This window comes from Ruditapes philippinarum, unplaced genomic scaffold (genome assembly GCF_026571515.1).
Source record: "Ruditapes philippinarum isolate M1 unplaced genomic scaffold, ASM2657151v2 ctg7418_1_1_1_1, whole genome shotgun sequence".
NCBI lineage: Eukaryota > Metazoa > Mollusca > Bivalvia > Venerida > Veneridae > Ruditapes > Ruditapes philippinarum.
This window is the reverse complement of record NW_026865899.1, coordinates 1-58,746: the sequence shown is the minus strand read 5'-3', so window position 1 is coordinate 58,746 and position 58,746 is coordinate 1. Positions and strand designations below refer to the sequence as shown.

At 32.3% G+C, this 58,746-nt stretch overlaps 4 protein-coding genes and 1 long non-coding RNA gene across 6 annotated transcripts; 4 read left to right on the top strand and 1 right to left on the bottom strand.

Annotated features, from left to right (window-relative positions):
• Positions 1-5,424: 5,424 nt before the first annotated feature.
• Positions 5,425-25,099, bottom strand: LOC132730692 (uncharacterized). Its single transcript, XM_060716671.1, has 3 exons — positions 24,969-25,099; positions 10,726-11,347; positions 5,425-5,881 (listed from the first exon to the last, which is right to left on the bottom strand). The coding sequence occupies exons 2-3, from the start codon at positions 11,290-11,292 to the stop codon at positions 5,654-5,656; spliced, it is 795 nt and encodes a 264-aa protein (XP_060572654.1). The 5' UTR covers positions 11,293-11,347; positions 24,969-25,099; the 3' UTR covers positions 5,425-5,653.
• Positions 22,912-24,807, top strand: LOC132730693 (uncharacterized). Its single transcript, XR_009625787.1, has 2 exons — positions 22,912-23,032; positions 24,740-24,807. It is a non-coding gene; the product is annotated as an uncharacterized LOC132730693 (long non-coding RNA).
• Positions 25,100-33,708: 8,609 nt separating the features above from the next.
• Positions 33,709-56,406, top strand: LOC132730688 (kinesin-like protein KIF20B; the record flags this gene model as incomplete). The annotated part of the gene is given in 21 exon segments (XM_060716666.1): positions 33,709-33,784; positions 42,598-42,753; positions 43,163-43,275; positions 43,689-43,947; positions 44,667-44,854; positions 45,119-45,227; positions 45,522-45,758; positions 46,228-46,339; positions 47,052-47,123; positions 47,703-47,849; positions 48,412-48,577; positions 48,944-49,046; positions 49,545-49,660; positions 50,460-50,599; positions 51,105-51,267; positions 51,760-51,816; positions 53,051-53,143; positions 53,505-53,597; positions 55,196-55,291; positions 55,848-55,973; positions 56,277-56,406. Coding segments are annotated over 20 exon segments (2,638 nt in total), but the record flags the coding sequence as incomplete, so codon positions are not given.
• On the top strand, positions 33,923-36,028 carry LOC132730691 (uncharacterized). Of its 2 annotated transcripts, XM_060716670.1 has the most exons (3): positions 33,923-34,088; positions 34,350-34,754; positions 34,915-36,028. In XM_060716670.1, exons 1-3 carry the CDS (start codon positions 34,074-34,076, stop codon positions 35,128-35,130), a joined length of 636 nt encoding a protein of 211 aa, XP_060572653.1. In that variant the 5' UTR covers positions 33,923-34,073; the 3' UTR covers positions 35,131-36,028. The 2 variants fall into 2 exon arrangements, with proteins under 2 accessions (XP_060572653.1, XP_060572652.1); XM_060716669.1 differs by lacking the exon at positions 33,923-34,088 and having other exon boundaries at positions 34,096-34,754.
• Positions 35,116-36,868, top strand: LOC132730690 (uncharacterized). Its single transcript, XM_060716668.1, has 2 exons — positions 35,116-35,231; positions 35,374-36,868. The coding sequence occupies exons 1-2, from the start codon at positions 35,198-35,200 to the stop codon at positions 36,408-36,410; spliced, it is 1,071 nt and encodes a 356-aa protein (XP_060572651.1). The 5' UTR covers positions 35,116-35,197; the 3' UTR covers positions 36,411-36,868.
• Positions 56,407-58,746: the final 2,340 nt, after the last annotated feature.

The window sequence follows — 58,746 nt, the reverse complement described above, 5'->3', positions numbered from 1 at the left end:
AAATTTTACTGGATTGTTATCCATCGTTGGTTTGTTTTTAGCAGAGAATGACCTGTGCATGTTCAAAGAGGGTACCGTTTGAGCAGATTTCGCAAAGAGGGTACCGATATGGAAATGCACCGTGAAAATACTGCCCAACTCTTTGCATAGACTGAACATTGCAGATTAATTATAATGGATATTTATAGAAATTTCTTTGGGCCACATGAGTAAGTTACTTGGTAGACACTCACTAGAAGATGTTTCATGCCAAATATCTAAAGTATAGCTCTTTGGGTTTTTTAAAAGAATATTTTTAAAGTTTTTTCTTTCGATTGCAATGGCAACCAGAGTTCTGCATGGAATTTAATTGTTTGACCAATTTTTAAAGGTGACCACCAAAGGAACATTCCTGTGAAATTTGGATGAAATTGGCTATGTGGTTTATGAGGAAGGGCGTTTAAAGTAAAAAGTTTACAGATGGACGACGGACAGACGCCGGACAAATTGTGATCACAAAAGCTCAAATTGTAACTTTGTGACAGATGAGCCTAAAATCAGCAAAAATCAAGCAAAATTTAGATATTTGACCTTGAATGTCAAGTTAAGTCTGCCCCTAATTGAAGGTTTTTGTCCCAAGGGATTTTTTGGCTAAGTAATAAGAAAAACATTTTAAACTTAGAATTAAATAAACGTTAAAATTTTTGACAAAAAAGTTTAAAAAAAAAAGGGTTCCGTACTAGCTGAATAGCTTCCTCAATGAAAAAAAATCAAAACCCCCCTGTGGGGGCAAGTGGTTTGGTCTAAGAATGAACCAAATCCATAAATAAATGAACTATGTCAACTAAATTAAATTTCAGTCAGTTGACTCTGAGGATCAAGGTCAATATAAGGTCAAGATCATATCAGAATATGTCAACAAGTATTAGTTTTGTCATATGTCTTCTTTTGTCCAAGTTTAATATCAATATGTAAATAAATAACAAAATTCTGACAATTTAAACAAATTTTAATAACTTACAATCAATTGAAGGTCAAGGTCATATCAGACGTGTTCATCATGTCAGTATTGTCATAAGGTTTGTTTGGTTACAGTATAAATAAAATTCATAATTTATTGACAAAGTTATGACAATCTAAGCAAAAATCAATCTTTGACCTGGACAGTCAAGGTCATATGAGATAAAGGTCATATTTGAATTACATGCCAGTTTGCTACACATGCTCTCTAGCCCAAGTATACATCAATTATTATGAATTAATAACAAACAATTTAATTGTTGCTAAATTCACTAATTTGACCTTTAGTGTCCAGGTCAAATTAAGGTCAATGACAACTTCATTTAAATCTTTTATGCCTGGTCACATAGATTATTGTGCTTAAGTATGAAGACAATCCGTTAAAAACTAACAAATTTATAGCCAATTATAGCAAAAACTGAAATCAAATATTTACGTCATTTACGAGTCAACGTCAAATTGGGTTTGGTCTACCTTAAAACATTGTCCTTTAGGTAAATGCTCTCAAGTATGAAGATATTCCATTTATAAATATCACAGTATAACCGTTTATACAAAAATAAAGTAAAGTAAAAAAAATGACCTTCAATGTCAAGGTTTTTCATGGGCAGATAGGCATAATTGATTAAGTGTTCATAAAAATCTCATCCCACAGATTGTTGTGTCCAAGTTTGAAGACAATCTATTCATAATTGCAAATTTATAGCAAATAGTAGAAGAAGAAGAAAATTCTATATTTTAACCTCAAGGTCAAGGTCATTGATGCAAAAAGGTTATAATCAATTTGGTCCTGTCTTAAATACGATTGTGTTTAAGTATGAAGACAATCTTTTCTTAAATAATAAAGTTATACCCAATTATAAAAAAAAAGTTCATAAGTGTAGGTCATGTTCAGTCCGGTCCACATCCAAAGGTTGTTGTGTCCTAATATGAGACTAAGAACATTATGATCAACATGGCAACGGCAATAACAGCAGCATCTAAAAAATGACTATAGCAATATTTGCTCTTTTTTTCTTCGAAAAAGCTCAAGCAAACAATGTAATATGATGACTTTCAATACAAACTGAACAAAAGCCATGTTAACATGGCCATCCCCCGTCAAATGTGTTTGCTCATTGGAAGATTATGTATTACAGCAGAATAATTCAATTTAAAGAGTTTTTTTGGTAATGAAAACTGAGAAAATAATGCAGGGTAGCCTAGTTTATCATTCTTGTGTGCTGCACTCCTCCTCAATGAGATCTATCCACCTATGAAGTTTCATGTTGATACCTCTAACACTTTTTGAGATAAACTCTGGACAAAAGGTATGAAAAATAACAAAGGGCAATAATTTAAAAATTATGAAGGGTAGAGTTATCACTCTTGTGCACTGCACTCCTCCTCAATATGATCTATCCATTATGAAGTTTGAAGCTGATACCTCCAATACTTTTTGAGATATGCTTCGGACAAAAATGTGGGACAGAAGGATGGACAGATGGATGGACGGACATACTTTCGAAATGGTACTTATGTGGCTTTTCCTTTGATTTTTTTAGTCATTTTTAGTCAAACAAGGCTTAAAAAAGACACACAAGTAAAACCGGAATGAATAGGATCAAAGAAAATTTACTGTTACCCCTTGTTCTCGAAGTAACACAAGTACCTCTGGGTTTGTACTGACGGATGGACAGACAGACGGATGGACAGACAGACGGATGGACGGAAGATCGGACAGAGGCTAAGTTATATTTTGAGTTTCAAGTGAAAACTTTATATTGTAAAATAAGCATCAAAAACTAGAACTATTGCTGAATGCCATTCATACCCCCACCGATGTCCTTGACAAGAGACGACTTGGAAAGGTGGTTAAGGGAATAACTTTAGTGGCACAAATACATGTACATAAAAAGAAATTATCTCTGGTGAAAAAAGACAAATTGTACAGGTAAAAGTATAAATATATATTGTCAATTCATGTTCGAAACAGTTACAAATAACCTTTCATTTTCCCAATGTACTAAAACAAACAAAAGCAGTGAAGTTAAGAAAATAGCATAATTACTGTATGTCAAAATATAATTAAGAGTGGAAAAACTTTGCATACTGAGCTTACTTGTGACCCTTCATATATTATATATTTCAAGTAAATATCTGTTCTAGTTTCAGAAACATTTAAGTATTAATGGTTATATCAGAACATTTTCTAAGCCTAAAAGGGGCATAACTTGTGTCATAATTCAATGGAATTGTAGAATTTTGGCCTTCTGAGCTTGCTTGTAACCATTCATATAAATTTTAAGTTTCAAGTAAATATCTGTTTCTGGTTAAAATATAGTAGAATGTAGAAATATTATAGTAAATAAATTTAAAGACATAAAATTGGACTTAAACTTTATCCAAAATACAATACAAAGTTAACCCCCCCCCCCCCCCCTTTTTTAGTTATGAAACTTGACCTGCATATCTTACTTGCGACACTTCGTATCGTATGTATTTGAAGTTACATTCAAATGATTATCTGTTATAGTTTTAGAAATATTCAAGTACATGTTAAAATTTCAGAACATTTTCTAAGTCAATTTTTGACCTTCAAGTGTGGCCTTGACTTTAAGCTGGCACAAATGTAAGATAAATTCTGCACATTGCCCAGTTGGGGTGAACATTTGAGTCAAGTTTGAAGAAAATCCTTCCATTAGTATAGAATTTATAGAGCAGACACGACATATTGTCTAGTATTGATTGTATGTAAATTTAAAGACTTAAAAAGAGGCATCACTTTGCCAAAATGCAATACAATGTACAGAGTTATGAAGCTTGAGCTGCATATTTTACTTGTGACACTTCATATATCTTTTAAGTTTCAAGCAAATACCTGTGCTAGTTTCAAAAATATTCTAGTACATTTTAAATTTAAGAACATTTTCTAAGGCAATTTTTGACCTTCAAGTGTGACCTTGACCTTAAGCCAGCACAAAGGTAGCATAGGTTCTGCACAAAACATTGTTGAGATGAACATTTGAGTAAAGTTTGAAGAAAATTCTTCAATTAGTATAGGATTTATAGAGTGGACACGACATATTGTCTAATATTTGATTGTATATAAATTTGAAGACATAAAAAGGGGCATAACTTTGTCAAAATGCAATACAGAGTTATGAAACTTGACCTGCATACCTTAATTGTGACACTTCATAAATATTTTAAATTTCAAGCAAATACCTTTTCTAGTTTCAGAAATATTCAAATACTTATTGTCCAATATGTTTAAACAAGTTGTTCTGTAGTAGAAGAGGTTTTTCTATTTTAGCTCTGTTGACCCCAAAAGGGGCCAATTGAATTGACATGAGCAAATTCAAGTGTGGCCTTCACAAGGATGCTACAGATCATTTGAAGTAAATCTGCGCAGCAGTTTCAGAGAAAAAGACGATTGTTGACGCATGACGACCGGCGACGGACGCCGGAGTATCCCCCTTTGATACTAATAGCTCACCCTGAACCTTCAGTTCTGGTGAGCTAAAAAGGGTAATATAAAATTATAAAGGGTAGAGTTATCATTCTTATGCACAGCATTCCTCCTCAATAAGATCTATCCACCTATGAAGATTCATGTTGACATCTCAAAGATGCTCCACTCAGGTATGAAAAATAACAACGGGCACTAACTAAAAAATTATAAAGGGTAGAGTTATCATTCTTGTGCACTGCACACCTCCTGAGTGAGATCTATTCACCTATGAAGTTTCATGTTGATATCTCAAAGGCTTTTTGAGTTATGCTCTGGACAAAAATTAAGTTTGAAAAATAACAAAGAGCAATAACTGAAAAATTATGCAAGGTTGTTATCATTCTTATGCACTGCACGCCACCTCAATATGATCTATCCTCCTATGAAGTTTAAAGTTGATACCTCAAATACTTTTTAAGATATGTTCCGGACAAAAATGTCAGAAGGACAGATAGACGGATGGATGGACGGATGGACGGAAGGACGGAGACTATTACTATATCCCCAGCCAACTTTTGGGCGGCGGAAAATAATCACATTCAGCTATATAATAAACTTAGTGATAATAAATGATTTCTGTATGTGCAAGGTTTTATATTTATCAGTAAACTAAATGTGTGCATTTATTAAATTATAAAGAATCTACTTTATAAGTGGATTCTTTATAAGTGGATTATATGCGTCACAAAAATTGTGCGAATATCAAAAGGTGGACTTTTTTATGTGCGGAAATATTTTGTGAAATATTATTCTTGAATTTAAATACTGTTTTGTGATATCATTATTAAAGAGGTAAATTTTAAGAATATCCTGTTATTGTAAACGTCTACTCAGTTGTATTTATATAATTGTTGATAAAGGACCTGATCACACATTTCTTTGCCATATTTTGAATTTGTTTGATATATGAACAACCTATTGTGTTATTAATACATATATTGTTTCATTTAATGATTTGTGATTTGTTTAAAACAAACTTAGACAAACAAGCTATGAGAAGAATTAATCTCAGTGCCTGAACTTATTCATGTAATATGCTGTAGTGTATGAAAACGTGTTTTCAAATGACAGAAGGAAGTTTGCCTATTAATAAATAATTGTTGCGCTATTAAATATTTGCGATCAATTACAATTCGCAAAAATCGCAAATATTTCAACATCCTAAAATAAACCACTTATACAGTATTTTAAACTACTTGTTTTGTTAACTGAAAAACTTTGGTAATTTACATCTATCAGCTTCTGTTTGGCATTTTGTGCATGCACGTCTGTAGCTAAATATCCGGCATCAGAAAGAAGTTGTTGAAATACTGTGAAGCAGTGATGTAGGTCTTCATCCTCTACCTCTAAACTTGGTGAGCGTCTCAATTTCCTAGCGATTTCTCTTGCCTGGTAAATTTAAAACATTCAAATCAAATCTACAATAATCTATATGTATCTAAATTAAATTTACAGCAAGATTGCATTTGTGAAACAAGAACGTGTTTGTTAAACACAAATGCCCACGGCTCCGATTCTTGTCAGTAGCAATATTTCAAAAAAGGTTTACCCATTCACTAAGTTATGGACAGAAACATTGCCAAAAAATTGTAAACACAAGTTATATAGCTTGACAGAGTCATGGCATTTTGTAATTGTGAAATATATAAGTCGCCAAGTCATTGCTATGACTTGTGAAGTGATAAATATTCAACTTTATCAAATATATATAAATATAAGAAATCTATACTTGGCACCCTTGACCTTGACCCACTGACACCTATAGAAAATCATGCAAGTTATCTTCCTACCAAATATGAAATACACCTGTCAGTAAATAAAGGCTTTATGGGCAAAAATGTTAAAATCTATTTTGAGCATTGATGACCTTGACCAAACTGACCCCTAACTCCATCCAAAGGAAGAATACCATGCAAGTTATCTTCCAACCAAATATGAAATAAATCTGTCAATAAATAAAGGCTGTATGGGCAAAAGTGTAAATATCTATTTTTAGCACTTGTGACCTTGACCCAACTGACCCCTAACTTCATCCAAAGTAAGAATAACATGCAAGTTATCTTCCTACTAAATATGAAATATATCTGTCAATAAATAAAGGCTCTATGGGCAAAAGTGTAAAAATCTATTTTTGGCACTAGTGACCTTGACACACTAATCCCTAACTCAATCAAAAGGAAGAATACCATGCAAGTTATCTTCCTATCAAATATAAAATACACCTGTCAATAAATAAAGCCTGTATGGGCAAAAGTGTAAAAATCTATTTTTAGCACAAGTGACCTTTACCCACTGATCCCTACCCCAATCAAAAGGATGAATACCATGCAAGTTATCTTCCTTCCGAATATGAAATATATCTGTCAATAAATAAAGGCTGTATGAGCAAAAGTGTAAAAATCTTATTTTTAGCACTGGTGACCTTGACCTAACTGACCACTAACTCCATCAAATTTTATGTTCCTATCAATTATAAATGACATCTGTCTATAGAATATGGTTAATACACCTGTAAAAATGTAAAAATCTATTTTTAAAATTGGTGACCTAGATATTGGTGACATTGACCTTGACCCAAATGACCCCTTACTATACCCACAGACGGAGGACCTCCCTTGGCATGTTTGTATTAAACATGAAAGACATCAACCATAAAATAAAGGTTGTAAGAGCAAAAATGTTAAAATTTATTTTCTAAACCAGTGACTTTGACCTTGACCCTAGAGACCACTTACACTACAAAAATTAGAGGACCATTTAAGTTTTCCACATACCAAATATGAAAGATATCATTAAATAAATTAAGCAATAAAGAGAAATTTAAGATAATTCAAACTTGCCATAATAGGTTAACCAGACAAGGCCCTATTTTCAAAGTGAAAAAAAGGAAGTAACTGGGAAATATGGATGACAAAGTTATATTACTTGGCAATATCATATACTTTGTATTGATAAGTAAGCGTGGAAATTATAAAGCCATTAGTATAGATAGAACTTTAGATATTTCCAACTTGCCATTTTAGGTTAACCATTATTCATTTTCTAAGTGCTGAAAAAGGGCAATAACTTGGTAAATATGGAAGCCATAGTTATGTAACTTGCCCAGATCATGTACTTTGTATAAATAAGTAAGTGTGTAAACTAAGAAGCCATTGGTACAGGTAGAACTTGTTCTAGGTTAACCTCGTACGGACAGGCGGACAGACGGACGGACGGTTCAATTACTATATGCCCGGGGCATAAAAATGCTATGCCACCGCATTAATATATTAGAAGTTCGAAAAAACTGAACTTTGCCATTATAATGCAGTAGTGTCTAGGAAATTTTAGGGTCAAGTTTTAGAGACAAAAGCCATAGTGCAATAATTAATTCAAAAATTAAAGATTTTTTACTTGACAAAATTAGGTATTGTATTACATCGCTGAATTAAACTTTGAAATAAAGGTAAACCACTTGTTCTTAAATACATGTACTATCTTTTCAATTAAGCATTACCAATATCTACAAACATAAAAGCATTTACGATTTACAATCATTACTATATACATGGTATGAATCATAATGTCCTTATAATGTGATCAAATTATTTCATTAAATATCCTGCAAAGCTCACATCTCTCAATCATTTCATAAATATCTCTAAAAAGCAAACATTTCTTTAGCTAGAAGTCATGACCCTTAGACTAACTCCCAGCTATTGAATATTTTAATAGAAAAATTGGTTATTATGTATAAGGCCAATTTTTTTTTATATTTTGGTTTACTGATTTTTTCCAAAAAAAGGTAGGGTCGGCGGCGGCAAAAAAAAAAAAAAAAAAGAAAGTTTTCATAACTATAAATGTGGTGCATACATATACATAGTACTTACTAGAGCAATGAAATTAAATACATCGCCGATTGTCTATTCCAAAGATTGTTTAAATACACAAAAAAAAACTTTTGCTCATATTGCCATTGTTTAAAAACACACATGAAATCTACACACAATGACTTTTGACAAGTGGCAAGCGAGCTCTTCAAAAGAATCTGTCATTCTTTGATGTTTACACACTGCTGTGTAATCTGAATCATCAAAGGTGCCGAAAATCAGCTGACTTGCACTCATTTCTTTATAGATCAGATGTTAAAAAAAAAGTGTCAAGAAAAGATTACACAAAGTCATGTTCAATTTTGCCCATTGTGAAAATATTTTTATCGGATAAAAAGCAGGTCAATTTTTGACATAAAAATCTATTTTAAGTAAGTGCGGGCATTTTTTTTATTTTGTTTGTTTGAAAACCTGTATTCAATCTGCTTTTAAAGACTATTTTTTTTTTTGTTAAATCTGAAAATACTGATCTTGTCAATTGCAGCAGATTTCTGTCGCTCTGTCCTTGAATGTAATTGCTTACGTAATTTGGCGTGTTTTTTTTGTTGGTTTTTTTTTACATTTTTACGCATTTCGACCTTCAATGCATTGATGAAATATGATCAAAGCCTAATTATAATTCTGTGAGAATGGCTTGACCCCATTTAACAGACATTCTTTCATAATACACCAATAAACACTTTCCCCAACTAGCAGACGACAGGCTATTCTCGAGTAAAGATAACCGGTTGCGTATCTCACTGTATAAATCGTATGTAAAATAGTCTGGCATATGGTAGGTTTAACAGTTAATTAAAATACTTACCGCGACATTTCTTTGACAAGTCGTTATTAGCAGCGTATTTCAAGACAACACAGAATTTTTTTTGGGGCAGATTTTTTTTTTTTTCATTTTCCCAAAATACAGAGTCGGCGGGTCAGTAAACCGAAATATCAAAAAATAATGGCCTAAAAGACATTCCAATATAGGGTGTTTCCCTTCAGACAAAAAGACTTTTAAGTACATAATGAAAATCAAAGACCCTCAGGGTAGAGTCAATTTTGGCCCAAGAGGTATAATTTGAATTAGGGTTTACTATATACATATAAGGAAAACCTATGTCCCCCTGGGTCGGATCAATGTTGATACTTAATTTTTAAAAAATTTGGTAGAGGACCTATAGATGATATTTTATACAAAATATCAAAACTATCAGTCTTGTACCTTTAGAAAAGAAGATTTTAGATTAAAGTTTTTAGTAAATGTAGTAAATAAAAATCAATGACCCCCGGGCAGGGCAATTTTGACCATAGGGCTACAATTTGAACAATCTTGGTATAGGTCAACTACACAATAATTTATGCTGAATATATATTACATTAACTCTAGCATTGGTCACTACAGATAAGACTTTTTAAGCTTTTACAATACACATATTAAGAAAATATATGACCCACTGGGTGGGGCCTATTTTGACACTATAGGGGCCAAATTTGAACAATTTTGAAAGAGGACCAATAGATGATAATTATTATATACCAAATATATAAGCTCTAAAACTTGTACCTTCAGACAAAAAGGTTTTTAAGTTTTTCACTATATGTACATGATAAAAAACAATGACCCCCAGAGCAGTGCCAATTTTAACCCCAGGGGTATAATTTGAACCAACTTGGTAGTGATTCAATAGACAATGCCTAGTGCAAAATATCTTGGGTCTAGACCTTGTGGGTCATTACAAGAAGATGTTTTAATTTTTCTTATAATTTCGTTTGGTTGCAATGGCAACAGATCCATCAGGAATCAAATTCTTTGGACAATGTGAAAGCCCTTCACCCAAGGAATAATTCTGCCAAGTTTTGTTGAATTTCGTCTTTTTAGAAGATATTTAAGTTCAATATATAATCTATAGAACACACACACATGCTCATGTAGACACGCGCACACTCACACACACACACACACACACACACGTGAATCGCTATATGCCACCGCATCCCAAATGCTGCGGTGGCATAAAAAAGAAATAATCTAAAATTAGATGAAATGAATAAAGCACTGTTAGCTTTAAATGATAAAACATGGTTAGCTTTCTCACTTCTCTATATTGGATATAGGGACTTTCGGTTCTTAGATTCTTGTGAGGACTACTTAAGTGCCAATTCGTGCCTAATACAAGGAAGAGCACCTAAGGTCTTCCTCCTCCAGTAAAACTGTAAAGTCGCCATGTCATAAACTGGTTGAAAGAAGAAAGAGACAGTATAAAACTTATCAGAAATGTTTACTTACAATTAAGTGATTTGATTGACATTTTTTACAAGTTTATTACATAGATGTATTATAATGACTACTTTATTCAAAAGCTGTAATAAAATGTAGTTTACCTGTTCAAAAATGTTGTTCTTGTTGCCTAGATTTTCGTGTATTTTCATCTGAAAGTTTTTGTAATAAATGATGACACTAATGATGCCATTGAAGCCTATTTCTTGTGCACTAGCTACATCTTTATATCCATCAGGGGGCATGAAACATTTAGCTATCTCCCAGGAATTACTGCACCACTGTGTAGCATCAGTATTTTTGTATGATGGACCATAGTACCTATGCGCATTCTGTATCTCAGTTGTGAAATTATGACATATCTTGTTAGGACAGCCGACAGGATTATACCTTGTTGCAGCATTTCTATGATAAATGCATTTTCCATGTCTAACTTTGCATATTCTATCTGTTGGACATCTAATAACATTTTCCGTACAGCAATCTGAACACACTGTCCCACTAAATAGTCCATTGATGTAACATATATCATCTAAACATTTCAACTGAAATTCTTGAATTTCATGACATACAAAAGGTGCAAGTCCGTCCCGAGTTATCAACACTGCTAACTGAGCTTTAACAAAGTTATTATATTTTTTTTCTAAACGTTTTGTGCTATATGAAGCCATTGCTTATTTTGTTTTACAGAGGTAACATTATCCCATTGTTGAATGTCAATCTTATCTGAAAAATAACAATAACTGGTGTTTACGTGTAATTTATTCAGTTTCAAAATATAATTAACCTTTGAAATGATGTTTAACTATCTTAAACAAAAGGTCCATAATGGCCCCGGTTCGCTCACCAGAAACAACTGCTTTTCAGTGTTTGAAATTATCCATTGTCAATATTTTCTAAAATCAAATTTGAGCATAGAATATCTTTAAACAATAATTTGAAGAAATGCCATGACCTGGGGCATTTAAGCTTTACCTTAAACAGGACCAATCAAATTAATTTTAGCAAACTTCAAGAATGCTACAGACAAAGTTTGGTGATCATCCATCAATAACTTCTGTAGAAGAAGATGTCTAAAGGTCTTTCTATTTTTAGCTCTAGAGACCCCTAAAAGGGGCTAATCAAATTAATATGAGCAAACTTGATAAAATACTACCTAAGAATGCTACAGACAAAGTTTCGTGATCATCCATCAATTAGATCTGTAGAAATAGACATTTAAAGGTATTTCTATTTTTAGCTTTAGCAGCCCCTAAAAGGGGCCAATCAAATTAATATGAGCAAACTTGATAAAAGACTTCCGAAGAATGCTACAGACAAAGTTTGGTGATCATCCATGAATTAGTTCTGTAGTAGAAGATGTCTAAAGGTTTTTCTATTTTTAGTTCCAGAGACCCCTAAAAGGGGCCAATCAAATTAATAATTAAAAAAAGTAAATACTACAAAAGTAAATATCAGAACTGTTTGTTTTCACATGCTAACTTCAATTTTTAGCTAGACTATACGAAGTATATGGAGAGCTGTCCTACTCGCCCCGGCATCGGTGTCTGCGTCCAGATTTCAGGTTAAAGTTTTGGTGCAGTAAAATATTTTTCACTATAACTTTTTCATTTCTTAAGGGATCAACTTCAAACTTTAAATATAGGTTTCTTATCATCAACCACATCTTATTTGACAAAGTTCATAACTCTAGCACCAACAATTTCAGATTCATTTCCCCTTGAACTTAGATTTTTCCTTAAAAAGTACTATTTTTTACTGTTACTTCTTTATTTCTTAAGGGATCAACAGTTACTTCATACTTTAAATATATGTTCCTTATCATCAACCACATCTTTTGTGACAAGGTTCACCAATATTTTCAGATTTATCTACTCTTGAACTAAGAATTTTTCTTAAAAATATTATTTTTTACTTTACTTCTTTATTTCTTAAGGGATCAACTTCAGACTTCAAATATATGTTCCTTATCATCAACCACATCTTATGTGACAAGGTTCATAACTCTAGCACCAATATTTTCAGATTTATCTACCCTTGAACTTAGAATTTTCCTTAAAAAATATTATTTTTTACTGTTACTTATTTATTTCTTAAGGGATCAACTTCAGACTTCAAATGTATGTTCCTTATAATCAACCACATCTTACGTGACATGGTTCATAACTCTAGCACCAATATTTTCAGATTTATCTACCCTTGAACTTAGAATTGTCCTTAAAAATATCATTTTTTACTGTTACTTATTTATTTCTTAAGGGATCAACTTTATACGGTTACTTCAAATGTATATTCCTTACAATTAACCACATGTTATGTGGTAAGGTGCATAACTCTAGCAACAATATTGCAAGAATTATCTCCCCATAAACTTAGACTTTTTTTACTTGAAAAAAGTTATTTTTTACTTTAACTTCTTTAGTTTTAAAGGTGTCTACCTCATACTTCAAACACTTATTCCTTATCATCAGTTACATCTCATGTGACAATGTTCATAACTCTTGAAGCAATATTTTCAGATTTATCTCTCTTTTAACTTGTCTTTAAGAAATATTATAACTTCTTTACTTTTTAAGGTATCTACTTCATACATCAAATATATATTATTATCATATATATTATTATTATCAATATATATTATAATTATCAATATATATTATTAGGGTCAGGTACCAGTCCATCAGCACTGATAACATGACCGAAATATTTAACCTCTGTTAGACCTATTTCCAGTTTGTCTGGGTTAAATCTTAAACTGGCTGCCTTTGCTCGGTCGAGTACATTCTTAAGGTTTCTGTCATGTTCCCAAACACTAATAAGTTGTCAATTATTGATGTCACACCCTATAAACCTTCAAATGTCTCGTACATTTTCCGTGGGAAAATGTCTTGAGAACTTCTTATGCCCATAGGAAGTCTTAAATATATTATACCATCCAAATATTTGTTAAATGTCGTGAGTGACGATTAGTGGTCGTCTAACTTAATTGACCAGTAGCCTTTGGTCGCGTCTAATACACTGAAGTATTTAGCGCCATGCAATTTTGACGTAATGTCGTCAATAGAACGTAATGGATCAGTATTATTCAGAAACCTATGCCGGCGACTTAATTGACAATTTTATTATACAGTGATATTATAGTTCTCTATAAAAAATATTCTTTTAATATAGCATATTTTTTACATTTTATATCAAACAAGCAATTATCAAAGTACTGTAAGAGATAATAAAGACGCCTCCCGGTTAGAACCCCACGAGAAAGTACGTCAGCAACATTCTGAAGGACCATGGCCATTCAATTATAACATAATGGAAGACATGAATGGACTTTATAGTCCTTAGTTTATCTGTATCATAGTAATGGTATAATAAGGAAATTATGTTTATATTAAACTAGAACTCCGCAAGTCGGATGTGTTGCCTTGTGAACAATATAGTTTAGGAGAAATGGCTGGGACAAATATGAAAAATGAAAACTAACAAAGGGCAATAACTCAAAAAATAATAAGTGCAGAGCAGCAGTTTCTGTGTACTGCACATCTTATCAATAAGATCTATCATTCTATGAAGTTTCAAGTCCATATCTTTTATAATTTATGAGAAATAGCCTGGACAAAAATAAAGTATGAAAATTAATAAAGGGTAATAACTCACAAATAAGAAGTGCAGAGTACCGGTTCTTGTACACTGCACATTTTCTTAATGAGATCTATCATCCTATGAAGTTTCATGTCCATAGCTTTCATACTTGAGGAGAAATGACCAGGACAAAAATAAAGAAAGAAAATCAACAAAGGGCAATAACTCAAAAAATAAAAAATGCAGAGTATCAGTTTTTATGCACTACACTTCTTTTTAATGAGATCTATCATCCTATGAAGTTTCAAGTCCATAGCTATCATACTTTCGGAGAAATGGCCCAGACAAAAATTAAGTATGAAAATTAACAAAGGGTCATAACTCAAAAATTAGGCAGTGCAGAGTACCGGTTCTTGTGCACTGCACTTCTTTTTAATGAGATCTATCATCCTATGAAGTTTCAAGTCCATAGCTTTTTTAGTTGAAGAGAAATGGCCCGGACAAAATCAAAGTATGAAAATTAACAAAGGGCAATAACTCAAAAATTAAGAACTGCAGAGTACCAGTCCTTGTGCACTGCACTTCGGGTTATTGAAAGAAGCATGCATACCAAGTTTGAAGTCAATCAGACTTATAGTGACTGAGTTATGCTCCGGACAAGCTTTAGGGGACGCCGACACCGACAACGACACCGACGCCGCCGACAGAAGTAACCCCTATATGTCGCCTTTTCAAGGGGACATTTCCATTTGCTAAACAAGGTAGGAATATTAATATTTCTCGCAAGAGCAATGGTCATTTCTGTATATTTTGTTCCAAAAGTCAATTTGAACAATTTCTTACAAATATTTACTTCTTGTAAAATAATACTTAGTCAGATGCACAAAATATTAATGCTGGTGCTATTTTTAGAATCACTTATGAATCTACAAAAAAATTAAGTGTCACTAATAACATTTAATTATTAGGAAGAGTTAAAACTGCATTTTGTCTTTGTATTAATGTTTACAAATGTATATTTTTCTGATAATACTTGAGTATAATATTATGTTATGATGTAAATACTTTAGTGAGTAGTTTAAAAAAAAAAAATTAATAAATAAATAAATATCTTTCTATGACCCATATTTTTAAAAAATAAATAGATTCAACTTTGGGGTCCAAAGTAAAAGAACCAGAGAGGATCTGTTATGATCCATATTTTGACATTATGAATGATTGTAATAGTAAACATCACAATCATTATTTTTAAAATAGATATTTCATATTTTATAACAAAATCTTTGTTTTTAAATGTAGATTTCAAATATAATAGTTTCATTTTGGTAACTTTGAAATAGTTACAATTTTACTTAAAAATAGTGTTTTTCACTTTAGTTTTGTTTAAAGGGAAAAACAAGGTTAGAATAAAAACCTGATTTCAGAAAATGAATACTATAAATAATAAATCTGCAAATTTTCTGCCGCCAAATAATAATATTAAACGAATGATAACGAAATTTAAATGGCTAAATCACCGATTTCTACAAATCAGTAGGCGCGGCCATGTTTGTGTATTGGCCGTAGAAAAACAGGTGCGCGTGATGTCATTTCCCCACAGCTGTCTAACAAAGACTTGTTAAAGTAATTTTATAACAAGCTTTACAGCCAAGATACAATAAGCACTTAATTAAACAAACAAGTCTTGATAAGCAGTCAGCTCCTTTCTTTTCGATTCTTATCTAAATGCCTAAATATATGGTTAAACAAAAATAGTAACTTTTGCAGGAAATCATCCTAATGTTTCCTTCTTAGGACATTTTATACATTAATGTTTATTTGCATATGGTTTAACAGTTGCATATGGTTTAACAGAGTTGAACAAAACTTCCAGCTTCAACTGTTCCAGTATCATTCGAAAATTGGACGTTGAAGAATGAACTGATTTTTAATTTATAAAGTGTTAACTCTGTTATTCCAGGTATGTACTTTTATTATTTTGCATAATTCATTAAAGTTTGTAAAATCTATTCCAAATATGTAAATTGATATAATTTGTTAGGTTCTATGTAATAGTAATATTATAATTATTTAAATTGTTAAAATGGTACCTCTTATGCAAAGTGAGTTATTAATAAAGCTAGTTTCCCCATATTTGTTAATTATAAGATCAAACTATTGTTAATTCAAATATTGTATTCTTATAATGATTTATTTTATAATGTTGTAAAATGTATTTATGTAATCATTCGAAAATTGGACATTGAAGAATAAACTGGATTTTTAATTTATTAAGTGTTAACTCTGTTATTCCAGGGTTTCGTCATAAAGGACTAAAAAAAGCCTGCTAATGATAAATTAAAAAAAAATTGGCCAACTGTCACGGGATCATAAAATTCCTGTTGATAATGAACATATATTTAAGTAAATCCATGAAGAAATAAGAAAGTCATAGAATATGAAGGGAACAGACATCAATAAAAGAAATAGTAGTTTAAATAACCAGAAAAATTTGAAACAAATTTATGATTTAAACAGTTTCTCACTGACAGACTTCAAGCAAAAAAATTGTAAAAAACAAAGTGTTTGATTCTAAGAAAACCACTACCTACAAAAACCTGCTGCTAGAAATAAAATTGTTTTTGTTATAGAATACAAATCAATAAACATTTTTTAAATAAAATAACTCAACTTTCTCTTTCTAGCTTTTTTGACATCAAGCAACATATACGTGACTTACATGTGACTTATATGTTACTTATAATTGACTTATTTTAAGTTATTTATAAGTTACATATGTCACTTATATGTTACTTATAAGTTGAGCATATCTTTGACTTATATGTCACATATTTGTGACTTATATGTGACTTATTCTTCACTTATATGTCAAAATGTCAGATACTGACATCTAATTTGCATTTAAAATACATGTACATATAAGCCCCAACTGCTTGAGCTACAGATCAATTGAATAAGTGAAGTATAATTCACAAATAAAATAGCCAAAAGTGAATTTCAATTGAATTTCGTAAAGGGAGGTATCACACATCAAGTTTATATACCTGTACTGGCATGCGAGCAGTTCCCGTACAGAAGCAGTACCCATATTTTTCATTTAAACGCTTGATTTTTACTTGCATTCTTCAAAAATTCATTTCAAATCAAGCAGATACATAAACGAGACAAAATCTAAGTGTCAGTTCCATACATGTGAACTCTCCCACTTTAAGCGGGAGACTCCCACTTTCTTCGGCCATATTTTCAAAGATTTTTCTTAAAATAATGGGTATTTTCACAAATTAAAAAAATCTCCCTCTTTTTAATGTCAAAACTTTTTTCTTTGTTTATTGAAAATTCTAAGATCTCCCTCTTTTTGAAGAAAAATCTCCCACTTGATCATCAAAAAAAGTTCACATGTATGCAGTTCAGCAGTACGTATATAAAGTCTCATTTTAAATCACTTTCACCTGTGCGTCGTCAAAACGTGACCTTGTTTTCTCTGGGGGATTCCGTCCTTGCGCGCAAGCGCAAAAATACTTACACTTGAGGCTTGTTAAAGGGTTTTCCACTAATACCACCTGTTTACAAATAAGTAGGCAATGTGATTGTAAACTTGTTTAATTATCAGAATGTTGACCAATATTACTATATTATAATAATTTTATGGCTTTTGATGCGTAAAATATCATGCATACAAGCATGCTATTGCATGTGAATGCGTTGGGCGGGTAACGGTACCGGGTAATTGATACCCGCGTTGTAGTCTACGCTCTATTTCCTGAATTACATCTATTTATCTTTTAGATAATGGTCTGTTCAACAATTGTAAATGAAAAATAGGTCCAATATAATAAAATTGTATAATTATAATGGGTTAGATTTTATGTACGGGAACTACTTCTCTTCATACAAAATAATGGATAATTTCGGTACCCCCTATGAGGCCTCATAAGTAAGGGTTATTCTATGTTTAGAACATGATGGAATTTCCATGATTTGTGTGACGAGCTGAATATTGATGTGTAACATTCAAATTTTGGTGAGTGAGCGTAATAAAAAACAAGCAATTATCATAGTATTGCAAGCAATCCATAAGTCCCCTACCGGTTAGAACCCCATCAACATTCTAAAGGGCCATTGGCCATTCACTAATGTTTCAATTTTTCTATATTTTAAGTAAATTTGTTCGAAAAGTTCTTTAAAAGTGATCACAGGAAACAGTTTTTATGAACAGACAGACAGACGGACTGAAGGACACTCTAAAGTTAATATTTGAAACATCCCTGTTACCAAAATATAAACATTTTTAAAAGCAAAATTCTTAAAGAGGAGATAACTCTTGAATTAAAGATGCAATTTCATAAAAAAAATTCAGCTCTTTTTGACTTATCACAAATAATGTTATATTTGCCATGTTTTAAGCCTTGCCAAGGCAACCAATATTTTTTCAAAATAGGGAGAACAGGTAAGACATGCATAATCTCAAGACTGCCATCTACCCATATGTCAAGTTTCATAAAAATATTTCCAGTACTTTTTAAGTTATCACTGGATCCAGTTTATGTGTAAAATTTGCCATATTTTCAGTCTATTTGTTGCCATAGCAACCAGAATTTTCAACATAGGAAGAAAAGAAAAAGACGTGCATAATCTCCAGACTGCCATCTACCATATTTCAAGTTTCATAAAAATATTTCCAGTACTTTTTGCGTTATCACTGGATCCAGTTTATGTGTAAAATTTGCCATATTTTAAGCCTATTTGTTGCCATAGCAACCAGAATTTTCAACATAAAAAGAAAAGAAAAAGACGTGCATAATCTCCATACTGCCATCTATCCATATATCAAGTTTCATAAAAATATTTTCAGTACTTTTCAAGTTATCGCGGGATCCAGTTTTGTGGACGGACGGACTGACAGACGGACAGACAGACGGACGGAGGGTAAACCTAAAGTCCCCTCCGGTAAACCGGTAGGGGACTAATAATGTTTAAGTAACTATGATTTTTGTACGGGAACTGCTCGCATGCCAGTACACATACTGTGTAGGTTTTTAACCATTTGTGCATTTCATTTTTAAAAATACAAGCACGGTTTTTAAATAATTTGTCAATACTTATTTATAAAAATAACCACAAATAGAAGTTATCATTAAACTTGTTTTGTACATGGTATACAGTATACTATATGTGTTGAAAGATTCAAGGTTTTGTTTTCTGGTTAGTCCCTAACATTCATACAAATGAACCAAGGGAATCCTAGGAGTATATATACTGGTCGGAGACCATCAACCGGACACTTTTGGAACATTTTTCGGTACAGATTTCATAATTTTTATCCTAGAGACTAAAAAAGTTGACATAGTTCAACTAGGTTCTTCTCCTAACTAACAAACTAGTTTGTTTATTTCTGATTGTATTGACACTTATATCTGAGGCTTGACAAGGAGGGTATCAAAATTACCTAAATTGTCTACACTACAGTACCATGTATCCGGACAGATATGTACATGATGTGATTTAATTCAGATAAAAGCTTGGGTGTTTTGATTTTTGATTTGTAACATGATATACAATATGTCAGCAAACAAATGCTGAAGTTTTGGATATTCTATTATTCACTCTGCAAATGATTATAGCTGGTATATTGAGGTCAGCATTGCTTTCTTGACCCCCGAATTTCAATGTCAACATACTTGAAATAGACATTAAAATATTACCATTTATAGAGGTTGAAATAAATTTATGTACTTAATTTTAAAAGAAACATGCACTTATTGTTGATAAAAAAGTGACTGACAACCACTAAACAAAGAAAATACAAAATTAAGCATTTTCGGGGCCGTCCGGGTTTGGTGGTTGTCCGGTTTTGGTGGTCCCCAACCAGTAAGGTCTTTAGTGTATTACATACAGGTTTTACTTATGAAAAATACATAGGGGTCTAATCCAGGAGATTGCCGAACCGCCTTACCTATAACCAAATCTAAATGTTCACTAGGTCTATGCCAGATACTTTGCCAGCGCGCAGCGATACAGAAAATACTAGAAACCGAAACTAGGGATATAATTTTTATATACAATTTATATATATGACAGGTCCAAAAAATGTAAACAAATTTTCACACAAACTAAAATAACGGTACTGGTTGGGGACCATCAAAACCGGACAACCACCAAACCCGGACGGCCCCAAAAATGCTTAATTTAGTATTTTCTTTGATCAGTGGTTGTCAGTCACTTTTTCATCAACAATAAGTGCATGTTTCTTTTAAAATTAAGTAAATAAATTTATTTCAACCTCCGTAAATGGTAATATTTTAATGTCTATTTCAAGAATGTTGACGTTGAAATTTGGGGGTCAAGAAAGCAATGCCTGACCTCATATACCAGCTATAATCATTTGCAGAGTGAATAATAGAATATCCAAAACTTCAGCATTTGTTGCTGACATATTGTATATCATGTTACAAATCAAAAACCAAAACACCCAAGCTTTTATCTGAATTAAATCACATCATGTACATATCTGTCCGGACACATGGTACTGTAGTGTAGACAATTTAGGTAATTTTGATACCCTCCTTGTCGAGCCTAAGATATAAGTGTCAATACAATCAGAAACAAGAAAAGCATTGATGCAAAGCATCAAAGGGCGTCCAAGCAAGAAATGCAGCAAGTGAAGATGAACTAGTACACATATGATGACAAGATATTCTTATAAACTACCAGAAATGTATACCACTTATGAATGCAGCGGACGAAAAGACATTGTTCATTATGAAACTTTATTGGCATGCTTAGGGATTAGAATATTACTTGATTTTCATTTCTTTATGATCGTGGTTATTAATAGCAACGGATTATACATTATGCAATCATTTATAATCCATATGTGTAACGCATGATCAACACGTACCACACATTTTGTCCCTTATATGTACATGTTATTCGCTATTAGCGAAGACCCCCTTAAGGATCTGTTCACACTTTAAGTTTAGTAAAAAATAATGACACTAGTTATATTACCATGTTGAATCATGTTAGCATTAATTGTTTATTATACAATAATCTTGTAATATCTATAAATTTTTATTAAAAAAAAATACAAATTTTTATGAATATTGTTTTCTTTTATTCTTTTTGTGTGTTTATGTGCTATTTTTATAATACTGAGTTTCATTTACTAATTTCTTTTTTATTAAAATTGTAAAATAAATTTTTAAGAATTCAATTGTCATATTGACCGACGATTATAAGTCAAAGCTTAACTGCGAAAAAGTCAGTAAATTATGGTTTATCTTTCAATATATAATATTGTTTATTTTTCATTAAACCATGTACATGTACATTGTATTTTTTCTTTATCATTTTTTTTAAATTATCGATCAACTGAATAATTCATAAAAATCTTAATTTGTAACTTTGAATAATTTCCTCGGCATCTTTACTAAACACGGATAACAAATTGAATAATTTAATAAAATGTTTCAAAGTTGATAATGTCATTTTAATACCATAAAAAAATGTACCTTTTTCTCAATTATTGTACATATCACGGATTTATATTACATATAAATCCGTCTTGTACATATTTATTGTTTTTATCTCATATAGAATAAAATGAAACATGCTATTGTTGTTTTTTTCTAATTGTAACAATATTCAAACATCTACTCCAAAAACCAGAGAGAGACCGGACAATAAACGTGTTGGTACTATTCGCCGGTCACTAGTTAAATCCTGGTCAAAATAGACCGGGAGAGACCGGGCATTTTACCGATAGGAGTTATAAAAAGATATATCTATAAATAGGTTTTTGGAATATTTAGGTCATCAAACTGATCATTTCTAGGATACATGTACAACAATAACATACCATGACATGATTAACCGACTGTGTACTACAAAATGATAAATAAAAAACCCCGAAGAGCGCGATATTATTGACGGAAAAGGTTATTTCATTTATAAATGTTTGCATTGCGAAAATTCATTGTAACATATCGCGACATTTCATTCTTATTTAATAATCAAGCAGCACCCTCATACCGATCGGAATTTTCGGCTTTTTATTATGACCGACTAAAATGGCTCGAGAAGTTGCTGTCGCCCTTTCACAAAATCTTGATCTCATTCCATTAAGAGCGGACGCGCTTCGGCGCGGACGCCAATAAGGGGTAGCACACCACAGTAATGTAAGCCACAGCTTCGAATGGCCAGGGAGGATTTCTTGGATATAGTGAATATTCTGGATTTAAATGACTGGTTGTCTTAAAATGCATTTTCAGCATAAAATTTGTTTTTGTGACATTCTAATATGATCACTGGCAAATTCGAAAAACATGGCCAGAAATCACATGCTGTTGATTATGAATGTCAAGGCCGCCATTTTTTTGTAAACATTGCTTTTTATACAGCATGCACGGTAAAAAGAAGTCATTTTACAGGGGGTGCAAATTTTTAGCAGTAGCAAAAAATCTACCTGGTTTGAGGATAGTTTCTTTGTGATATTTTGCATGTATAGGGAGTTGCTAAAGCAGAGACGGTGTTCCTTTAGCCTGTTACATTTGCCAGATATTTTTTTGCCAGAGGGTCGAAATGTGTTGTTTTGGGTCTCGGGCCACTGTAGATTTTGGGCTTCAACGGAATGAATTGCAAAATTTTTTGACTGCCTGCCTATTGCAGATGGGATAATTTCTTTGTAGATTTGCAATCTTATGTCATATATTTCTCAACAAAATGTGTTTTCTTTTTCCAGGTTGTGTAGTTTGGTATCAGAATTATTAGACGTATTGCTTGTAGGACATTGACGGCAGGAACTTGAAATTAACTGTGGAGTGCTACCTTAAGGTAAAATGATTTTTTTTTTCAAACCTTGTTTTTTCGCATTTAACTTTGTTGTAAAGGCTTTATCATGCACACTGACCAAAATGATGGTGAAATTTCATAAAAATATTTGTCACAGAGCTTGAAATTAGGTTTTTAAAAAGGGAGCGGTAACTCAAATACATGAAAACCTAAATGTGAAATGTATGAAAGGTGCTGTGTCTGCCATGTGTCTTAAGTCATAATTGGACTACTTATTCCAGGAGAGACAGCTGTGGGAGAGTGAAAATATTCACATATAGAGCTATTCGGTTGATATTTTCCTGATTTTCCAAACTTTTTTGGTGGAAAAAGGCATGTTTTTATTGCATTTCAGCTGTACATGTAGAATATGGCCATCGGGCGTGTTCCCATGTGATGCGAAATATTTTCGTGCGAAGGTGGATATGTTTGCTTGAATCATTTACAGGTGCAAATGGATGTTAAAGCTCAGGTTTTCGGGTTAGATTTTTGACCCATTTTGGAGTTGGGCATGCGAGATTGAATAGTCGGAGAATTTGGTTTTCAGCGTGTCGCTTGGTGAATTTCGATGCCCTGGGCGACCAACATTGATAGATCTACAATGCTCAGAGGGCCATGATAAGTGCTGTGTCTCTTTGAAATTTGACTTTACATAAAACCTTTTATGAAAAATTGTGTATGCTACTTCGACTTTATACTGTGCAGGATTGAAATAAAACATTTAGCACATTTTGGTGTCTGGGCAAGAAACATTAATCTGTTGTATTTTTTGCCTTATATTGAAGCATGAAGCCATATATTTACTTAAACTGCTATGCCAATTTGTTGAATATTTACTTTCATATTAGATGTTATAAGGACATATTTGAACATTTGATTGTATAGATTGGTATAAAAGAACCAGATTGTGTACACTTTTACATTGGGAATACTTTCTTATTCTACATGTACTGAAAAAGGCTTGCCGAGGGCTGAAAATGGGATGAACAGCATAGTTCATTTAAGGCATAGATAATGAAAAAACAAACAATTCCCAGCAAAAATTTTCATTTTGTTTATTGAAATATGCATGAATTTGTAGAAAAAGTCCATATAAAGGTCATCAATCAATGTTTATGATGCCCCTTAAGGTAGCACACCACAGTAATGTAAGCCACAGCTTTCTCGAATGGCCAGGGAGGATTTCTTGGATATAGTGAATATTCTGGATTTAAATGACTGGTTGTCTTTAAAATGCATTTTCAGCATAAAATTTGTTTTGTGTGACATCTAATATGATCACTGGCAAATTCGAAAACATGGCCAGAAATCACATGCTGTTGATTATGAAATGTCAAGGCCGCCATTTTTGTAAACATTGCTTTTTAACAGCATGCACGGTAAAAAGAAGTCATTTTACAGGGGGTGGTGCAAACTTTAGCAGTAGCAAAAATCTACCTGGTTGAGGACTAGTTTCTTTTGTGATATTTTGCATGTATAGGGAGTTGCTAAAGCAGAGACGGTGTTCCTTTAGCCTGTACATTTGCAGATATTTTTTGCCAGAGGGTCGAAATGTGTTGTTTTGGGTCTCGGGCCACTGTAGATTTTGGGCTTCAACGGAATGAATTGCAAATTTTTTGACTGCCTGCCTATTGCAGATGGATAATTTCTTTGTAGATTTGCAATCTTATGTCATATATGTTCTCAACAAAATGTGTTTTCTTTTTCCAGGTTGTGTAGTTTGGTATCAGAATTATTAGACGTATTGCTTGTAGGACATTGACGGCAGGAACTTGAAATTAACTGTGGAGTGCTACCTAAACAAACTAGTTTGTTTGTTAGGAGAAGAACCTAGCTGAACTGTGTCAAATTTTTTGGTTCTCTAGGTTAAAAATTATGAAATCTTACGGTAAAAATGTTCCAAAAGTGTCCGGTTGATGGTCTCCGACCAGTAACTTACATTTTAAACAACCCTTAAACAAGAATTACGCTAGAAAATGCATTTTTCACATTAGCTTCTGATATACAATAATGAAAGTGGGTTTTTCCAGACAGGTACAGTGGTTACCCACAATACATCGGGTATGGGCGATACTAAACTGCTGACGAAATAGCTAGCGACATAGAAACTGTGGGACTAGTTAGATAAAGAAGGGGGCGAAAATGCTGACCAGTTAAACATGTAGTGAAATTGCTGACCAGTTAGACTATATATATAGTGAATAAGTGACCAGATATATAGAGAAAATGAATATTTGTCTTGAAATTGTTTTTCTCTTTTTTGTCTGCAATGTTAATAGTGTATAACAGTGGTGGTCAGGGGCTGCAGCCCCCGCAGCTCTGCTCCAAAGATACGTTTACCAGCTGGGCTGGAATATATTATTGTCAGTTTTCATACTTTATTGGCTGCAAAACATTTATTAACTGTCACCAAGTTGTTAATCTCCTGCATGGGGGCTTGGTAGAGATCTTTATCTATCACATGCTTGAATGACTTCATGCATAATTGATTTGGTTTATTATTTTCCAAAGAAATAAATGAAATTAATAGTCACAAATAGTGGCAAATAGATGTTTTACACAGTACACAAACATTGTTTTCTTTGGGAAAGCCCTATAATTAAGAAACTGAAAATTATGATGTGTAAATTAAAAAGGTGGCGAGTTATTATTATTTTTTGTTGTTTTTTTTGTTCTTTTTTTAAAGATAATATCACGGAGCTATATCTGTGATAATATTAAAGGAATCACGTTTAAATAACTAGTTTTACTATGATTTTTATTAAGATGAAATGGCTGGTCATTTGCTTTTAATAACTTTGGCTGTAATATATTTCAAATAAAATTAAAACTGTACTGACCTCTTTAGTCATAATCAAAAATGGATTCATTGGTGGAAAGAATTCTTATTGAATATTAAAGTTTGAAATTATTTCATTTTTTGTACAATAGAAAGGCAGTATTTTAATAACAGTTTATTTAGGAAAATCGTGTTTTATTCATATGAGTAAATTGATTGAATGTTTGTATTTATTTTATCAACGGTCGCGTATACATTGGTAAGTGTGCTGTTATTTTGTAAATGCTCACTACTAAACACCAGGAAATGCTATTTGAAAGACCCTACAAACACTAACGTATACAAAATACTGTGTGATGTAAAACCATCCAAAGGTACCATAAACAGCACTGGAAAGTCAAGAAAATAACACCATTTTCATCCTAATATTTCAAAATTTTCTCAGTCTATCGGAGGGGACACCCCTACAGGCCCACCCCAATTACAAATATTTTCTAAATTCCATATCCTCTAAATATTTAAAAACAAACATTAGTATACACATGTATAAGCAAAGTACATTGCCAGTCATAAGATGAGCTATAAAACACATCAAGTACATTTTTGTCACATGAACAAGATGCTGGCACAATTCTCGAATGTTGCATTATTTTTGTCAAAATTGACCACCTATATGTCACCCCCCCCCCCAGGAAACCATGTTCTGTATCCGCCCCTGGTATAAAATTATGGTACAATTGAATTAATAAAAACTGCTGACTAATTAAATATTAATTCAAATTGATAATTTTAAGCCTTAAACATATAGTAGAGTCTGCTGACCAGCTAGATATATAGTGAAAATGCTGACCAGTTAGATATAGAGAGAAAAATCATATTTTGCCGTGAATTTCTTATTTATACTTTTTTATTATTTTTATTATCATGCATAAGTATACTGCTCAATTTTACATAATCATTATCATCATTTTCTGTTACAATATTTTAATCTTTGTACATATGTTATACGATCTATGAATAAAATTTGCAATTTGCGTCTCTTTTGTTTGAGTAATTGTTTAAATATTTTTGTCATTATAACATCATTTTCACCTGAAATCTGTTTGACTCAGTGTATATAAGTTTTACACAATTTATTAAAATGTCGTGCATGTTACATATATAGTCCTTTTAGCATTCCCCCTATCTTGATAAAAATATTACTCTATACAAGTTTCCCATATTAGATCTAGATCTATTTAGACTTTTCCAATACACTATAATAATATAATATAATAATATAAGAAGATAATAATAAAAATAACAACAAACAATTAATAAAAAATGAATAAATTTCCACTGTCTTACAACCGTCTTAATTAACCCCACAGCAACTTCACACCTTCACCGATTATCCTTCTTTATCTAAGTAAGTAAGTAGGTAGGTAAGTAGGTAAGTAAGTAAGTGAAGTGAAGTGAAGTGAAGTGAAAGTGAAAGTGAGAGTAAAAGTAAAGTAAGTAAGCAAGCAAGCAAGTAAGTAAATTGTTTATTATAGTGACATTGTGCATATATCAATTTCATGATAAGAATACATACAAACTGGACCTTAATGGACCTATAAGTCATCTTATTACATATTTACAAATATACTAACTGTGATCAATACATAGCTTTTAAAATTGAACATTTAAATGAGATCAAAGTTGTTGCTCGATCTGTAAATTACAGTATCACATTTCAGAAAATGGACAGTCAATAAATCATCATGTTTCACTATTGGCACGTTAAAAATCAAATACCTATTATACAGTAAATTTCTCATTAACACATATGCTTTAATAAGAAATTTTATTATTTTGTCCTGGTGATTTGTAATAAGAAATACTATTTTTTTCTTTATTTGTCATGTCGTTATATACATCATTTATAATAATGTTATTGAAATGTCATTGATCTTACATCATTATATACCGGACACACAATTAAGAAATGAGTTTTCATTTTCAGTTAATCCTGATTGGCATAAAGTACAATGTCTTTGTTTTGGCTTCTTCTCCTACATATCTTCCGGTTGGCAGAAATGCCGCACCGAAAACTGTGCATAAATTGAGCGTCCATTTCTTTTAAGAACTTGAGTAACAAAGAGCTTTCACATGAAAATTGCGTCTTTAATGTTTTGTAAGTCCTTAATTTAGACACCTTTTCATAGTCGATTGCCATGTATTTGCATAATACTCGAACAATTTCTATTTTATCTATGTGGTCAACAGTTTCCGATAATCCTTCTTCATTTAACTGGTCAGCAGTCTCCTATATAATCTATCTTCAGCTAACGCGACAGCATTTTAAATAGTGCGACCCATCGGGTATAACTAAAATACGCAACGGAGATTTTTGGGGCAACGGAGTAAGCAAAATGTCTGTTGATTTTTCTCAACACTCAAACCTATCGTGTTTATGTAATTGGAGTATAACGATTAAAAATTGTATAAAAGACATTCAAAGTGGCGATTTTGATGTCTTGAAAAATTAAACGCCAGTGAAACGGACATTTTCTCACAGAACGGAGAGATATTATTGTAAACATGTATTTTCTTTGAATTTTTTAAAAGTTTATTCATACCTATATTCATCCAAAAGTAAAAATGTCAGTTAATTCAGTGTAAGAAATTAAAACAAGTTTGTTTTGATGTATATTGGAAACTTTCAATTTCGATATTTTGAAGAATTGGATGTAGACGAACATAATGCATCAGTGATAAAAAGTTATATATAACTAGCACAATGTTATCACACTGATAAAAGTATTTATTGCGTATTTAAATCAAATACAGTTAATGACATCCTGTAAGAATTGATAAATTTAAAAGCATGTCTCATTTGATTGGATTTTCTTACTTCGAACAAAAACAAATTTAATTGTCAACAACTCAAATTTAATCAATGTCCAATGTCCATAGCAGAATATCACAGTATGTCCAATAACACCTCCCACATAGAATCACAGAATCCAAACTAATATATTACTAAGTTAACTGTATAATACCACACAATCAGTATATCAACATCACACAATATCACAAATTAGCACAAACCTCGAAGTACAACCATGCCTCATATATATACTATCAATGAACAATCTAGAATACTAAACTACTTAGTGAAAGAATATTCCAGAATGAACATGAAAAAAACTTTCTTGAAAGAAGATGAATGGAAATGAAAAATTATATAAACATCAAATTAACAAGATTATTAAAAATTGTAGTGGCATGAGTAGGTATCGGACCCACGACATCGAGATTATCAGTTCTGTGCTCTTCATATTGAGCTATTCAGTATATAGATACTAAACACATTTAAAATAAAGCCCATATGCACAACACTATTCATATGATCATGACTGTGAAAAATCATGTTTTGTGGACCTAGTAATCCTGCCGATCAATCTGATGTACCTCTCTAGTTTTTAGTGCTTACACTTAGTATTAAATTCAAAAGAAAATTTCTTAGGGGACATTTAACGATGGATTACGGTAAAATCATTATAACCGAAATACTAACTTAATTGAAATGCCCGTAACCACTGTGATATTTTTTTGTTCATGTGTTTAAAATACTAAAGAAAGTAGCTCTATATATTTTCAAAACGAAATACTGTATTTCCGAAACAATTTACAAAGGCTTTAATTCACTATCTCATAAATCATCGAATAACCAGTACCACCCACCTTATCTCCAGAACACAGGTATGAAAAACAGGACCAACAAGGAATGGTAGCTTTCAATGAACGCGACACCCACACGACTAAGCAACACAGGGGCACAGCTAAGTTATCACTGAAAAATTTACATTCAGGCTTTCAAGTTAAAAAAAGTTCTCATTCTGCTATCTTCAACAGTGTTCCAATTATAGACATAAATATTTATTTTTCTTACGTACTAGTGTTATGTAATGGAATTAAATTAAAATTGAATAAATTGAATAAATATATATAGTATACAGTCCAAAGAAAAGAGAATTTAAAATGGTTTTAAGTTGCTGCTGTAAATAACCTATAACCTATAACTCAACGGATGGCCATGGCTTTATGTTCAATAGCCGGGGCGTGGGGAGTCAAGTATTCATCGAGATCACTTGTCACTTGGTCAACTCGTTAGCTTTTGATTATTCCCTACTTTTTGTCTACGCATATTGATTCTGTCATTCATGTGATGGATATTGGCGTAACTAGGCATACATTTGTGGCACATTAGGCTACTTGTAATTCTTAAACACTAGGTTGACAACTAGATATGTCAATTTAGAACATTGATGGTTGTGTCTTTATCTATGTCATTTATTCATGTATGCTTTATAGAATAATAGGAAATACTGAACATATAAATAAATGCTTCTAATTGTTTCTATTTTTGTAAGACTACAATAACCATGCCTTCAATGTAAAAATTGAAAACAAGATTAACAAGGAAAGGTGGCGTTCAATGAACGCAACCCCAACACGACCCTACAACGTTTTCAATTTTGCCGTTTTGGTCGTTTTGTAGGGGTTCTGTTGTGCATTTTCTTGAAATTAAGAGCTGTTTCAAAAATAATAACCAAATAAGGAGAATGACCGAAATTGTTTTATCCATTATGTAAACAAAATATCTCTGTGACAAATTCTTAAAGCAGCATGCCTCCCGATTCATGCTAATTTTCATGAAAATTTTGAAATTTATTTAAAAGTAAAATACTGTGACGTGAACAAAGAAAGTTATTAACACATTGCAAACGGCACTTACAATCCACGTAAATTAACAAAAAGAGGTCAAGTATATATATAAATAATATTACTGCGTTAGTAATGCAGTAGAATTATAGTGATTGATATTGCAAAATCAGTCATTAATCGCACATAGCATGTAAATAATTAATTAATTATTGAATCTTTTTACTTTTCATAAGGTCTTAATACATATTTCTAAAGACTGAATTTCTTGAAATATTTTGGCTCATCTGGAGGCGTGCAGCTTAAACATATTCTGTATTCCGCTGTTCATTTTTATTTTAACCCGAAAGGTAATCATCAATGATGTATATCAATGTTGTATATTGCTACTGACTTACACTGTAAATTATTACATTTAAATGACATCAAAAGTGTTATAATACAATGAGAAACAGTATTCGACATGATATGTCATTTGTGCCTGTTTTTTTTTTTTTTTTGAAACTCAGAGCAATGAACTATAGACCAATTAAATCAAGAAACCTGACTTAAATACAGATTTTTAAAGCATATGGAGGTTTAATGTATCTCGGTCGGTGTCGATTTTCGGATTAAGTAAACTGCTTCCTACACATCTAAACTTAAACGTAATTTCTGACCTGAAAATAAAAAAATGCTACATGAAAATTTTGATTGAAAGAGTTATTGACTCGTGAGATTCAGGCCGTTCTGAAAGCACTGCATAATTGTGAAATGGCTTTTCAGCAACAGAGAATTTGTATAAGTAATTACTGTCATTGACTAGCAAGCATTGCTAACATTTTTTGCCGTAAACAAAACTCAGAAATAACCTATGCAACTTAAGCTGACAAACTTCATTTCTGAATATAAAAAGGATATCAAATCAGTTATTTTTACCGCCTCCGTGGTCGAGGGGTTAGAGTCGATGACTTCTAATCCAGTTACCTCTCTGGCGTGGGTTCGACCCCCGGGAGATGCTTTGGTAGTTTAGCACGAATGAAGGTAGTCTAGTACTGTTGTAAAACTCCAGGAACGATGGTTAGGAAACTACCCGCCTATATGACTGAAATACTGTTGGTAAAAGGCGTAAAATGAAACAAACAAACAAAACAAACAGTTATTTGTATCCTGCTGATTTTCCTACTTGTGCTGTTTTCCGCCTATGTTTAGAATCAACATCTTAGTAGGAAATTGTTCCTGTCCGCTGTACTTTTTCAAACGGGATGTTCCTATATTGCGTTATAAATCAATGTTTGTATTTTATCATGACAGTGGCATAATCGATATAATCCAAAACAATAAAAGATACAAGGAACAAAAAAGTTTTACCAATATAAAACAAACTGTAAAGGAAAGTTCTAAAACAATGTACAAGAATAAGGATAATTCTTAAACTTTTTAGTTAATTTGCAAATGATTACAAAACTCATAAAGTCAAACGTAAAACAAGAGCAATACCTAGCTAAAATAGAAGCTGTCCTACTATGAAACATCATCAGTTTCAGTTTTTATTAAACCTAGGCATATAATATGCAACTGGTTATAACAACAAACAAACAGAAAAAATAACAGTCAAATGTCATTAATATCACAATATAAGAATACAATTATGACTAACTAAATAAACAAAAAAGGAGATCATATTACTCATTTCAAGTACTGAATTCAATACAACATGTATTTTATATTGTAACAAATGAGAACGGAGAATGAGAAGTATTAGTTATCTAAATTTTAACATAATTTTTTTATAAAATAAAGATAATTTTAGTAGAATCTTTTTATCACAAATATCCATTAACGTCAATATAAATTGTTTGGCAGACATTTTTCAAATGCATTGAGAATACCCTGTTCTCTGTCCATAATAATGTTCACCGGTTTTTCTTTCAGTATTGGAATTTTGTCCTTAAGTATTTCAATAAAACTTTCATGACATTTATTTCGTCAGCGTTTTCCTTCTATATCTATATCGCCCGCTTTTTTACTATATGTCTATATTGTCCGCGTTTTCTGTAGCTACTTTATTAAGGCATTATACAAGGGTGAGGTGTATGATTACTTGAAATATACAAGTGTCGGTGCGTGATTAAGTCAAATACACAGGTGACACGTGGATACTTGAATTAGTTGATTGGTATTTATAGCAGAAAGTTTTTTTAGTTACTTAATGGATAAAATATAAATAAAACTAAAAAATATGGTGAATTAAATAAAATTAATTGATATAACTTAATTATATACATGGTAGAAGCCAGATTTTGTTTATTTATAACAGTTTTCTATTCTCCCGTGTTATACATTTATTTCGTCAGCGTTTTCCTTCTATATCTATATCGCCTGCTTTTTCACTATATGTCTATATTGTCCGCATTTTCTGTAGCCACTTTATTAATTATACAAGGGTTTAGTTACTTAATGGGTAAAATATAAATAAAACTAAAAAATATGATGAATTAAAGAAAATTAATTGATATAACTTAATTATATACATGATAGAAGCCAGATTTTTATTTATTTATAACAGTTTTCTGTTTTATACATTTATTTCGTCAGCGTTTAAATTATTAAATAATTAAATTCAGGGTATTTAAAAAGATTATTTCACTTCTTAAAAATATTTTATCCTTTTTGAACGCAAATTGACTCAGTCTAATCAAATTAGTTTTTCATCCGTTATGCATCATATAAGATTTTGTTTTATATATCTATATAAATATATCAGTACAATACTACTGCTTCTAACTAATGTCTTTCATATATTACTTTATAAAAGCCAATTATTCGCCTTTAATATAAATTTAACTATGCTCTGTCATTTTACACTATATATCTATATCGTCCGCTTTTTCCCCTTTGTCTATATCGTCAGCGTTTTCCCTATATGTTTATATTGTCCGCTTAAGGCGTCCGCGTTTTAGACTGTATATAAATATGCTATATATAATTTAATTTCAATGTTTACAAAATGGGAATTTTCATAGCTACTGTACAAGAAATAATTATTTAGTCATTGTTATGCAAGCACTTTTTTGTATCGAAAACTTAGAAATAATATAATTTTGCATGCTATGCCGAGTATCTTTTTTAAAAGAAACTTCTTGTTGCTACTTCAAATTCTTTGCGCTTGTTACAAACGACTCCAGTTGTGTCGAATAATCTGATTGGTTTAATTTTAAACTGCCTCACTGCGGATACCAGCGCGGAATACGACTTAGCCACTTCAGTTTTTGAAAATAAAATGTCAAATGATTAATAAAAAGGTAATAATATATATATGTGGAGAGATTTGTAAAAACATGCCATCTGCCTCCTGTTTCATTGTAATTGAATGGGCGTAAGATCATTTCTTTATGTAAATTAAAATACACACAATATTTTGTCCAGTGCTGCATCAAATAGCCTCGGGTGCCCTTATTCCGTGGGAGTCCTGGTTCCGGTGATTTTTGTTTACTTCCTGTCTCGCGCGAAATCGATGACGTCATACGTCAAGTGCTCGATAAAATTTTGTGTATTGCAGAACGCAAACAGCAAATAGAAAATCAGCTCAAAATGCGAACAAAGCAGGTAAAGAAGGGTCATAACATTTCATCTTGATGTAAATTTGTATTTTTTACTATTTCCAATTCATTGCTTTTAAAAACTGCCTATTTTTGCTGCAAAAACATCATTTGAAAATTTGACAGCTGATTTATGCTTGTAAACAAACCTCCATTGACATTTTCCCATCGTGCAATTTTCGGTAAGTTAGGGCTAAGCACATTTTTCATGAGTGGTTTTCAGACCTATTTCTTATGTGATTTTTTTTATCTTAAAATTGCTTTTCAGCAAAATCCAAAGAAAGTTCATCGTAAAAACAGGCTTTACTCCCCTACAGCATTGACAAATGCCTATATGCATATAAAGGAGCATGGCACATCAGTAAGAAAAGCTGCAAAACTCTATGGTGTCCCAGAGAGTACCCTTAGGGACAGAACTTTAGGGTTAGTTCATATTGATACTCTGTCTGCTGGTGGACAACCCTTGTTTGACGAGTATGAAGAGGCTAATCTTGTCAACCATTTCAAAACTATGGCAGGATATGGCCATGGGTACACAAGACAAGAGTGTGTTGATATTGCCACTGATTATGCTGTCCAGTTAGGTCGTCGAACTCAGGATAGACCACTCACGATGAAATGGATGAGAGGGTTTTTAAAAAGGTGGCCAGAGTTAAAGGTTGTAAAACCAAAAGTAGGTATTTTTTGTTTTATATTGAAATAATTCACATCTAATAATTAAATATATTCAAGTACAGTAGACCTATATCATAATATGCATTAAAAAATGTGTTATTCATAATTTGTATTCAATCAATTGTTATTCTTAATCATATTATTATTCTCCATTCTAGGGTCTAGAACACGCCCGTGCAAAAATGGCATCACGTGATACAGTGATGAAGTACTTCATTAACTTAAAAGAAACAATTGAAAACCACAAAATTGAACCGCATTTGATTTTCAACATTGATGAAAAGGCAGTCAAAGTTGAACATAAGCCTCCTAATGTAGTGGCAAGTTCTAGTTACATCCCTCTGCTGTTACCTCTGGCAAGGGACAGATTGTAACTTTGATTGGTGCTGGAAGTGCAGCTGGACAAGCTATCCCCCTTATCTTGTTTTTCCAGGACAGCGCATGAGGTCTGAGCTTATGATTGGAGCATCGCCAGGTTAATTATTTAATTTAAAAAAAAGTTAATTATTTAACAAATATCTTAATTTAATACTGATATTTTTAGCATATATGGTAGACTTTTTTCACAGTAAAATATTATATTGGCATAGTTAAATCAAACTATTTTTACATTTCAGGTGCTGATGGAACAGTTAGTGAAACCGGCTGGTCTAATGGCAGCATTTTTAGATATTATTTAGAACATCACTTTCTTAAATTTGTTCCTGGACGCAATGATAAGAAAATCCTTGTGATCTTAGATGGGCATAAGTCTCATGTGTCTGTAGGTCTCTCTGAATGGGCACATAAATTAGGAATTGTAATTTTCATATTGCCACCCCATTGTAGCCATATTCTTCAGCCCATGGATGTAGGATGTTTTGGCCCCTTTCAGAAAATATATGATATAAAATGTCACAAGCTCATTAGGGAAGTTTCATCAGTAATTACTAGATACAATATTTGCCAAGTATCTTGTTCATCCTATCTAGCTGCCCTTACCCCAAATAATGTCCAGGCTGCATTCCGCCGTGCAGGCATTTACCCGTTTGATCCCTTGGCCATTGCACAGGAGAAACTTCTACCTGCAGAGGTGTTCAGATCATGTTCTTCTGACACTGATGTCAGTGATGATAGCCAGGCAACAGTGATAGGTGGGGTCCAGTCAGAATTAAATGAAATGTCTCGGGACATTGTAAATTTCTTGCACCAGAAAGAGGCTAGTCTTAAAAGGGTAAAAAATGAAAACAAAACAAAACCAAGAAATACCATGAGTAAAATTGTTGCAGGTAAGGAAATCAATGAGTCTGTACTAAAACAAATGACTGAGCATGTTCAAAAACAAGGAAAATCTAACCTGTCAAAATCTAAGGTTAAGCCAAGTAAACAGCAAAAGAAGACCCCACCATCACCACAACCTGGGCCATCATGTATAAATCTTGTTGAAAATGTGTCAGATACTGACAGTGAAATTGAAATTGATGAGTCTGACCTTTGTTGTAAATGCAAAAAATTTACCCCAGTTGAACTGTTGAACTGCAATTTTGTAAAGTTTACAACATGGGGGCAGTGTGATTCTTGTGGCCACTGGGTGCATTTGATTTATTGTACTTCTGAAAGAGTCTTAAGGCGTGGAGATCACTTTGTTTGCCCATGTTGCAAGGAGGAAGAGTGAATTTGCATCCTTGCATATTTGTGACTTGATAACAAGATGTAAATAAACTTAATTGAAAATATACTTCATTGAGAATATGTGCAATGATAACTGATTAAAATTGTGAAAAATTTATGTTTTGAATAAGAATTACTATGTATAAAACATATGTACCTGTAGAACCCAATATAAAAATGTAAGTGGTCTAATTGTTGTTTTATTCGAAGTTACCCCCCTTGATTAGCATGTGTATGACGTCACCGGAATCAGGGCACCCTCTTTTTACAGAAGAATTTTTTGGAGGTGGTTAAACTTTTGAAAAAAAATCATGAACTACTTATGCTATTTTAATAAAAACAAAGGCATTTTGAAGGTAAGTTATTTGTTTTTATTTGGCAAATGTTACAACTGTTTTTTTCATTCTTAAAGTTGGTTTTATTCTCAATCCTGTTCTTATATCACCGGAACATGGGCACTCGAGGCTAAATTATTTCAAGTTGTTTATAAATTTTTGCAAGTTATTTATAAATTTACCTTAAAGCGAAAGTGATTTAAGTGAATAGGTATAGAAAAAACAAATGCATAGAACAGATAACATAAATGATAAATGTAATGTCTGTTTAATCTATGAGGGCAGAGTGGTTTTTCATTTTATTAAGTTTACTGGAAATTATTTTCAAAAATCACTAAAATTTATTACGTCCCGTAAAAAGCCCTAAGGGCTTTTTATTATATAGACGATGATCGCCCTTTGCGCACAACCCACTTAGGATTCAAAACAAAGCGGAAAGTTTTCCCTCTGTATGTCAGTATGTGCCAGCGACAAGAATCTCATCGCTAGTTTGATGGAAGGAGAAAATTACTATAAAGTTGATCACTTACAAACAGAAATAGAAAAAGTTGGCAGTGTACCTGTATGTATTGTTTAAAATTATCTTTGTTAAGAAGAGATATCAAGACAATATATGTTAAATATTGATCAATAAATAGAGTTTTTAGATTGAATTTTTGTGACAATAAATGTAATTGTATTTAATACTGTTTGTTCTTTAATACGGCCAATGCCTTTTTAACGAAATTTTTTACAAAAAATCTTGAGTAGCAAAACATGCGTATAAATTGTTAATTCTTTCTTTCTCTACAAATTCACATACAAATTGGTACTTTCATCAATTAAACTTATCAATATCCTTGAGTAGAGGTCTGTTAGTGTGAAAATGTTGAAAACATAATTATCTAAAGTAATAAAAGTAATCATTACCATTAATATATAATTATGGGCCGAGTTGACCCGTGCCGAGTTGGAATAGGGCCGAGCTGACTAGAGGGCCGAGTACGTTTTAGGGTCGAGCTGACCCTGATTCTTCAAATATTTATTTAAACTCAATATTTCTTTTAAAAAATACATACCTTAGTCCTTAAAAGCTTTTTCAGAATAGAATCAATTTAAGAATAAAATGATCAGAAAGTTTAAAGGGTCTCTAGTCCAATATATTAGACGTTACATGCTTGTTATAGTTTTATGTCGGTCAAGCCTGACGTCTAATAGTTATTGCTCATACAGCATGCCCATTCACGCACTACAGTTCGTAATTCACGCACAAAATTCTAGATGCACGCATAAAAATTGTAAGCAGGGGGTACATGCACGCAAAGTAAAATCATCAGAATGAATGTTTGGGATAGCCTATGTACGCTTAATTTTGCCTGGGGACGCATCAAACGACCACAAATACACAAATACGTCAGCGCCTGTCAGTCTATAGGTAGGCGGTCCTATGCACATCGACCCGTGAAGCGATTAGCCAATCAGCGATAACACTTTCAATCATTATCACGCAATAGAGATCAGACTAATGTATACACGTCAGGGCTCTAGCTAGACCAAAATTTTAGGGAGAAGTGACTTCTCCCTCAGTTCCTATCAGGGAGAAGTTTGAAGACATAAGGAGAAGTGAAAAAGTGCTTAGTACATTGATTTGATCTATAAAAAGGAGTTTTACCTATTTATTGATAGTGATATTTGAAGTATAAGTTCTAAAACCCTCTATCATCAGACCATTATAATGTTTTCTTCCTGATTAACTCCACACACCCCCCTCCCTTAAGAAAATATTCATTGTACAACACATACTGGCAAAATTCTCAATGAAAATTAATGTAAACGATACCTTAAGGAATTTTCATTAATAAACAACATTTTAAGTGCTATTGGACACATTTTAACAAAACATATTTTCCTTTTGGTAACTATTGTTTTCATCGTAAAAAATCGGCATCGCGAAAATATGTGACAAATGAAAATTTGTCTGTTTCTTGCAGAAACACTTACAATTCTAGTTGTTGTTGATTTTGATTATATTTAATTAAATATTCAATGATTATTTTTAGATTGTTATTCATCCGCTATTGCAACAGGCATTGTAAAACAAAATTTTCAAATTTGTAGTTTACCGCATAATTTACCGACGTTTTCGTAACTTTTTGAAGACAAAGTTTATCTACTACTGTTTTTGACTTGTCCAAAATTGGTCTAATGTGGGTCAATGTTTTTTAAGTTCTTTAACAAATTTCATCTTTACTATCAAACAGGTATGCTTCTGTGTGTATCAATTTATATGCAAGTGTAAATTTACACGGTCTGTGTGAGGTTGCGTGTAATTACTGTCAAATATGGTAAGAGCAATTCGGGGTGTAATCTTTTTACACTCGCTGATAAAATAGTGGCAGGTGTCGTAAAATTATGCCTAAAAAATGTGATGTTTACAAGGCATCTGCATATCATGTCACTTAAATGTGTTAATTGATGTCAATTATCGGCAGTAACTGCATGTGCGTCGATTTATGCCTGGAGGCGAGGATTAACTTAATTAACATGCACTGTATGATATTTATGTACATGTGGTCAGTAAAAAGATGCGGCGAAATCGTTTTCGCTTTGATGTTCAAACTCGGCGAAGTTCTGACACTTTAGGCGACTATGTCGCCGAAATCGCCCAGTTGCTAGAGCCTTGACACGTGCTGTACATGTAATTACCAGATATAACACGAGGTGATAATTTAACATCTTTGATCAACAGTTGATTGGAAATTAGCAAATTTTACCGACAAAAGGATAAGAATATCGACTATTTACGCCGCAAGTTTAAAGAGTGTTTTCTCAAATTACAAATGAGTGTAATTTTGAATTATTCTCGAAATTTTCGGCACTTTCTAAGCAAAATTTTGCTTTCATTCTTGCAAAAACGTTCTATAAGAGTTTTAATAATTTAACATATTGTGCCGAAATGCCAGGACAACTAACCAAAATACACGTACGCTTTTCTTTGATCCAAAAATTGATCCCGAACATCGGCGATTTCACGTTCGCCGGAATTTCAGAAACCCTAAAATTTCGCAAAAATTCTCAGTTTCCAAGCCAAACATGAGAATGAATTGTTCCTTTATTATTAAATCAGCATTAAATCTTTAAATATCGATCTTCAATTTGCCCCCATTTTGAAGATATTTGCTAAAATAATTGTCGATCGGATGAATCTCTTAACACACTGTGTTTGAAGCTGTACACGATTTTCCTATTCATTCCGCTAAACGCCGCTGCCTATATACATTTACGTTTTTTTTTTACAAATATAAACTTTTTGTCTATAGAGTGGACTTATTTAACCAGAATAAAATTTTGATTTGGGATAAAAGTGAAAGAAAAAAAAAAAAAAAAAAAAAAAAAAACGATTTCCATGTGTTGATGCATTAAAATGAAATGATTTCATGAAAAATATTAACAAAACAAAACAATAATTATACTATATTATACTACATTTATATAAAATGTTCTTACAAACAAAAACATGTTTAAACTTATGTGTACCCCCAGATTTTGAAATGTACCCCCAATTTTCAATGACAGGGGGTACATGTACCCCTACATTTAAAATTGAGTGGGCATGCTGTCATAAACGCATAGCATTATAAATTTTTTTTAAAAATTATATATATATTGTTTTGCCTTTCAAGCTTTATTTCAAAGCTTATCTTCTTTTCTTTAGATTTCATGCTCAATCATAAACAAAAACTCTCAAACAATGTACAAGTTGTCAATTTCTCAGGATCTGAACCCCTGCCCTAAACATCTGAGTTCTGGCACAGGACCAGTTATGGTATCTTCAATGCCATTTTCATTGAAATATTTCTGACATTTGAATTTCTTGTTAATAATAATACGCAATATGTGTCTAACTATCTGTTGGCAACTCAAATTCTTATGAATTCAGGGGTACTTTTTACTAACAAATTGATACCGGTGGTCAATGTCTTCCCCTTGGTAAATATTAAATTTTTCCTTTTCAGCAAATAAAACCAACCAATGGTAATCCAAAGTTTTTCGTAATGGTTCTGGTCCAAAATATTAATGCTTTTTTTTTTTCAGGGATTTTTTTGTTGCTTATTTTATAGCCCATATTTGGTTACATTCCCAATTGAAAATAGTATATTATTTTCCAAATCCACAGGAAAAAATTCCCAATTGAAAGTAACCAAATAAATATTGAATAATAAATTCTAAAAATTTTGAAAATAAGAGCCTCTGCACTGTTATGTTGCTTAAATGTTTGAAGATGCCATCATAGACATTGATTCTTTGCATTCATTTAATCTTTGCAAAATTTAATTCAGACATTTTTTTCCAAATTTTTATCAAAACGTTGCTGAAGTTCCCAATTCCATAGGTATGGGTCATGTTCCCAAAACCCTGTTAGGCCATTTTTTTTTTATATTTTGGTTTACTGATTTTTTCCAAAAAAAGGGTCGGCGGCGGGAAAATTAAAAAAAAAAAAAGGGTTTTCATAATTTTAAATGTGGTGCATACATATACATAGTACTTACCAGAGCAATGAAATTAAATACATCGATTGTCTATTCCAAAGATTGTCTAAATACACAAAAAAAAACTTTGCTCACAATGCCATTGTTTAAAAAACACACATGAAATCTACACACGATGACTAATGACAAGTGGCAAGCCAGCCCTTCAAAAGAATCTGTCATTCTTTGATGTTTACACACTGCTGTGTAATCTGAATCATCAAAGGTGCCAAAACTCAGCTGAATTGCACTGTTAAAAAAAAAACTGTCAAGAAAAGATTACACATGTTCAATTTTAATATTGCCCGATGTGAAAATATTTTTTGTCGGATAATTAGCGGGTCAATTATTGACATAAAAATCTATTAATAGTAAGTGCATTTTTAAATTTTGTTTGTTTGAAAACCTGTATTCAATCTGCTTTTAAAGACTATTTTTTTTTTTTGTTAAATCTGAAAATACTGATCTTGTCAATTGCATCAGATTTCTCTCGCTCTGTCCTTGAATGTAACTGCTTACGTAATTTTGGCGTGTTTTTTTTTTTTTTTTTTTTTAAGTTGTTTACTTTGACATTTTTACGCATTTGGACACCTTAATTGTATTGATGAAATATGATCAAAGCCTCATTATAATTCTGTGAGAATGGCTTGACCCATTTAACAGACATTCTTTCATAATTATTACCGTGAAAAATTTTCTTGACGTTTGTTTGAAAAGTCGTAAGATGAGATATATATATCCCGATAGAATATTAACTAACATCTTAACTTTATTAGCGGCATATTTCAAGACAACACAAAATTTTTTGGGGGCAGATTTTTTTTTTTTTTTTTTTCATTTTCCCAAAATACGGAGTCGGCGGGTCAGTAAATCGAAATATCTAAAAATAATGGCCTTATTTAAAGCAGTGTTTTTTTTTCCTCTTTGGGAATGGTGCCGGTACCAGACTGATTGGGAAAGAATGCATTATTTTGACTCAATTTGGGAATTTTTATTAAACAACTTTACAGCTACAAATAAGATTAGTCATATTTAATAAAGATAGCTAGCAGGTTCTACTGTCCAGGTAGAACTATTGAGTGGTGATTTATATAAACATGTTTGATTTTTAAATGATTTAAGAGAAATCTTGTGGGAATTTTGAACAGTCATTTTGGGAATTTTTACATTAGAAATTGGGAATTTTCATGTCTTTTTCAGTTGGCAACAGTACCTTTTTCGGGTAGTAGTTATATTAAGAAAAAGAACACTGTTTAAAGTTTAATGTTTTCCCTTAATATCAGTGGAACAAATGAGTGTTTTGAGTTCTGATCAATTTTAATGCTGATATATTTCATTAATTTAGCAGAATAATACAAAGTGAAAGGAAAAGAATCAGAAAGGAAAATGGCGAACCGTTATAACCAGCGTATAACTGCGGACATAGTTCCCATGGATATTACAGAAGATGAGGATGATGACACCACACTGCCTCTTGTGCCACATTTAAAAAGAAATCTCCTTGGTAATGGATTTTTTTTTTTTTTCAGAATATTTATGCAAAAATTAGCCTTGGGTTTCTCTTACGAGTTCTTTTTGATTTAAAAATTGTTTTGAAAATATTTAATAGATATCTATGAACTTTTGGCCTTTACTATATTTATACTGCATCTGTTTAAAAAAAAAAATTGTTTTATACATGTATTTTGCAGTTTTCCACCAAAATTTTGCTGCATGATTTAGATTCCACTTTAGGTAGAAAAATATCTAGTAGTTCCACATTTCATACGGTACATGTATCTCCTAAATCATTTGAATACTTTTGAGTTTTGCCACTCCAAAGTGGAACCATTCAATACTGAATAGCACCAGTTATAAGCAGTTTTGTGTGATTTAATAGAGCATCAGATGTATTTAACTTGAACAATTTACAGGGGATTTTGGTCGCCCTAGCGTTCTAGAGCCACCCATTCCACATGAGCATATGAAAGTGTTTCTGAGGGTACGACCTTTCTCTACAGAGGAGAAGGAAAGGAATGAGGATCAGGTATGTTTCAGTTTGTTATCTTCATACATTACCTTCTCTTTTGTGTATGTTCTATGCTGTGTTTATAAAAATGTAAAACATCTACATAGACATTACAATGAAATGTTTGAATTTTCATCAAAACATGTGATTTGAAATTTTAAAAAAATTAGGCCATATCTTGAGATAAATTAAAGATATACTATGCTCAGTCTCATCTTTATGTAAAATAGTTCCGTTACAGATTCATTAAGATCACTGATTTAGGAAAATCTTACTGTAAATGTCTAATTTGAATATAAGAGAATGCAAAAACAATGTTATTATTAGATATCTGATAAGTTATTGATTATTTGAAATTGATTTTAAATATTGTGTGATTATGTTAACAAAAGTAGAATTATCCAATAATGTTCTTATCTATATCACTTCAGCAATGTTTATCGATTGAGACAGACAGAACTTTGATAACAAATGCCCCTAAAGATTCACACTTCTTCAAGAACATGACGAGGGGTTCCTGCAGAGCTGCTACTAAGTTCACATTTTCACATATCTTTAATGACAGTACAACACAAAAAGAGTTCTTTAATTCCACCATGCTTGGACTTGTGAAAGATTTTATAGATGGACAAAATTGCTTAGTGTTTACTTACGGTGTGACAAGTTCAGGGAAAACATACACAATCCAAGGTATAAAGATTTGTCCTATAAGTTGTTAGGTATTGAATGTCATAAGAGTTTTAAAATGCTTTTGTTTATTGACCATTTCATGATTTTGATAGATAATTTTTAATGTCTTTGTTTGATTTTTTTAGAGGTATTTTGCATGTTTTTTGTGTATTTTAGTGTAAAATTACAAAAGACACAATCTTAAATGATTGATTACACAGCATCTGATCATTCAACCATTCATGCAACATTATTGCAACTCTTTGTTTCTATGGAATTTGAATATAAGAAATGAAAGTCTTTATTTTGTCAGGTTTTAAGTTGGACAGAGTTCCACGTTTAAAAAAAAGTTTGAATATTACAATTTAATATTTCTATCGTAATGTCTATCCCATATGGTAATTACTGATACTGTTTACATTTAGAATGTTGGGAAACATTTTATTGCTTTGATTAAATCAAGCAACATGTTATAGATGTTGAAAAAGCAGAGAAGACATTAATTGCAGTTTCAGTTTAAATATTCAAAATATGACCCACTGTCACATTGTGTTGAGGCAATTCACAAAAAAGAGCCATTTTGCCCCAAATCTGTTTTGGTGGCCTGCATCACACATTGAAGTTTTAAATTGACTTGCTAATTGTTATAAGATATAATATTGGATGGAAATGGCACTTTTACTGAGGATATTTTGATATTCCTAAAGCCTATATTCCTAATTTCTTTTGTTTCTTACCAGGAAACCCAAAAGATGCAGGGATTCTTCCAAGGGCATTAGATGTTTTATTTAACAGCATAAACAAAAGGCAGTGGGATGGTATGGACCTGAAACCGAAGATGTTTATTGATGTAACACGACTGACACCGGAACAGGAACTGATGGAGAGAAAAATAAAGGAAAGAGTTATGAAGCTGAGTTGTGATGATGTAAGTGTATAGATCTTGTAGTCTTGTAAAGTTGGAAAGAAATTGCATCGAAATCTAGTGTGTATACAAAGAAATTTTAACATTAAATTGAGACCAATTCATTAATCGAAGTCCTGATGTGTCACGGTTTTTATGCGAGTCCCTACAACTTTGACTCAACTAATTTTCTACTGTAATTAAAATTCAGGGGAAAATAACAAAGAAGAAGAAAAAATTGAGCTTTGAAAGCAACTTGTATGATATAAAAAAATCACTTTATTTCAGGACATGGATGTAATGAGTTTGTTAGGAGATGACGCGTCAGATATTTCCTCAGTGACGAATATCACAAGCTGCTCTGAGACGTCTAATATGTCAACTGTGGATGGAAAAGGTGAGTAAGAGACTAAGACTGTCAGTGATATATGTAGTAACAAAATACTGGTTTTATTGGTGCCAATATGAGTGATCCCAAATAATTTAACTTTTGCAACCCTGCAGGTAGTAAAAAAAAAACAGCTTTAGATTAAGATCAGATCTTTCTGGCTGTTATGTGCACTTAAGATTAAAAGATATGTTAAAAATTTTGACACATTTCTGTACCTTTCATGTACTGTTAACACAATCCTTATTCCAGTATCAATTTAATACCAGGCTTGTTTAAATGTATTGATACTTTATTTTATAGATTCATTAGACGGCAATGATGGTTTATTTGAGGAGCTAGAAAGTCGTATACGTGAGGAAGGGAAGGTTAGTGTAGATGAACAGGGTCAAGTGAAATTCTCAGTATGGGTCAGCTTTGCGGAGATTTACAATGAGCAGATATTTGATCTTCTAGAACTGGTCCCATCAAAGAAAAAGAACTACAGGCGACCTTGTCTTAAACTTAGCGAGGATAAAAATGGAAGTCCATATATAAAAGGTAAAGAAAAAAAAATTCCATACCATGTTGTTAAGAATGAAATGTTTCCATCTCTGCTGATAGTTGTTGTAGAATTGAGCTTTAGATTTTCTTGGGACATGAATCTTAAATTCCTGAACCTGAAATTGTATAATGTACCATTAAAAAACTAATGTCGGGTTTAATTGGGAGAAAATAGGGTATTCACACTTTCTTTTTCTGATGAAATCATTAAGGTCAGTGATTGACCGAAACTGGTAGATAAGTAAAGTTGTTTAACTCAGATGGAATGGTGTTCCTGTGTTTTTAATGTTTAATTGTGTATGATGGTGCAGTCAAAAGACTTGAATGGTAATTAAAAAATTTACTTGTATCTTTTCTTTTATGGCTGTATACACAAGGCTTGTTACTTGTAAAGTAATATTTTGTAATAAGTTTTTGATAATAAAGAATTTGTACAAATGAATTAAAAGCATCATATATTTAACAGGATTGAAGCATATACAGGTGAATTCAGCTGATGAAGCATACAAATTACTTACAATTGGTCAGAAGAACCTTCAGACAGCTTGTACTAAACTTAACCACAATTCTTCTAGAAGGTATGTACAGTTAATGCTCCCTGGAAGCGGGTTTATAGTCAACTTATTGTCACATAGTCGTGGTGTAGGTTATGGGAATGTAATCACAGTATTGTGCTCTTTTTCTTCAGACACTTCTTATTTGAGGCATACGTGGCCGAGTGGTTAAAGTTGTTGACTTCAAACAACTTGCCCCCTCACAGCTGTGGGTTGGAATCCAGACAGGGACTTTGGATTCTTTCATGTGATGAAGCTATCCAGCTAGCTTACGGAACGTCGGTGGTTCTACTCAGGGCCTGTTCGTGCCTGAAATAATGCACGGAAGGGCACCTGATGTCTTCCTCCACCAGTAAAGCTGGAACGTCGCCAAATGACCTATACTGTGTTGGTGTGACGTAAAACCAAAACAAACAAACAAACTTCTTATTTAACTCTTGTTAATAATGTTTTTATTAAAATGTAACCTGTCTTTTTATGACATCTTTTGAAATATAGAAGGGTGATGATGGGTCTGTCTGCTAAAGACGCTCATATACATAATATTTTAAATGTATCATATTTAATAAAGGCACCTGATGAATACTTTTACCAATTCAAGAAATGTTCAACTTTGTTGTGATCTTTTAATGTTAGAATAATTAAATTCTAGATGCTAATTATTTTGGTTGTGTATCCATTAAAAGGTCTGAAGATATTTGTTTTCTCAAACACTATTATACTCTCTTTTTTTCAGTCACTGTATTTTTAACATCAAAATCATCCGTGTGATAGATAAGGACAATCCTCATGCAGCCAGAGTTAGTATGTAAGTAAAGATGTGGGGTTTGTTTTTACATTACATATCCAAGACTATCTACCATGGATGCTATATTGTTTGACTACAGAATATGTTTAGCCTCCTTTAAAAATACAATTTTTACAAATTCTACCATCTTCATGTATGCTATAAAAGCTCATTGATACTGTTGTTTTGATCAATTTTTTTACATCATCAGAAAATATCAAATGTCAAGATTTGAGATTGGATCTTTTTGCTTTACCCCTGTAAAGAAGAAGAAGAAAAAAGTACTGTAAATTTTGTAAAGATCTTTAACTATTTAGAGAGTGTAGGAATTCAGGGGGGAATAGAATCGTAAGCTGTAAAGGCTTTCCAAAAAAGGAACAAAGAAAAAAGAAAAGAAATTCAAATTTTTGAAAGTATTGACTTAAAGTCCTAACTGCTTTATGCATGAGCTTTCTTTAAATAATGATTCTAAGAAGAAGAAAAAAGCTTGAAAGCTTGAAATGGTAGTTTATAAAAGGTCTATATTGTTTATTATTGTAAGGGAGTCATTGTAGTAATAATATCTTATTTTAAAATGAGAGATTTTTTTCTTCATTTTAGGTTGTCTTTGTGTGATTTAGCTGGGTCAGAACGGCATGGTAAAACACAGACAACAGGTGACCGTCTGAAAGAAGCTGGAAATATCAACACATCACTTCTTACACTCGGACGTTGTATAGAAACATTGAGGCACAATCAAGCTCATAAGTATGTTACTAGTTTTGTTTATTAAACCTTTCCACACTAAGTATCTGTCCCGCCTATATGACTGAAATACTGTTGGTAAAAGACGTAAAAATGAAACAAACAAACAAAGTATCTGAAATGGACTCTTACTTCTGTATATATATGGACTAAACCATTCCTCTGTTTCAGGGGAGAATTTCAAAAAATAACTTAACTTATTTATGCAGTAAGTCAACAAGTGAATGTTTCATGATTCTGTACACCTATTTGTAACATTTTCTTAAAGTAACTGCAAATTTTTCTGCATAGATGTGCTTCTAATTTCAATACAAATGTCTGCAAAAAAGGTACATGTTTAGATATTTGAAGTGTTCTTAGTAAGCTGTATAGGCTGGGGGAAATCTCTGACTTCTGCATACTTTACTACCACACAAATACAATGTCATGTATTATGAATGAAAATGCTTCAATATCACTGGAGTATTCTTACTTCCGAAAGTCTCACAAATTTTTCTCTGACTGAAAATGGTTTTCTTTTTTTTTGTGACAAAAATCAGGTAAAAGATGTTTTGTTTTTTTGAAGGGAGAACAGCAGAATTATTCCGTTCAGAGAGTCAAAGTTGACAAGACTGTTCCAGAATTTCTTCGTAGGTCAGGGTAAAGCGGCTATGATTGTGAACGTAAACCAGCTAGCCAGTATGTTTGACGAGACGATGCATGTGTTCAAGTTTTCAGCGATCGCTAGCAAGGTGAGACAGCATTGATGATAAGTTTGAAGTGCCATCAAAGGTTCAGAACAACAATATTGTTCTAGAAATTGTATACTGTTTATTTCAAACTTTAAAATAATTATTAACAATCGTAGATACTGTTAAAAACAGTGATGACAGGATTTTCATCTGTATCATGTGGAAATAAGAAAACTTGTACATTCATTAAATTAGTAAAATGATAATCATTTTATGTTAATTAAAAAAAAAATGAAGCTTCATCCTTGAGTATCATATAGTTTCTTAAAGCAACAGTGTCTGTCAGGGCTATGAACTTTATCATTTTACACTATTGTTCCTATTAAGTGAAGTCCCAATGGTAATTTTTACGTTTAATTTTCACAGGTGGAGGTTCAACAGAAGCCGGTATTTATCAAACCAAAGTTACCTCTGGCCCCAGCTCCTGCACATATCCCGAGGACCTCGATCAGCTGGGCTACTCCTGCAAGTATGTTCCACTTTCACTATTTCTAGGCAAACATTTGCTTAACACCTACTCAGACAGAAACCATACAGTTGTAGAAATCATTAGCTTAAATCTGTTATTTTACTTTTGTCAGATCAGTTGTTTAATTTACCTTTCAAGAGCACCTGTTATTTGAGATTTTGTATTTTTTTAGGCTGATTTTTATAGCAAGACCTTATTTCAATGTTAACGTAAGTAGAATTGAAAAGGTTGGCCTCATTTGTCCAATTATAAATCTAGATTCTTTATTTATTGATGTTTCATTTTGAAACACATTCTGTCATTTTAGAGTAGTTATGTTATGAAGTCTACTTCCCTGACCACTAGTCATACTTGGTAATGACCCAAGTATTAAAACTTAAAATCCAATCTGCTGAGGTTGAGGAATAGAAACCTTAGCCACAAGGCTACCATTTTAATTTAATGTGTTTAAAAAACTTGCTGAATGTTGATTTTAAATGACAACTTTTGTTTATAAAGGAAACAACACATTAAAACAAAGAGAGGCTGAGAATGTACCTTTACCTGAATTGGAAGATGATGACCTTGAAGAATCTGAGACAGAGGAACAAATTTACACACAGGAGAATATTGATGTATGTGAAATTTTTTTTCCTTTTTAGAATTTTTCTGATAATCCAGGGCTCGTGAAAATATATGGCATTTATCATGTTTGGTGAAAATATATTCCATATTTCACTCCAACAAAAAAATATCCTCTTAATAATTTAGTTTTAGGTATGTAGTTAGATGGTTAAATATTATAATGTAAATAATGCCCTATGATGACAACCATCCTTGCTCGCAGATTGCATCGTGTTTGTGTATATCACAGACATTCTGCATGTAGTTAACATGGCTCCCTCCAGGTATATCTGACATGTGGTCAAATCCTGGAGGGCTGAGGGCTTTGTCAATGAAGATGATTAGTCTTCTTTTTATCACATGTTTGAAACTCATGTTACCTGTATGTTATTTTACTTGGAAGATGATTTCTTCCTAGCCGAAATAAGTTTTCCTTCTTTTCTGAAAACAAATTGATTAGTATGACTTATGTAGTAGATTTAGAAATATAGACTTGTTTTGTATATTTTTTTTACAATAAGTATATTCAAATTTGATACATTTGAATATTTTCTAGCTCAAAGGAGATATGTTTCATAGACAGAATGGATGAAGAGACTGCAAAATAAAGGTCAATTTAATCTCCTGTCCACTCTAATTTTAGGTGTTTTAAGATCAAAATAACATGTTTGATTTTTTGAGCAGCCAAATATTGGAGTCATATGAATTGAATGATTACCTCAGTTTCATAGGTAGATGTACATGTGTCTTTGCTAACAGTTTGGGCATATACATGTGTATGATGTATTATGATGTTATATATTTGTGTAGGAATTACTGGGTATAATTGAGCAGCTTCAGACAGACCTTGAGAACGAGATACACTCTAAATACAAGCAGGAGAAACTGATACGTAAAGAAGTCTGTGATGAAATGATGAAACAGTTTACAGAAATTGAGGAACAGTACAGGTACATTATACTATTTAAACACATACATTTATATATGACAATTTAAACATTGGACATTAACCTAGTATCATGAGTAGATTGTTACAAGAGTCAGTTTAAGATCTAGTAGGGATAAGTAATGTAGGTGTGTGCAGATTTTAGAATTATCCTTAGATGCATGGGTTTTCAGGCATTTGCCTGAAGTTCATGCTTTTTTTCTGCTGAAAGCACTATATTTACTATATAAAACCAATTGAAATAATGCTAAATTCAGGGTGGGGGGGTCTGATATTTTTAACTTGCACCCATGTAGATGAATTAATGTATGCTAGTAATCAAAAAAAAATCCTTAAAAAAATGTTATGATTTAAAGTATTACAATACCTTGAGTGTAGAAATCTTTTATTAAACAAAGGTAATTTAGAAAAAAAATCTGGAAATTTGGAAAAAAAATTTGATAAGTTCAGTACTGTTGTTAATTGAATCTAGATGAAGATGAACAATTTTGTTTGTCATATTTGTACAGTGAGCGTATCCGGGTTAGAGAACAGCGTGCCGAGGAACTGGCAGAGAAGAGGCTAAAGATTGTATTGGATGCTGAAAGGGCAAAGCGGAAAGATATGATGAATGATGGCGAGGAAGAATGGGTGTCTAGCATGTTACTACACCAGGAAAAGGTTAAAGTTGAGGTAGCAATTTGTAAATCTGAATACATTTTTTCTTATATTTATGTTTCTCATTCAGCTGTTTTGTAAGTATGTGCTTTGTTCAAATTTCTCTTGAACAAGGATTCTTGGAGATGACAATATTCTAATAAGTAAAAGAAATTCAGTCATTAAGAGTTAAAACAGTTTTCAAAGCCTGTCTTTTGAATTGACACAGAAATTATCTGCGTTGTCCGATTTGTTACTGTGACTCAAATATCACTTGCCGATCAGCACTGTAATTCTCAGAATAACATTGAATTGTTTGATATAAGAAATCTTCCCAACAGTTTTGCGTAAATTTGATAGCTGTGCTCGGGTGTCTGCTTGTGCCTGAAATAATGCATAAAGGATGATTTAAAGATTTTGTTCCCTAAAACTGGAAATAAGTGATATTACCATGAAAGTTTATGTTTGCGTCAGTTTTACATGTAGAAGCAAGGCGAAGTTTAATTTGTTTTTTGTTTTTTATTTCAGAAGAAAGATGAAATTATCAAAGGTTTGAAAGAAGAAATTAACACTTTAAAAGGAAAGGTAATCAATTTTAATTTTTTTTAATTCTTGTTTTTTTTCCCTCTACCATTCAAAATATAAGATTTTGGGAAGATAGATTTTACTTACCGTATATTACTGTAAAATCATTATTATTCGTGGGGCACAAATTTTCGTGGTTTTCGTGGGTAGGTCAATCCACGAATTTAAGATCCGACAAAATTTTATCCCAACAAATACTTCTAGCCATGTCTCTATTCTATATATTACAAACATGCATCCGATTTTTGTGTAATGAATTTATTGACAAGCGCTGTGTGATACATAAAGATATGTACATGCGGTAAGTAAAATGCGCAGCGATTAAGTGTAAGATTACTTTGCATTAGGTTATTATTTTATTTGTTTACAAGAAATATACACAAATTTAAGAACCCACGAAAATGCCCATTTTGATAAAACCACGAAATTTCATGCACACGAATATAAGTGAATTGGCAGAACATTATATTCTAAATTTTTGCTCAAGTCTGATTGTCATTGGTTTGCTTTAAACATATTTATTTAAGCTCGATTACGAAAAAAGTTCTTCCAACTTATATAAATCACTTTTGAGTCAGCTTACTGGAACCAACCAGTACTGGTGTCATATGAAGAAACATGGTCGTGACCTGAGTAGGGCTTGAACCCATGATCTCTGGGTTTAGAGGCAAATGCGTTAACCACTAGGCCACCGCTCCCCTTAATGAATCTTAATGATTGTCATTAATGTATGATGACAAATTAGTAGCTACAAAGGTTGATACACGCTGAGGTGACAAGTGAAAATATGTTAGTAAGGATAGAATATAGATAGACATGGAATTAATGCATGATTTAAACCAGTAGTGTGTAAGTTAAAGGACCAAGTATTTGTCACAATGTAAAAATTCGAATTTTGTCACCTTGAGCTGTGTTTTAAGTATGAAAATATTAAATCAGTATCAGATATTAGTAATTTCTGATCTTGTTTTCATTGCTGTATATAATTTCATTATACAAGACTTCAATGCTTTAGTACCTTTTCAAAAGGAGGTTAAAATTGCTGATCTATTGTGAAACTATCTCATTTTTTAATAACATCTGGATAAAAATAAATATTGATTCTAGGTGAAATTTTGACCATGAAACTTTGTGCTGATCCTTGATTATTTGTGAACACATGGTCTGATGTCATTGAGTTATGGTATTTGGAGATTTATGAGAACTACAATCATGTATTTTGTTTGTTTTGCAGGAGTCTACTTATGAGACAAAACTGAAAGATTTGACAGAGAAAGCTGGAAGTTATGAGAATAGGATAAAAGATTTAGAAGACCAGTTGGAAAAGGTATAAGGCTATTTTGAGTCTAGTATGACATACCCTCTTATTTAGTTACTCCCTGTAACATTGCCATTCTCAGGCACTTTCTCATAAGTAAAAGAATTATTTCATTGAAATTTTCTATTAAACTTTTCATTTTCTTATACCCCTAAACTATAATTGCAAAAAAAGTATATATAAAAGTTGTTAAAACCACGATTCTATGGGTCAAGTTTATAAAGATATTTTCTGAAATCAGTACCAGAACTTTTGGGGATAATTTTAACAACTTCCAGGCCTGTATATCTAGTAGTCATTAAGTTAGATATAGACAAGCTTAAGGTTTTGTCAATTAATATTTTAATGAAATTTCTACCATTTTTTACAGGAGAGGGAACACAGTAAAGAGGGAAAGAAAATTTCAAAGATGTTGTCAGAGTATGAGGAGAAAATAAAATCCCTGGAGGAGGAACTGGTAAAGGTACATATTTTTATCCTATATTACTTTTTAGCTCGACTTTTCTATGAAAAGGGGAGCTATCCTACTCGCCCCGGCGTCGGCGTTAGCGTTGGCGTCACACCTTGGTTAAGTTTTTCGTACCACCCCACTTTATTTCAGAAGTATTACAAGTATGGCTTTGAAACTTACCATACTTGTTCACCATCATAACCTCCATCTACAGACAAGAGTACATAACTCTGTCAAGGTTTTTGACAGAATTATGGCCCTTTTTTGACTTAGAAAGTGTATTGAGCTTGGTTAAGTTTTTTGTACCACCTCACTTTATTTCAAAAACCATTGGAGGTATTGCTTTGAAACTGACCATACTTGTTTACCATCACGACCTTCATCAACAGACAAGAGGACATAACTCTGTCAAGGTTTTTGACAGAATTATGCCCCTTTTTGACTTAGAAAATACATTGAATATGGGTAAAATCCACTTATTGCCTTAACCCTTTGAGATATTGCTTTGAAACTTTTAATGCTATTTCACATCATTACCCCCATCTGTACGCAAGAGAAGGTAACTCTGTCAAGGATTTGTTTTAAAAATTAAGGCCTTTTATCGACTTAGAATCTTGGTTAAGTTTTTTGTACCACCTCACTTTATTTCAAAACCATTGGAGGTATTGCTTTGAAACTGACCATACTTGTTTACCATCACGACCTTCATCAACAGACAAGAGGACATAACTCTGTCAAGGTTTTTGACAGAATTATGCCCCTTTTTGACTTAGAAAATACATTGAATATGGGTAAAATCCACTTATTGCCTTAACCCTTTGAGATATTGCTTTGAAACTTTTAATGCTATTTCACATCATTACCCCCATCTGTACGCAAGAGAAGGTAACTCTGTCAAGGATTTTTTAAAAATTAAGGCCTTTTATCGACTTAGAATCTTGGTTAAGTTTTTAGTACCAGTCCACTTTTTGACTGAACTGTTTGAGATATTAATTTGAAAGTTGGAATACTTGTTTACAATCATGATTCCCAAACATGTCCAGGAGAAGGTAATTCTGTCAAAGATTTTATTTGAATTATGGCCCTTAACTGTCAATGTTTTGTATTATAGGCAAGCACTAAAAAAGTCGAGCGCGCTGTCTTACGGACAGCTCTTGTTTTATGTCCAGTATATAAATGTAGATGCCCATAATTTGGTGACAAGTTTAGTGACCTTGATTTATTTGGCACTGATAATAGTTTAACATTTAAACCCAATCTGTTATTTTGTACAACACTGCTGTTTTATACTTTACTCTTTTGTGTATTGCTGTCTGAACGTAATGTTTTCCCGATTATACGTTGTTTTTTTTGTGGCATGAATACCCTGCTCAGTATAATATGCGACTGATTTGAGAAGTATAAGTCATGGTAAGATCAAGTCAGAGGAAGTGAATAGGTTTTTTTTATATGTGAGAACTGTCACTATCTTGTAGAAATAATAATCCAAACTAAAGCAAGTTAAGTAGTGTACTCATATAGTGTTGGAGTAAAGGGTGTGTTCTTGCTTTACATGTGGTTTGAAAAGCATTGACTGATACATAATTTATGTTTATTTTTTTGTCTGGTAGAAAGAGGAGAGGAATGTAGAGGACTCTAGTAAAGCAGATCTAGTTGAGAATCTTACACAACAACTGCAGCAGGCTAGACAGCATATAAAAGAACAGGTAGGCTAGCATTTATGATGTGTTTTGATGGTAATTAAGTATTACCTGAGTAATTTTCGGCTTACCATTACAAGGACTTGCAGTAAGGGATCCGTACTCTTAGTGCCTGAAAGAGGCGGATAGACCCTCATTAAGCAATCATAGACTACCTGGGCTTGTAGATATACTGTATGTATGATTTATTGGTATGTTATGAAAGGGATATATCTGGCCAAGTGGCTTTTGTTACAGACTTTGAACCATAAATCTGGTGTCACTAGATTTTAATCCTGTAAAATATATTGAAAGTATGAAACTCTTACATATGAGGAAGATATCTTAATAGTTATGGAGGGTTTAATGCTGCCAGCTGGTGCATGAAAAAAATGGAAGGAGAATCAGGGCTTCTTCTTGGCCTTCTGCAAATACTTCTCTACCAGTAAAACTAGCATGTGTCAATAAGGCCATAGCAGTTGTTACATAACTTAAAAGCAAACAAAACTAAAATGAATATTGAAGCAGGAATGTATTACTATAGAATGATTGTTTCATTACATTACTGTTCACCATATTACAGGAGCAGGAGGTTAGCGAATTAAACGATATGCTGACAGAGGCTGGCGAGACATTTGAACAGAAACAGTCAGAAATAGACAAACTGAAGGAACTTACACAGGAATATGAAACTCGCATGGAGACGCAGGTATGTTACCTTGGATAAAAAACAAATATTTTCAAGTTGAATTATGTGATAAAACATAACAAAATATTGAGCAGTCTATGATTAAAATTTAATAGATCTGAATTATATTGAAAAAGAATTCATTGTCAGTTTTATTCTAAGCAGATATTTCTGGAGGAAAAATGCTGTAAAGCCATTGAAATCTGATAGAGGAAAGTCAACAGATTGTAGAATATGAAAAAAAAAAAAATATCCCTTGTGAAAACCAGCTTTAAAAATTAGATGTAAATTGATTATGCTCAATCTTTAATTTCTTTCATACAGGCTGAGGCGATTAAGGTCTTGGAGCGTGCAGCGTCGGATAGCAAGGTTGCCATGGATACAGCTGACCAATCATTGAGTAAGAGGGAGGAATGCGTCACCAACCTGCAGGCAGAGATACGTAATCTTGAAGGTACTGAGAAAGAGGAAATAGTCCTTGAATCCCCCTTAAGGCATTCTACAAACACACCTTGTCTGTCTGACAAAGTGTCTACTGCCCTAGATAAATTCAGGCAATCTATATCGGCCTTAGATTTCTCATATACACAAGGAAGTTCGGAGAAAATTAAAGACAGAAAGTCTAGTCATAAGATTGAAAGTTACCATGCAGATAGTTCAGGTGTTGTAGCAGATTGCGATAGTGAGGATTTGTCTGACACGGAAGTTTTCTTCAACAAAGCTCCATCGAAGGCGGACAGCAAAAATAAAGTGATAGAATCCGAGTCCAAGTCGGGAAAGTCGAAATATTCGTACATTGATCATGCATCTGTTGAATATTCTGGATCGGATATGTCTGATTTAGCCGAGTCACCTATGATTAAGAAGCAGACGGCAAAATCAACAAAGCCTTTCAGTTTCAGGGAAGCAGCTCGTGCAAACAATGGGAACTATTTCCAGTTTCATAAACCGTTAAATGACAGCCGTGTTCTCCAAGTGGTAATATCCCCCTTGAAGAACAAAATGGTTGTCAAGCATACCAAGTCAAGTATGTTGAGACTGAAGAATTCACCTGTCAAAGATCCGACACGTGGGCGTGAATGCCAGAAAGTTGTTCGTAGGTCACTGAAGATGGGTAAAGAGAACGAGTATGACTTGAAACGAAAGTGTAGTGACCATGAGATTTATGATAATGTTGAAAATGATTTAAACACTAGTAAACGTCGAAAAGTGATAAAAGTGAAGAAACCGGAGAAGAAAACTACGAAAACAAAGCATGTGGTTGTGAACAAAATGGGACAGAAATATAATCTAAGGACCAGAAAATAAATGATGTGATAAATGACAAAATGAAGAAAAATAGTGCCGTAGTTGATACATTTCAAAACAATAACAGAATTATAGAAACTCGCTGTTGTCTGTATCTAGTAATAGGAAAGAAAAGTTACTAAAAGAGATTTGTATCAAAAGCTAAAAACATTTTTTGGTACAGATATTTAAACTATTTGCTTATAGCCAGTACTATTGTACATATCAAATATTTAAAATATATTGTGGATTTTTAGAAAGAGAAAAACACCCTATTACTGGGTGGTAACATTTAAACCTTTCTGTTGTAAAGGAAGGGTCTTTTTAACTGTATACATGTGAATGCAAGTGAAACGAGAATAGATTTATAGTGTTGTATATTAATATTTGACTTTAATTATGAGCAGAGTGTCATAGTCGAGTCTCTTGCAAAGTACCATGACTACACGTTCTTTCAAGCTGAATTATATGATATACATTTATAAAAACATTAAGCTTTTCATTTTATTAACTTTAACGCATGTAAGAATAGTTTAATGAGTATGATCAAAGTAATTTGTTAAATCAAAATGTAGTTTTGTTTAAATTAACCCATAATCTACTAGAACTGGCAGTTAAAGTTTAGAATCAGGAGAGCCTGCAAACCTGTGCAGTCTGGCCAGGCTCTATACTGTTGTTAGTTCAACTTTTCTATTTTGATACTGAATTTGAAATACCTTAATTTGGCTTAAACTTTATATTTACTGTTCCAAATTTGAAGCTCAACTTTCCTATTTTGATACTGAAATACCTTAACTTGTGAATGGATTGTATCCAAATTTAAGGCTTGGATAATTCATTACATGATTTCTGTAGGTAATGGGTTAAATTGAATGGAAACTAACATTTGGCAAATTTGCCTTAGAATAGCTGGCTGCAGGGAGGTACAATAAACTGACTTTTGATGTCATTATTTAGTTGCACACTGTACGTGAATATGGGGCTCCTGTTTATTTGCTAAAAAATATCTTGTCTTATGTTGTACATAGAGTATGGGACACGTGTTTATTTGCCAAAAAAAAAATCTTGTCTTATGTTTATATCTTAGTTTTACTTTCCTAAAATCTTGCTTTCTTAAATTTCAGTTATATTTTATTTTGATGGGGGTTTTATTTGTAAAACAGAAGTCTTTTACTTGTTTTATGTAACATAATCTGATTTTAGATAACATATTTTAGACTCTTAGTTTGTATTTTTTTAACTGATGAAAAATTGTAAATTTGATTATTTATTCTAATAAACTTCATTAAAGAATATCAGATATGTCTTTTTGCAAATCTTACATTTGAAATATACTGTTGTGATAACATGTAAGTGAAAATACTCCTGTCCCCCATTTTAACTTAAAAATCATTGCACAAATGAGCTTCTTGTTTGCTATAATAATGAAGCTTGGTAAATTGAATATAAAGTATTAAGCTCTAGGAAATGAATGCTAATTGAAAGTCCATACATTCATTATATGAAG

Excerpts from the sequence above, each read along its gene's own strand:
- LOC132730690 (XM_060716668.1), top strand. The coding sequence starts at position 35,198 with ATGAGGTCTGAGCTTATGATTGGAGCATCGCCAG. Across the intron at positions 35,232-35,373 it reads TATGATTGGAGCATCGCCAG|GTGCTGATGGAACAGTTAGT; the intron begins GTTAATTATTTA and ends TTTACATTTCAG.
- LOC132730691 (XM_060716669.1), top strand. The coding sequence starts at position 34,215 with ATGCTTGTAAACAAACCTCCATTGACATTTTCCCATCGTGCAATTTTC. Across the intron at positions 34,755-34,914 it reads TAAAGGTTGTAAAACCAAAA|GGTCTAGAACACGCCCGTGC; the intron begins GTAGGTATTTTT and ends TCTCCATTCTAG.
- LOC132730692 (XM_060716671.1), bottom strand. The coding sequence starts at position 11,292 with ATGGCTTCATATAGCACAAAACGTTTAGAAAAAAAATATAATAACTTT. Across the intron at positions 5,882-10,725 it reads AGAACAACATTTTTGAACAG|GCAAGAGAAATCGCTAGGAA; the intron begins GTAAACTACATT and ends TAAATTTACCAG.